Source organism: Myxine glutinosa, chromosome 10, assembly GCF_964187855.1.
Source record: "Myxine glutinosa chromosome 10, kmMyxGlut1.1, whole genome shotgun sequence".
NCBI lineage: Eukaryota > Metazoa > Chordata > Myxini > Myxiniformes > Myxinidae > Myxine > Myxine glutinosa.
This window is the reverse complement of record NC_136270.1, coordinates 13,110,568-13,182,656: the sequence shown is the minus strand read 5'-3', so window position 1 is coordinate 13,182,656 and position 72,089 is coordinate 13,110,568. Positions and strand designations below refer to the sequence as shown.

Below are 72,089 nucleotides of genomic sequence, written 5' to 3'. Positions count from 1 at the left end.
ACAATACTGTTGAGATGCCTGGAGTGTCCCACAATATCCGAATTAGACAAATGAACACTTTTTTTAATAGTCGGAACTGCTGCTGAGGTCATTTCCACAGTTAAAATTGTTAAATTCGGTTCAGGTGATGAGATTCTCGAGCTTTGAGGAAATTGAATAAAGGCATGAACACTGGCATTTATAAGCATTGCGATGTGTACAGGAATACAGCGATTCGTAGGTATGAAAATCAGTCATATTACCATTCGTAGATATGAAAGTTTATTGTACAGAAACCGACCTGCTCTGAGGCAAGGCATACTTGAGTTGAGCAGACAAAATGGCAGAATTAAGAACCCAATCTGAGCGACCTGAATGCAGGCTGACCAAAGGTAAGTGTGTTTGCATAAATTCTCTTCAAAAGCATGCCCAAACACCCAGTTTTCATTCATGCCCTCTCCTGGAGGTCAGGAAGTATGCATGCCCAGTTTGGAACCACTAAGTTACACGGTTTTGGAGTTATGGAGGAGACACACATATGCAGACACTGTCTTTTATTAATATTACAGTATATTGCAGAATATATATATATATACAGTCATGTGAAATAGTAAGTACACCCCATGTAAAGTTTTGACTTTTTCAACATATTTCAACATACAGCTATTTGATCTTCATTTCAACAATATTGATAGATAAAGGTGATATAATATAACAAATATCATGAAACATTTACATTTTGTAGTCCATTGTATAATTTAAATAAACATAAATGCAAATTTCGCATGTGGAAAAAGTAAGTACACCCCTACATTTATCACTACTTCAAATACCTAAAATTAGAATCAGGTGCACCAGCTCAGGTGCAAATGATGAGAACATCGTTAAAGAGGATCTTGGAGGAACCTCTCTTATTTAAACCTCAGACATTTAGTTTGGTTTGTTCTTTGTTGTTGAAGTGTGCGGCGTCACCATGCCGAGATCAAAAGAGCTCTCTGAGGCCTTCAGAAAGAAGGTTATACATGTCGATGCCTACGAGTCTGGGAAGGGATTTAAAAATATCTCCAAACAATTTGAAATCAATCATTCGACTGTCTGGAAGATAATCTACAAGTGCAGAAGATTCCAAACAACTGCCAACTTGTTCAGGCCAGGCCGCCCCAGCAAGTTCAGCCCGAGAGCAGACCGCAAGATGCTGAAAAAAGTCTCTAAGAACCCCAGAATGTCATCACGGGACCTACAGGTAGCTCTTGCCACTGTTGATGTCAAAGTGCATGAGTCTACCATTAGAAAGAGGCTGCACAAATTTGATCTACATGGGAGGTGTGCCAGGAGGAAACCTTTGCTGTCCAGAAAGAACATCAGGGCAAGACTAAAGTTTGCCAATGAACACCTCAGCAAAGACCAGCACTTCTGGAACAATGTGCTCTGGACAGATGAGTCAAAGGTAGAGTTTTTGGCCACAGTACCAGAAGACATGTTTGGCGAAAACCAAAGACAGCATTTGACCACAAGAACCTGATACGAACTGTAAAGCATGGTGGTGGAAATATTATGGTTTGGGGCAGCTTTGCTGCATCAGGGCCTGGGCAGCTCACCATCATATAATCCACTATGAATTCTTCATTGTACCAGAGGGTGCTTGAGGATAATGTGAGGCCATCTGTCGGAAAGTTGAAGCTCAACCGAAGGTGGACCTTGCAACATGACACTGACCCTAAACATACCAGTAAATCCGCCAAGGAATGGCTGATAAGAAAGAAATGGAGGGTTCTGGAATGGCCAAGTCAAAGGCCGGATCTAAATCCCATTGAGATGTCGGGGGATTTGTAACGAGCTGTGCATGCAAGAAACCCCTCAAACATCGCACAGCTGAAAGAATTCTGCATGGAGGAGTGGGCAAAAATTTCTCCCAGTCGATGTCAGAGACTGGTAGACAGTTATAAGAAACGCCTACTTGAGGTTGTTTCTGCCAAAGGGGGCAATACCACCTATTAGAGCCAAGGGTGTACTTACTTTTTCCACGTGCGAAATTTGCATTTATGTTTATTTAAATTATACAATGGATTACAAAATGTAAATGTTTCATGATATTTGTTATATTATATCACCTTTATCTATCAACTAGGGCATGCCCGTACTATATATATATCTAAAATTATATCCCCCCCCTCTATTTACATGAAATGGTTTGGTCCATTCGCAAAGCCAAAGCGAACGGCTTGCGAGTACGGTGACAATCCCCCCCCTCTATTTACATGAAATGGTTTGGTCCAAAGCGAACGGCTTGCGAGTACGGTGACAATCCCCCCCCTCTATTTACATGAAATGGTTTGGTCCAAAGCGAACGGCTTGCGAGTACGGTGACAATCCCCCCCCCTCTATTTACATGAAATGGTTTGGTCCAAAGCGAACGGCTTGCGGAGTTTGGTAAAGAAATCGCCATAGCTCGGTAACTACTTCTCCGATTAATATGAAACCTTGAAAAGGCACATCCTCGGGTCCCCAGCAATATACCTGGCAAGTTTCAAGTATATCGGACCCGTGGTTGTCGAGAAACAGCGGTCACAGACAAACACACAGACACACAGACATACACACAGACACACAGACATACACACAGACACACACACAGAGATTACTGGAATTATAGATAGATATTGTTGAAATGAAGATTAAATAGCTGTATGTTGAAATATGTTGAAAAAGTCAGAACTTTACATGGGGTGTACTTACTTTTTCACGTGACTGTATATATTGTTACAGACACGACTTTGATGTTAAGGTGGGCCGAGCGGAATGGCCGTCGTGTCCGCACAAATTACCCGATTGTACTCGAACGTTGACGAAGCCGCGCGATGCTGGCTCAATAAGAAAAAGAAGACACCCGGCTGGATTACAATAACACAATACGACACCAGGGGTTCAGTTCTCAAGACCTCCGGAGGAGGTTATATTAAGGCGGAAGGTTAGATTACAACTACAAGAGGGACAGCATAGAAAGACAAGCACTTAGACACAATCTTATATTATTCCCAACAGACGACAGATAAACGGGACAAAATGCTGACTCACACGGGGATTGATGGAAAGGACAGGCGGGTAGCGATGGCTCCAGGTGCACCTGGGCTCAAAGGTCAGAATCGACTCGGTCCGGTCCAGAGATGCGGGGAGGTCGCAGCGCTCGGATGGCGTCTTGTCTGCTCAAGCTGGGGGCGCATCTGACTCAGCGCTCGCAGGTGGCTTTCCTTCTCCAAGCTGGGTGCGCATCTCTCTCAGCGCTCGCAGGTGGCTTTCCTTCTCCAAGCTGGGTGCGCATCTCTCTCAGCGCTCGCAGGTGGCTTTCCTTCTCCAAGCTGGGTGCGCATCTCTCTCAGCGCTCGCAGGTGGCTTTCCTTCTCCAAGCTGGGGGCGCATCTCACGTCACATCCGGCGCGGGGCCGCGTATATCCGGCGGGGAGTGACACGCCCTCGGCTCGTTAGCTCCGCCTCGTGGAATCGGCACGTTGCTTCTCATTGGGTGCGTGCGGGGGGTTTACCAGGCTCCGCCCTTGACGAGGAGCTGACAAGGAGCCCCTTCGTGGTAACCCCGTGGAGCGCATGGTCTGGAGCTAATCGAGCCGGTGTGAGGACGCATCCTCCCCCGCTCCGCCGCCATCTCCTCTGTTGTTGTTGTAATTGTTGGGGAAGAAGATGGAAGGAGGTATGGGAAAGGTCCTAAACTCACTACTGATGCCATATAATCACATTCTGGTGCAACGAAGAGTCATAATTAATGGAGACGAGGCCTTAACTGACATAGAATAAGAATAACTAGGAAGATGTCCGAAAGTTGTCTACGTGTGGTGCGGTGGACCTGGGCACGACATTTAATGGGGGAATAAGGGGAAGGTCGGCTCTACTGATTGTTGTTTACATGCAATGGGACTAGGGAATGGGGGATTAGGGAAAGTTGGGGAGTATTGGAGAAAATAGGGGAATATTTACAAGCGGATATGGAGGCCAAATTCCATATTCGCAACAATATATATATATACAAACTGGATTACCTGATCAAGATGGAATTATTCATACTTCAGTAACTATCAAGAAGATTGATGTTTAAAGCTGTGACAAAAATTAACCTGAGAGTGCACCACAGCAATGATGGGCCTAGTGGTCTCACTTCCTTGTTGGGGTCAGTTTCTTGATTTTCATACATATAAACACACATACAAAGAGAGAATTGTTGTGAGGGGGAGGGATTGTGCCCATGATCTGACCCTGGATACCCCCAGCGTGTATGCTAAATTTGGGGGAGATTGGTCAAGGGGTGTGGAAATGTATAGAAATCAGAGAAAACGCTTCACTAAGTACACACACACAAACACACAATCTAGTTCTTATTTATTTATCTAGTTTTCCCTTTTATTGTGTACTTTTAAGTGTTTGTCCTTTGACCTTTTGAATGAGTATGAATTTGTCTACAAAACCAACACACTAATCTTGCCAAACGTATCATTTATTGAACAGTAAGAGCCATTCCTAGACCATGATATTAACATTTAATGGATATTGTAAATGATATTAATTCTACAACACCCTATACTGAACTTTATCTCGATCGCAAACGTCACAATATTTGTTTATCTACAGTAAGAACCTTATTAACTTGTGGGTAATTGATACAATTCCCTGCTGCCCGGGTCATCAGCTGGGTTCCTTTCTTCAAAGAGGTTTCGGCCGTTGCTTTACACACACACACACACACACACACACACACACACACACACACACACACACACACACACACACACACACACACACACACACACACACACACACACACACACATCTTGTTTTTCTATTTTTGTTTCTCACAATTCTATCTCTTATGATTTTCAATTCTTATTTCTCTTCTTCAATTCTTATTTAAAAATGCATTTAATTAATTGTACAGTATTGGTTATAACACACACACACACACACACACACACACACACACACACACAGACACACACTTAATTAACTAGTGAGATACCTGTGGTACGCATGGGTGGGAGGCCAGAAGCAAACAGGCAATGCAGATACGGCGAATGCTAAAGCATGAAACCAATAAATTCCACATTCCTGTAGCACCTTCAGTCGCACGTCAGACATGGACAGCAAGTTCGTGAAGGACTTCCATGAAAAACGTACCGGTTCGCAAACAAATGGGTACGTTCACGTATAGAAACATCGATCATGGGACTGTGGCGAATCTGCACATGGCGATCCGCAAAGTTCACGTTCAGAAAGTAGAAACCATCACGGCATGTCGTCATTCACTTGAACTCGATATCTCTTTTTTCATTCCAAACAACATATCTCCAATCACAAATGAATCACAAAATAAACTTTAAACAACATTGTTAATGTTTCCTTCATTGTAAAAACTACCATGTCAACAGTTAAAAGGATTTTGAGCCGATAGGTGTTATAGCTATGGCAAGATCGATGGAGACAGCGATCTGTTGGCTTATACACCGCCCAAATAGCTTCGTGGAATTCTCTCATGTAGAGATTAAACCCACATCGTTTGAACTTTGGCCGAGGCCATTATTTACTTTTAATGATGCTTATATACGAATCAAAAAGAAGATAATTGGTTTTGGGTTGTCCTTTCCACATATCTCGTGGGATAGTGAGTTGGAGAGACTGCCGTGATGGTGGGGAGGAGGTTGGTGTTTCTCAAGCAGGGATTCAACCCATGTCCTTATAAAAGGTCTTTGTCCGAGGTCACCGAGTCCGATCGGTGCAGCCGTGCAGTGCAGCCATGCAGTGATCGGTGCAGCCGTTTGTGTAGCACCCAGGAAAATAACGTTATGCGGGAGTCCAAACCTGAAAATGCTGGAGGCCAAAGCTGAAATTGGAAAAACAATACAGCCTATTATACTCCAGGAGATCCCAGGATTACCCACCCAAAATATCGTTGCGATCGGTTCAGCCGTTTTTGCGGTACCTTCGACCGGACGGACAGACGGATGGACATTTGTTGAATTATAGTAAGGTTGTACAGTATTGGTTGCTCCTAAACTTAAATATTATTGCGGATCCCAGGTTCGTCGATGTACTAAGGGGGGTTTATGCCCTGCTCCCCCTCAAACTCTGGGTCCACTGAGGCCGCCGTCCACGACTAGGTTAGTGGTTGACGGATTGCTAAGCAATTCCCATCGCCAATTTCCCAGTCACGCGTCGAAGAGTTTACTGGTCAATATTCCCAAATACCTTTAAGACACGTGACCGGAGAAACCAGGGATCTAACCCTCGCTTTCACGCACCTTATTCAATTGTGTGCCGAGCGGATTTGCACAGTGTGGAAAGCGGCGTTACCTCACGAGATTTATGGACCTGAATCTAGCCAAATTCGGTCTCGGATGATGCTAGGCCAATGGAGAAAAGACGTATGAACAGGTTGGAAAGTAACCAAATGTACAGCCTTTTATTTTGAAGGCACAGAGAATAGAAAAAAGATACAGCTTATCAATTCTTACCTCATAATAAACCCCACTGGCGCCTTCACACTCTGACACACTCACTCAGGGAATAGCACTCTGGTTAAGGGCGTACCGATGTACGTGCTGGGACTGCCTCGCAATTGCCACGTGGTCTGGTGTGTGCAGATCGCAGTTCAATATCCGATCCGGACGTGCAGCCTGGATGAGGTAAGTTCCGAAGGACGAACCGCCACCTCGAAGTTGGCACGGACGAACTTCAGCACAGGTAGATGAACTTCAGTGCAGGTAGATGAACTTCAGCGCAGGTTGACCTAGATTCAGCACAGGTGGGAAGAGCTTCAGGTTCAAGGTGAGTCACGGGAGAAACCAACGCTTGCAGGTCAGCCTGATCAGAGCGAGAGATCGGTGAAGAAGCGATGGGTGTCGATGAAGAACACAAAGGCCAAACACGTGTCGTCGGAGGAACGAAAAAGCAAGCAAGGTCTCGTCGTGGGCATGGCGAAAAAGTCAAGAGCTCAGGTGTGTCCTCGACAAAGTCCCAAAAAGCAAGAGAATGATAATGCGCTGGACTGGCGTTTTATCAGACCCGCCCACGCCCTTCAAAATGTTCCACAGCCTCCCATTGGCTGAGATTTGTCGCATGCTGGCCTTCAATCCTTCCTCCTTCTCGGAAGGTTTTAGTCCTCCTTCCTCCTTTCATTCAGGGCTCCGTCTTTGGCCACGCCTTCCTGCACATCTAAATGGCTTCCCTTAACCAACGAAGGTTTGAAGATCCTGCCTAACTCAACGCATATTTGGTCTTTATTACTACACAATGGGAAAGGGCTAATCTTTCCATTCAATATGACATAACTAACTACTGCAGGCTACATGTTGTCGTGAAATTTAACTATAGGGGGTTTGCCTTTATGGCACAACCGCAACAATATGAATAATTTAAAGGATTGTTGTAAATGATGTTAATTTCACAACATCCCATATTCACCTTTGTTTAAATTGTAAACCTCAAACGTAGTTCCACTACCTAAAGCAAGAACCTTAACCTGTAAGCAATTGACTAGTTTCCAGACTGCACGGATCATCAGCTGGGCACCGTTCTTCCTCGAGGTTTCAATCCTTTCAGCCCAGGACCTCTCCAAACGGCGGATCCACAACCTCGATCATGGATCCACATCAATAGATGGTACATCCGTAGATCCACAACCGCAGTTGCGTCCAGGCAGTCAGTCAACCCATCAATGCAACATCACTTATTCCAACTTTACTCACAATAGGATTTAATGTATTATCATATATTTATAGCTTTCCTTACACACTCCATAATTGGTTCACGAGTTATCAAGTGACCACTATATTCGTCATGGGTGTGTCTGTGTGTCTGTCTGTCCGCAGCATAACTAACCGATGATATCATCCGATCTTGATGAAACTTGGGTGGGAGGTTGATAGTTTTGTCCTGCCTAGAGTGGGCGTGTTGCACCCATTGTGGGCGGAGCCACGCCCGAAAAAGATGTCTTTTTAGGGGGTAATCGAGTTCAAGCTACATCTCCTCTGAGGGGTTTGGTGGAATCTGACAGGGGTTTCGGTATTTGGTTAGGCCAATGTCATGTGTCTAGCCTCACGGAGCTCGATTTTTCATTTTCGCCCCAAGGTCAAGGTCACAAGGTCACGAAATTTAGAAAAGTCAATTTTTGATGGTTTTATTACATTGTTCGCTTCCTGATAGGGTGAAATGTCGTACATGATCTTATATTATCACAAACATCATGAAATACAAGTTTTTCCAACAAATTTCAGAATATTCGAACTTTGACCTTTGAAGGTCACAAAGGTCAAATTTTCAAAGTTGTCGGAATCGAACCGAATTTTCGGTATTGTGTAGCTAACTAACCTCATAACTGATTATACATTATTTTCTATCTCATTTCAAGGTCAGTAACCTTCGTTTTGAAATTTCAAGGTCACAAAGGTCAAATTTTCAAAGTTGTCGGAATCGAACTGAATTTTCGGTATTGTGTAGCTAACTAGTCTCATAACAGATAATACATTCCTATTTATATATTTTCAATGTCGGTTTTGACCTTTGTCATTGAATACCGCTCGCTCGTGAACCATCGTCGTCTCCTGACTTGTATGATAATATCATTAAATCATGCACATCTTACCTTAAATACACCAATCTACCAACCAGCACGACCACACCACCTACCTCTGGATAAAACTATTTTGAATGTTCAAACTGTCACCGATAGTCACGTGAAAAAGTAAATACACCCCATGTAAAGTTTTGACTTTTTCAACATATTTCAACATACATCTATTTGATCTTCATTTCAACAATATTGATAGATAAAGGTGATATAATATAACAAATATCATGAAACATTTACATTTTGTAGTCCATTGTATAATTTAAATAAACATAAATGCAAATTTCGCATGTGGAAAAAGTAAGTACTTTTTACTTACTTTTTCACGTGACTGTATAATGGTTTTTGGCATGCTGTCGTATCCTAGCAACCACTGATTCCTAGCAACATTGATTTGTAGTATATTTAATTATTTACATAAAGATCTCATGTATAATATTTTTACTATTCGTATTGTATTTTACTAATTCGATTTGGTGTCTTTTTGTGATATTAAAGAAACCTTGTTTTAATCTACCAACTGTAGCTCCCTGTGCTGGCATACGTCTGAGTAGTTGTTGTAATCTATTGACAAGTTCAGAGCTGTGTGTTGTTGCTCTCCCAGTCATAATTATATCACCTGCAACCGTACCATAAAAATAGCTTTTTAGGAATGTTGCTGTCTAAGAAAGGCATTCGGACAATATGGAATGGAAAAGCATCTCGTTTGTCGAATAATTTGGTGTGAAATTTATCATTATGGATATCAATTTGTAATTCTAAAAAGGAAACTGAAGTGGAAGTTTGGTGGTGGTGCGTACACACACACACACACACACACACACACACACACACACACACACACACACACACACACACGAACAAAGGTGGATACATCAAAACCTGGGTGGGCTCCGTTCCACCTTCTGAAAGCCACATTTGGCGATAATAACCAACGACACATACACACACACACACACACACACACACACACACACACACACACACACACACACACACACACACACAAACACACACACGCACACACACACACACACACACACACACACACACAAAGGTGGATACATCAAGACCTGGGTGGGATCCGTTCCACCTTCTGAAACCCACATTTGGCGATAATAACCAACGACACACACACACACACATACACACGTCACACACACCATGTATAATTCCCCACGGAGCTGAACGATGATTGAACTGGAACAAATTTCCATCGCAGTAATTGAGCACCATGATGTGATGCTTCACATTCCGCTTTTTCATAAGAGGTAGGAATTGCCGTGTGTCGGTGGTTCATGAGGGGGGGATAGAAAATTGAGGTTTGAGAAAGGGAAGAGAGCGGATTGGATTTGGGGGAAGGGGGATGCATTGCAAGGAGATTTGTGGGAGGGGGAGTAGTAGTAGGTGGGGTGGTGGTGAGCGGTGCCTTCTTCCGTGGCATGTTTTTTTGACTTTGCTCTTGAGCTGATTATTTCTAAGTAAAAAAAACAAAACAATGGTACGTCCTTCATATAGACTTACAACAATTTTCCACCACTAAAACACTAATGTAACTTAATCCTGAGCAAATTTCCCAAATCAAACGGGTCATTTGGTGAAATATGTACATTACGTTGAAAGTAACAATTATTAATCGAAATCCTATTTTATTTTTCCTACAGTTCGAATTGCGATGTTGTACACGTAGTGTAAGAAAAGAATGGTGGTTCTATTTCCAGGGGAACATGTCCTCCAGTCCTTCAAGGTGACATATCTCTGTGTCGTGTCGTTTTTTAAATACGTCCTCCCATGTTGATTTTTCTGCAGCCCCTGACATTGTCCATTTGCTCCACATTCTGTTACCTTCTCACGTCCGTTATAACCTTCCTCCGTTTTTCAAGCTTTCCATGAAAATTGAGGCATTTGCAGAAAATCGTTCTGTGATCTCACAAGATACACCCGAAAGAGGACATCGCATCTGCCGTTGATGATGCACGGTGCACGTTGTACATGGATGGCACTTGAGGGTCACCTTCCAATTGTCGCCCTTCCCTGATCTCGCACCGTCTCCATCTCGGCATGCAAACTGCTTTCCTTCCTTTCTGTGCCTCCAGAAGCTCCTCTTTAGTATGCAGCCTCGATTCCGTTTCCATGACATCCGGTGCTGAACCGGCTTCGGCACAATCTCGTTCATCAGCTTCCCTGACAGCACCGGGCAGGCCTGATCGGCACAACCACTATTACACTCTGCACTGATTCTTCTAGCGGGTACATTTACCCTCGTTTTGTGGTTGTAGAACGTAATCGTGCAGTTTAGTACCACATTCTCGAGGAATGAGGATGATGCCATGATGATTGCCATTTCTTTTTTTTGAAAGAAAACAAAAACAGCACCAAAATGTATGTTTCCTGGTATATAGTAGGCTCAAGATGTGGTGCGTTCTAATGTGGCGAGACCCTTTGTCTACCACTAATGAGAAAGAGACATCTCAAGAGGGTCAAGAGGTGGTGCGTACTAATGTGGTGAGACCCATTGTCTACCACTAATGAGAAAGAGACATCTCAAGAGGGGCAAGAGGTGGTGCATACTATTGTGGTGAGACCCTTTGTCTACCACTAATGAGAAGGGGACATCTCAAGAGGGTCAAGAGGTGGTGCATGCTATTGTGGTGAGACCCGTTGTCTACCACTAATGAGAAAGAGACGTCTCAAGAGGTGGTGCGTGCTAATGCGGTGAGACCCTTTGTCTTCCACGAATGAGAAAGAGACGTCTCAAGAGGTGGTGCGTACTAATGCGGTGAGACCCTTTGTCTACCACTAATGAGAAAGAGACATCTCAAGAGGGTCAAGAGGTGGTGCGTGCTAATGCGGTGAGACCCTTTGTCTTCCACTAATGAGAAAGAGACATCTCAAGAGGGTCAAGAGGTGGTGCATGCTATTGTGGTGAGACCCTTTGTCTACCACTAATGAGAAAGAGACGTCTCAAGAGGTGGTGCGTACTAATGCGGTGAGACCCTTTGTCTACCACTAATGAGAACGAGACATCTCAAGAGGGTCAAGAGGTGGTGCATGCTATTGTGGTGAGACCCTTTGTCTACCACTAATGAGAAGGGGACATCTCAAGAGGGTCAAGAGGTGGTACGTACTAATGTGGTGAGACCCTTTGTCTACCACTAATGAGAAAAAGACATCTCAAGAGGTGGTGCGTACTAATGCGGTGAGACCCTTTGTCTACCCTACTACCACTAATGAGAAAGTGATCTCAAGAGGGTCAAGAGGTGGTTCATACTATTGTGGTGAGACCCTTTCTCTACCACTAATGAGAAGGGGACATCTCAAGAGGGTCAAGAGGTGGTGCATACTAATGTGGTGAGACCCTTTGTCTACCACTAATGAGAAAGAGACATCTCAAGAGGTGGTGCGTACTAATGTGGTGAGACCCTTTGTCTACCACTAATGAGAAAGTGATCTCAAGAGGGTCAAGAGGTGGTTCATACTATTGTGGTGAGACCCTTTCTCTACCACTAATGAGAAGGGGACATCTCAAGAGAGTCAAGAGGTGGTGCGTTCTAATGCAGTGATACCCTTTGTCTACCACTAATGAGAAAGAGACATCTCAAGAGGGTCAAGAGGTGGTGCGTACTAATGCGGTGAGACCCTTTGTCTACCACTAATGAGAAAGAGACATCTCAAGAGGTGGTGCGTACTAATGCGGTGAGACCCTTTGTCTACCACTAATGAGAAAGAGACATCTCAAGAGGTGGTGCGTACTAATGCAGTGATACCCTTTGTCTACCACTAATGAGAAAGAGACATCTCAAGAGGGTCAAGAGGTGGTGCGTACTAATGCGGTGAGACCCTTTGTCTACCACTAATGAGAAAGAGACATCTCAAGAGGTGGTGCGTACTAATGCGGTGAGACCCTTTGTCTACCACTAATGAGAAAGAGACATCTCAAGAGATCTGAAGCCAAGTAGCCACATTTGGAGAATCTCGATCCAGAAAGAGAGTTACATCTCCAGAGGTTGTATCATTGGAAATGTAAACAAACGCAGACATCAGATGCTCTCAATAAGTACAGATCATTGCTCATGAAAACCTATCAAATAGTCTTGTGAGCAAACAAAGACCAACTGACTGCAAAGAGGTTGGTAAACAGCCATTGACTTTAAACAAACACTTCTCCCTTCATGAAACTTTATTTTCCATCTCGATTATCCGATTCTCTTGATTTGCGGCGATTTATACCATCCATACTTTTCTTTAAATCTGTGTTATATCAAATGAGAAATCATATCCAGCTTCCTAAGTATAAATTAATTATGCAGATCCAGAAGTAATGCCCTGACGCTGACCCCTCTGGTTACTTCGTTTGAGCCTCCATCTCCAAATTGGTCATTTTGCTTCTTGTTGAGAGGAGGGAAGGAGATGGGGGGGAGGGGGAGGGCAGGGTTGGTGGAACTCGATACTATTCGTGATTAGAAATCTTTTCTTCTGTCCATCATTGGCATCAACATGTCTTGTTTGTATTACACTAGATTAGATGGCCAACTCTGAAGTTTTAAGGTGAAATAATAGAGCCAGTGATTTTATGAAGTCGGGTTAACTAGTCCATGAAATAAAAAGGTCATAAAATTGCCCATCTCAAAATTTACGCAATAAAGGCGTTTTTAGGTCAGTGATTGATTATATATAATGAACTGTAAGAATCGAATACTCGGTGGGCTGGCTGACAGGGATTTGAACCTAGGCTAGATGTACGCACTCTTCTCTGAGCTATCTGGCCTAGGTTCGAATCTCGACCCAGGTACAAACTACCATCCTGGTGTTTTGCAGGCAGGATGATTCATCAATGCGTGTGCCGTCCCTCGGATGGACATTAAAGAGGCGTTTCTCGTCTGCTAGCATTCGTTGGTGGATGGTAAATATTTCAGTATCCTTTGCAAAGAATATGTGAGTTATCGCCTGCACCATGAACAAATTACAAATTCCTGCTCTGACCTACTAGGAGACTGCATCAGCAGCACAGCCATGTCTCCAGCAAATTATGCTACCCACAGTCATGCGCTGCATACGAAAGAAGAAAGCATAGGGGCAATACCCCTGGCGCTCACCTGGTAGAATAACCAGTATACTGCACTGACTAAAGGTATTTTAAACCAATTTCAATGGTTGCTCGAAGACAGGGCAGCATGAAGAATCATACTAACATATTCATAAGACTTTAAACAAACAAATAAAAAAATACCTATTTTGGAGGGCAACACCTCCTCCCCCCTCCCATCCCGTGTACCTCTTCAGACCCCAATTTTTCCAATGCCTTGAACAAACTTTGGTACATCACGGATGATGAAGGTTGTGGTGAAGTTTCATCAAAATTGCGTGTGTAGTTTCTGAGAAGAAAGCAAACACCGATTAATGGGGGGCAACCCCCCATACAGCCCCAAAGGGGCAGATTTTTTAAATTCCGTGAACAAACCTTGGTACATCACGGGTGGTGGTGGTTGTGGTCAAGTTTCATAGAAATCGTGTTTGTAGTTTCAGAGAAGAAAGCAAATATCTATTTTGGGGGGTCAAACCTGGACCCACTTTGACCCCCATTAGAACCCCTAGACCCGCGATTTTGTTTAATGCCGTGAGCAAACTTTAGTCACAACACAACAAATATAATTTGTGCCAAATTTAGTCGCAATCTAATCAGCGGTTTCGGAAAAGAAGTTTCAAGTGTTTAAGGACGGACTGACTGACGCAGACTGACGGACGGACGACGTGTCATCGCATAAGCTAAACTGAATTTTGTTCCAGGTGAGCTAAAAAGGTCGACGTGCCGACAATAGTATATATGTGTATCTATAATCGTTAATCCGGGCTACTTTGTTCCCAGCAGCCAATGTCGGATTAGCGAGATTGTCGGATAAACGATTTTGTGGATTAGAGGGATAAAATGAAAGGCCAAAATCTGTTCCTGGATGTTTTGGTCGAATAGCAAGATTTCCGGATTAAATGGGGGTCGGATTAACAAGGGTTGACTGTATATATATGTATATATTATTTATTTTATTTACTTTATTTATTTTATTTACTCTATTTATTGTATTTACTTTATTTATTTTATTTACTCTATTTATTTTATTTACTCTATTTATTTTATTTACTTCATTTATTTTATTTACTTTATTTATTTTATTTACTTTATTTATTCTATTATTGTATTTACTTTATTTATTTTATTTACTCTATTTATTTTATTTATTTTATTTATTTTATTTATTGTATTTACTTTATTTTATTTACTCTATTTATTGTATTTGCTTTACTTATTTTATTTACTTAATTTATTTTATTTACTCTTTTTATTTTATTTACTTTATTTATTTTATTTACTTGATTTATTTGATTTACTTTATTTATTTTATTTGCTTTATTTATTTATTGACTTTATTTATTCTATTTATTGTATTTACTTTATTTATTTTATTTACTTTATTTATTCTATTTATTGTATTTACTTTATTTATTTACTCTATTGTATTTGCTTTACTTATTTTATTTACTTTATTTACTCTTTTTTTTTTTTTTTTTTTTTACTTTTTTTTTTTTTTTACTTTATTTATTCTATTTATTGTATTTACTTTATTTATTTTATTTACTTTATTCTATTTATTGTATTTACTTTATTTATTTTATTTACTTTATTTTATTTACTTTATTTATTTATTTACTCTATTTATTGTATTTACTTTCTTTATTTTATTTACTTTATTTATTTTATTTACTCTATTGTATTTACTTTATTTATTTTATTTACTTTATTTCTTTTATTTACTCTATTTATTGTATTTACTTTATTTATTTTATTTACTTTATTCATTTTATTTACTCTATTGTATTTACTTTATTTATTTTATTTACTTTATTTCTTTTATTTACTCTATTTATTGTATTTACTTTATTTATTTTATTTACTTTATTTATTTTATTTACTCTATTGTATTTACTTTCTTTATTTTATTTACTTTATTTATTTTATTTACTCTATTGTATTTACTTGATTTATTTTATTTACTTTATTTATTTTATTTACTTTATTTATTTTATTTACTCTATTTATTTTATTTACTTTATTTATTTTATTTACTCTATTGTATTTATATTATTTAGTTTATTTATTTTATTTACTCTATTGTATTTACTTTATTTATTTTATTTACTTTATTTCTTTTATTTACTCTATTTATTGTATTTACTTTATTTATTTTATTTACTTTATTTATTTTATTTACTCTATTGTATTTACTTTATTTATTTTATTTACTTTATTTATTTTATTTACTCTATTTATTTTATTTCTTCGTGATTACGATTACTTTATTTATTTTATTTACTTTATTCATTTTATTTACTCTATTTATTGTATTTACTCTATTTATTGTATTTACTTTATTTATTTTGTTTACTTTATTGATTTTATTTACTCTATTGTATTTACTTTATTTATTTTATTTATTTTATTTACTCTATTTATTTTATTTCTTCGTGATTACGATTACTTTATTTATTTTATTTACTTTATTCATTTTATTTACTCTATTTATTGTATTACTCTATTTATTGTATTTACTTTATTTATTTTATTTACTTTATTTCTTTTATTTACTCTATTGTATTTACTTTCTTTATTTTATTTACTTTATTTATTTTATTTACTCTATTGTATTTACTTGATTTATTTTATTTACTTTATTTATTTTATTTACTCTATTGTATTTATATTATTTAGTTTATTTATTTTATTTATTTTATTTACTCTATTGTATTTACTTTATTTATTTTATTTACTTTATTTATTTTATTTACTCTATTTATTTTATTTCTTCGTGATTACGATTACTTTATTTATTTTATTTACTTTATTCATTTTATTTACTCTATTTATTGTATTTACTCTATTTATTGTATTTACTCTATTTATTTTATTTACTCTATTGTATTTACTTTATTTATTTTATTTCTTCGTGATTACGATTACTTTATTTATTCTCCAGATACCGGCTACTGTCATTGTGTCTGGAGGTTTCCACCAATTTTGTGCGTTTGTGTGAACATCAAACGAGCACGTGTGTGCACATAAAGGTCGCAGTTGGGAATTTAATCACCAGCCTTTAGGTATTGCTCTGACATTACCATCATGTTTTTAAAGGTGATGCTTTTTCGAGAAGTATGTTATCCTTGGCCAGACAACATTGCTCTCATCACATCTACCCATGGTCCATCTCCAGTGACCTGATACTGGAGATTTCGTTTTTTCTGCAAACCTTTTCATTTCTCCTTGAAGCGAAGCAGGAAAGCACCTGGTAGACGGGGTGGTGGGGGAGGGGGTGAGGAAGGGGGGTGAGCGTCCAGGAGTTATGGCACTGTGTCATGGATTTGCATGTGTTGGATGGCTGGCTGTGAGGATTTGGAGATTTAATTTTCCATCAGCCAGAGCTGTGTTATATATGGGAGCGAGCTGGCCGTCGGCGCATCGAGTGGCGAGCCGTGGGGGGAGCGAATAGAAGGGGAGAGGGGACAAATTTATGCCCCCATAACCCCAGAGCTGCTGCTAAATGAAATTGTTCCTCGTAGATTTAATGCCGTCTGTACCTTGCCGACAGCCCTTCCTCATTTTGTCTCTCAAACCCTTCGACTGAACATCCTGGCTCGTCATTCACCCCAGACCTATTTCAAACGTCCGTAGGTTATTTGCAAGCGAAGTACATAGTTTTCATCCTATGATGTGCAGGGTTTCGAAACAACTACGTAGATACTTAGATTTTGGCTTGCTGTGCTGGCTTCATGGAGTTGTCCAAGATAGTCCATCGTGTGTAGGTAAGGTCCACCTAGGGTAGCCACAATATTGCAGGTAGACATCATTTGATCCTCAATATGGCGGATAGACAACATTTACCATGTTTCAGTGGAGAGGTTTATCAAAAACGACTACGCGGTAATGAACTTGGAAAACGAAGAAATCAAAGGTGGATCGAAGAGTTGTGCAGAGTTTCTTGGTGCAAGCGATTTGTTGTGGATTTCACACAAGGTGTACCACAGACAGGTGTGAAAAAATGGCTGCGCCCGCAGCATGTGACCATTTAGGCCTTGTTAAAATGTGTGACAATGTGGTAGAAATCGGAGCAAGTCTGTTAATGATGCACTGACCCGCTTGTCGGTGGCAGCAAATACAAAGGTGTGCCCAACGGGCAGCGATGCCTATAGGTATTATTAGGGTTTTAAAGGGTAATACTTATTATAGACAACATTAGATCAAGAAAGCTCTGTCTTGGTTTCCAGATTGTTATTTTATATTAATTTATACAGGTCAATCTATAGGGAAACGTTTAAAGCAGTTCATAAACTCATTCAGATCCTTTTTGCTTCATATAGGGGAAACATTGGGTCATTCCCTCTAGCGAGTATTTTTGGCCAATGATATTGAGAGGCAATGCGTTGTTAATGATGTTAAGTGCCAACACATTGGCTCCTAAAACATAAAGGATCCAAGTGCCAATGTGTCGGTGCGTGATCTTCTATGACTAAACGGAGAATTAGCATCCATCCGTGTGTCCGTCACGCTTTATTCTAAAGCGTTTCTGCTGTTGTAGAATAATACAAATGGTACCTTGGAAAGCTAATAATCGATTTACTTGGAACAAAAATTAGTGTCCATTTAATCATAAAAATGTCTGTTTTAAAAAGCCCGTCTTTCTGGGAGAGAAGAGGAAGAAGCGGCACCTCGAGGTTTATGTAGCGGTTCCAACGGTACGGCAGGAGAAACCCTTCATAAAAAAGCTTGACATACATGGAAGGAGCACACAAAATTATATATAGTAATACTTCTCAAAGCAATAGGAAAATATATAAAGTTACACGGACGGAGCACGCAAAATTATATATAGTAATACTTCTCAAAGCAATAGGAAAATATATAAAGTTACACGGACAGAGCACACAAAATTATATATAGTAATACTTCTCAAAGGAATAGGAAAATATATAAAGTTACACGGACAGAGCACACAAAATTATATATATTAATACTTCTCAAAGGAATAGGAAAATATATAAAGTTACACGGACAGAGCACACAAAATTATATATAGTAATACTTCTCAAAGGAATAGGAAAATATATAAAGTTACATGGACAGAGCACACAAAATTATATATAGTAATACTTCTCAAAGGAATAGGAAAATATATAAAGTTACACGGACAGAGCACACAATATTATATATAGTAATACTTCTCAAAGGAATAGGAAAATATATAAAGTTACACGGAGGGAGCACGCAAACACGATAGACATGTAATATGTTGAAGTGCAACATGCTGTCTTTTGATTAAAGCCATCAGCGAAGCGACAGGTAGGCACGGTTAGTATCAATTAAACAAGACCAAAAGTCTAACAGCGCATAGCCGGACTTGTAAAATATTATAAACCACAAACACACATGATTAGCTTTTTAAACAGTCGATAATGCTGTTTATAACATTAAAGAAAGAAATTTTGAGGAATCTCGACATCCGTGAGGAAAGTTTTACTGACAGAACTGAGGGAAGATCGACTGCAATCTATATACCCCACAAGGGTTGGGTTAATATCATGCTATCAAAAAACCGAGGCGACTTCCTTACTTCCGCGGTTGTTAGTACCGTACACCGCTTATCATTGAATCATGAACCATACACCGCTTCAATCCATTAACTTTCTATTCACGACATTGGGTTTAAAGTGTTATGGTCATATTTATTATATTATTACTATTACGACAACGATACTACTGAAACGATACAACAACAACAACAACATGCATTTTAAGGCCATTTCCCCTGCTAGAGCGGGGGTTAGCCTTGTGGTCCCCATGGCAATCTTCTCCATTTTGCCCTATTTTCTGCATCTCTCCTTGTTAACCCCCTTGCCCGCATTTCTTCTTCCACCATCTTCAGCCAAGTCTTTCTCGGTCTTCCCCGTCCTCTACTTCCTTCTACATTCATTTCCATCACTCTTCTCAACCAGTCACTTTCATCCTTCCTCAACACATGACCAAACCATCTCAACCTGTTCCTCTTCACAGCATCAATCACAGGCTCTATTCCCATCATCTTTCGCAATTCATCATTTGTCTTCCTCTCTCTCAACGATACTCCGCACATCCACCGAACCATTCGCATTTCCACCCTTTCCAGCCTTCGTTGCTGCTCTACATTCATGACCCATGTCTCGCTCCCATAAATCATAACACTTCTCACACATGCAGCATACACCTTTCCCTTCAGCTTCAACGACACTCCCCTCCTCATCAGCACGCCACTTAGTTCCCGAAACTTCTTCCATGCACATCTCACCCCAGCAACGGTTGCCGAGTCTGATCCACCTTCTCCATTCAGCATGTCTCCGAGGTAGCAAAATGTATTGTTGCGGATATGGGATTTACATCCATCCATATCCGCTTGTAAATATTCCCCTATTTCCTCATCCTTCCCAACTATCCCCAATCCCCCATTCCCTAGTCCCATTTTCTGTAAACAACACTCTGTAGACCCGACCTTCCCCTATTTCCCCCATTAAATGTCGCATCCAGGTCCACCGCATCTCACGTAGACAACTATAGGACATCTTGCTAGTTATTCTTAGTCTATGTCAGTTAAGGACTCGTTTCCATTAATTCTGACTCTTCGTTGCACCAGAATGTGATTGTATGGCACCGTTCGGAAGTTTAGGACCTCCCAATACCTCCCCGCAGCTCTTCCTCATGGTACAACAACAACAACAACAACAGCGGCGGCGGCGCAGGGAGTGTGCGTCCTCACTCCGGCTTGGTTGGTAGGGGGTGTTGAAAGGGCACCAAGCCTTTACAACAAGCCGCCATCGAGCATGTGCTCGACGGGGTTACCACGTAGGGGCTCGCTGTCAGCTCCTCGTCAAGGGCGGAGCCCGGTAACCCCCCGCACCCAATAGAAGCGGCGGACCGATCCCATCTGGGGTGGAGCCAACGAGCCGAGGGCGTGTGACTCCCCGCTGAGCATGCGCAGGAAGAGGGAGGTGACGTCAGATGCGCGCTGGACTTGAAGCAAGAGAGACGCCACCTCCGAGCGCTGCAATACCTCCCCGCATCTCTGGACTGGACCGTGCTTGATTCTGCCCCTGAGCCAAGGTGCACCTTGTGCTATCGACTGCCTGTCCTTCCCTGCCATCAATCCCTGTGTAAGTCAGTCTTGTTCCGTTTGTCTGTGGTCTGTCTGGGTTGGATAAGATTGTGTCTAAGTGCCTATCTCTTCTGTGCTTTACCTCTTACCTTGTAATCTACCCCTTTTCTCCACCACCAATTATATCCTCCTCCGGAGGTCTTGAGAACTGTACCCCTTGTGTCGTTTCATTTATCCCAGCCGTTGTGTCCTTTCCTTCATTGATTTAGCATAGCGCGATTTGGGTCAACGTCGGGTGGAATCGGGTAAACTGTGCGAACACGGCGGCCATTCCGCTCGGCCCATCATAACATCTAAGCCGTGTCCGTAACAATTGGTGTCGGGAAGTGGGATTGGACCCGAAGCGCGCTTCACGCGCTCGAAATTATTAACGGCGAAATTTGATTTTGTTTTACAAAAAAAAAAACCCGAATTTTGAAAGTCGCGCTATGGCAGATCAAGACGGCTGGGTTCCGGTAGAGGAGAGTGAGGCAGGGTCGATCCAGGACCAAATTGAGGGACATGAGGAGAGCGAAGCAGTGAGGGCGGCAGGTTCGCAAAATGGCGTCCTCGCGCACGAGGTTGCGGGCGCGCAAAATGGCGCCTCGCACATAGCTACGGCTGCCGCACCCGCTGCACAAGTGGGAGGGATGGCCCAAATGCAGGCCCTCATGGAGCAATTTATGGCGCAAATGCAGGCGTCCCTCAAACTGCAGAGTGAGCAATTGGGGGTAATGGGGAACCGGATGGATGCTCAGGGTGAGCGATTGGAGGGCCAAATGGGGGTAATGGGGAACCGGATGGATGCTCAGGGTGAGCGATTGGAGGGCCAAATGGGGGTAATGGGGTCCAATAGCGAGAAATTGAGGGAGGACATGGGGTCCAATAGCGAGAAATTGAGGGAGGACATGGGGTCCAATAGCGAGAAATTGAGGGAGGACATGGGGTCCAATAGCGAGAAATTGAGGGAGGACATGGGGGCCAATAGCCAACGGTTAGAACAAAGGATGGGGGCCCAGATCGGAGGGTTAGGGAGTAGAATAGAGGGATTAGACAATAGATTAGGGGAAATACAGGAGGGGTTAATGGGGGTAGAAAACAGAATGGCCGTTCAGGAGAATCAAATGGAAGGGATGAAAAAGGGGTTAGAGGGGTTAGAAAACAGTATGGAAGGCAAATTGAGGGACATGAGGGACCAAGCGGAAAGGGAAGTTAAACAAATGGGGCAGCAGATAGAGGGGGTCAGAATGGGGGTAGAAACTAAATTGGATGCTCACAGGGAGGAAATGGAGCAGATGAGGGTGGCATCTGGGCAGGAGATGCAAGTGATGGGAGAAGAGATCAGAAGAGGTGTGAGTGAGGAGGTCGGAGGAGTGCGCGAGGAGGTGAGGCACTGTAAGGAGCGCATGGAGAAGGAGGTGAGAAAGGGGACTGTAAAATTGCAAGGTGGTATAGAGGAGTTGACGCTGGGAGTAGAACAGCTGACGGAGGGACAGATGGAGTTAGTGGAGCAGGTTCAAAGGAACACTGCAGTACTAGGAGGGTTAAAGGCGACACAAAAAGACATTAAAAATGACTTGATAGCGACACAGAGGCAATGTCAGATGGTACGTGAGGGACTGACAACGAGGTTGGACGAGGTGACAGAGGTAATGGAGACGAAGGACCGGCAGGTGAGGACGCACATAGAAACGGTCAAGGTGGCCTTAGAGGACGAGCTTGAGGAGACGCACCGGGAAATAAAAGAGGTGAAGCAGAAATTAGAAGAAGTGGAAGAAGGGGTGAGCGAAATTAAGAAGCGACGGAGAGGGGATAAGAAAGAGATAAAAGAGGAGGTAAAAGAATTGGTCCAAAGTCTGTGTTCGGATCGTGATGATGTGCTCATTAACCGGATGAGGGATTCGCAGGTGATGGAGGAGAAGCGAAGAGAAAGAGGACCCGGTGTAAGTGGTGACCAATATGGTCGTGCGTATGATGCGCCAGGTGATTTAATGAGCTTGGGGGTCGAGATGGACCCGGGTGTTCGTGAGAGGCCGTTGGTGAAGTGTGCGACAGGTCTGGTGTGCGAAAAAGGAGGTGTGCGAGAAAGTCCGACTCAGGGGTTTGTGAGGAAAAAGTGCGTGCCAAGGAGTGAGGGTGCTGTCGAGAGTGAGTCGGTCGTAGCGCGTGTGCGAGGGAGCACATGGAAGCGCGTAGTGAGGAGTGTTACGGAGGGTGTAAAGGGAGAATGCACGCCTGTGGTGAGTGTTACAGAGGATGTAACGGGAGAGGGTGTGCGAGAAAGATGTGTGACGGACAGGTGCATGGGGAAAGAGTGCGCTGTCAAAAGTAAGGAAGAGTGTACACCTGTGGTGAGTGTTACAGAGGGTGTAACGGGAGAGTGTGCGCGAGAAAGGTGTGTAACGGACGGGTGCATGAGGAAAGAGTGCGCTGTCGAGAGTAAGGATGAGTGCGCTGTCAAGAGTGGAGGTGAGAGTAGTAAGAGTGACACGGAGCGTGAGTTGGTTGTGACAGGTGAGAAACGAAGCACACCTGGAATGGTAGAGCGTGTGTGGGAATGCACGCTGGAATTGGTAGTGAGGCACGTGGTTGGGTGTGCGAGTGAAAGCACACCTGTGATTGTCACAGAGGAGGTGACCGAGGAGGGGGCGCGAAGAGGTGTGTTGGTGAGGTGTGCGAGCGACGAATGTGTGCCAAAGTGTTCGGTGGTCAGGTGTGTGACCAAGTCTGTGAGTGGAATGAGTGTACCGAGGTGTGTAAGAGAAGGTACGACGAGGAGCATGGGAACGGCTGGATGTGTGAGCATGCAGGTGAGACATCGACGGTAACCGGGTTAGAGGTTAGAACGACTTATAGCCGAATCGGGCCCTCGGTGCGCGTCGGGCAGCTTCGCGTGCCGCGAGGACCAGCGGGGATCCGAACCACAGCGGTTTCGAAAGAACCGCCGTACGCGATCCACGCCGGGCCGCGCTTTGAACGGCCGCGTCCGTGCTCCACTAGGCGGAGCTGGCAGCCCGATAGGAAGGGTCGTCATGGCGACCACTTTTTGTTGAGGCATTCCGGCAGGTCGAGGTCGGGCCATGGGATGGCTCCGCGCCGAGGTGGTGCGTGGGATCTCGGCACGGGTAAGCCCCCGTCCCTGCACCGAGTGCCGGACGCATCCAGCCGCTGGCACAAAACAACCCGCATTCATTGCTCGGCTGTACGAAGCCGAGCTTTAGAAGGGAATTGGCGCACCGAGAAGATCTAATAAGTAGACGGGTGATGAGGTTAGTGTTTTGGACCCAAAATTAGAGAAAAACAAAATTTGATGATTGGCAGATGATGGGTAGTGATTGGCAAATTTTTGATTTGTTGAAATTTGATGTGCAAAATTGGTAGTGGGAGATGCCCGATGTGGTGGGATGGCAACTCTGTCATCCCTCACAAACGTATGGGGCAAATGCGCTATAGATTATGGGGTTGATGGCAGTGAAAACTAGCCCGGGTGGGTTAGGATATTGTGTGTAGGGATCTAGCGAAGATGACATTAGGTAACGTTAAGATTAGTTAGTGACTGATACCTGTAGTGGGGACGCAGGTAGTTTAGTGTGGATGATAATGACGAGGGAGCGCAATAGTTTAAAGGGACGACTGGGAAGCGCAAGTTTCAGAGGGGAGTAGTTAGATGAGATGATGCTGTGTGAGAACTGGACAGGTGTGTGGAGCAGTGTATGAGTAGTGAGTGTTGTGGATCAGCGCGAATGCGCTTGGGGGAGAGAAGGGTGCAGGCGGCACCAAGTATGAGAGCACAGGTGTGCAAGTACAGGTGTGTGGAATACATGGAGTATTGGAATGAGTGGTGTGGAGAGAGTTGGAGTAAGTGGTACGGAGTGGTGTGCATGGTGCGAAGGTGTGGATGGGGGAAGAGTGGACCCCTTTCACGAGTACCCGGGGCGGGTAGTGTAAGTGTTAGGTAGAGGGTATAGGTAAATTGTGGTTGGATATTGGCATTTGTGGTGCGGTTGCAGAATGGTATTGTGGATGGGTGCATTAGTGTTGTGGAAATGGCTGGGCGTGTAGCCTGTTAGTGTGTGTAGTTGGTTTGGGCACTCCACCACTGTGAGGATGTCGGCCAGGTGAGGCCGCAGGTGGGCTCTGGGAGCCGTTAGTGCCAGTGGGTGCCTGAGGATCCCGGGTGTGGATCGGGCAGCCCGTGCCAGAGAGGGCACTGAGGGGGTGAGAGTGCGAGAGGGCCTTCCCCAGTTAGTTAGGTTAGGGTGAGGAGCAGGTAAGCTCGGGTGGCAACTACAGTGGTGGAGGTGTGCAGGTGGGTAGACCTGCTGGGAGAGCTACACGTCACAGCCCAGAAATTGTGCGAGGTCACTGGGAGATGAATCGGGGGAGTGAGACCCCAAATTGAGAAGCACCACAGTTTGGTCAATGGGAATTGGTTTTTAGAACCCATAGTGTAAGTTGGCCAATGGATTGGCAGGGAAAGACCCCGGGTAATGTAAAGTTGTTAAAGTCATTTAGGAAATAGTTAGGATTGATGAACCTGTCGCACCATACGCAGCCACTTACCTGTGGTGATGATGACTCCACACCTGTGTTCCTTTGTTCTGTGTTGCAGGAAGGGAGAATTGCTGTGTGGATTTGTGAGACGCATCACGACGTGGATGAGACATTGGGGTGATTCCATCTCTCCCTCCTTAGGAGGGACTGATGATGAATTGGTGATGGCAAATTTTGATGTTGAGTTGGAAATGGCAAATTTGATTGGTTAGGAGGGAGAGAAGACGAATTTGGTTTATGGGAGGAACGGGGAAGACAGTAGGGACGGTTGTTGATGTGTAAAGTAGATGTTTATGGGTAGTGTGGTGTTTTGTGGATACAGTAAGGGGTAAGGGAGGGGCAATGTAGGTTTCCTGGTTTGGGGGGGGGGGGGCGTACGGTAGGAACGTACCTGTCTCACCTGGTTCCCATGTGCCCCCAGTGTGCATTACCTTATATTGCGTGCACTTTTGCGCCCTTACCACCTTACTCACTTGTTTTCTTTTGTCTCCCGCCTCCGAGGATCTGGCTTTGGGGCAGAGAGAGAGGAGAGAGAGGTGCTGGCTCCGCAGTTGTGGGCCTGTACTTTCGCTGCTTGCTGCCTGGATCGATACACCATATGGACCGCAATTTTTGTGGCCGCCCACCATGGACCGCAGTTCTTTTGCGGGCAAGCACCACCCGTGGATGGACCTCTGGGTCAACGTGGCACCTATGCCATACAGGTGAACCACTTATAGTTGGCCCCCTGACGGCCACAATTCAGAAATGGACGCGGTTGGCGCCTTTCTTTATTTTTAAAGAAGCCAGAAGGCCAAGTGCACTTCAAGAAGGCAAGACCAGCGGCAGAACATCGGCCGGCTGCGACACCACCGGTGACTATGAACACTTTATTGGTGCACCGGATGGTGCTGACTGTGTGTATGGGGTGGTGCTTTTGGTGCTTGGATGGGGTGCTCTGCACATTATTAAAGGCCGTAGGGCCACAGGGCACTCGTGGGTTGGTGTATCGATGCTGGCATGCGTGCTCTCTCTATGCATAACATCTGCATGTGTTCCTCAAAGAACAGGTCCTGGATCGTAGTGTAAATATCAGTCTTGTGTAAATAATGCTCCCTACCGGCTGTATGTTTAGTTTGAGGATGCTTTCCGCGATTCGGTTATCCTGTGGGTGTGTTTCTGTGAGGAGAAGGGTGCAACGTCACAGGGGGACATATTTACTCATTTGTGAACATCTGTAAAACTGTCGCACTCAGGGTTGAGTTAATAGTAGAGGGAACTACATCTGAGTGCCACACTAAAGTAGGTAATAATTTATCGGGTCGGGACGCCCCGAGGTAGAGAAGGGTGCAATGTTGCGGATATGGGATTTACATCCATCCATATCCGCTTGTAAATATTCCCCTATTTCCTCATCCTTCCCAACTATCCCCAATCCCCCATTCCCTAGTCCCATTTTCTGTAAACAACACTCTGTAGACCCGACCTTCCCCTATTTCCCCCATTAAATGTCGCATCCAGGTCCACCGCATCTCACATAGACAACTATAGGACATCTTGCTAGTTATTCTTAGTCTATGTCAGTTAAGGACTCGTTTCCATTAATTCTGACTCTTCGTTGCACCAGAATGTGATTGTATGGCACCGTTAGGAAGTTTAGGACCTCCCAATACCTCCCCGCAGCTCTTCCTCATGGTACAACAACAACAACAACAACAACAGTGGCGGCGGCGCGGGGAGTGTGCGTCCTCACTCCGGCTTGGTTGGTAGGGGGTGTTGAAAGGGCACCAAGCCTTTCCAACGAGCCGCCATCGAGCATGTGCTCGACGGGGTTACCACGTAGGGGCTCGCTGTCAGCTCCTCGTCAAGGGCAGAGCCCGGTAACCCCCTGCACCCAATAGAAGCGGCGGACCGATCCCATCTGGGGCGGAGCCAACGAGCCGAGGGCGTGTGACTCCCCGCTGAGCATGCGCAGGAAGAGGGAGGTGACGTCAGATGCGCGCTGGACTTGAAGCAAGAGAGACGCCACCTCCGAGCGCTGCAATACCTCCCCGCATCTCTGGACTGGACCGTGCTTGATTCTGCCCCTGAGCCAAGGTGCACCTTGTGCTATCGACTGCCTGTCCTTCCCTGCCATCAATCCCTGTGTAAGTCAGTCTTGTTCCGTTTGTCTGTGGTCTGTCTGGGTTGGATAAGATTGTGTCTAAGTGCCTATCTCTTCTGTGCTTTACCTCTTACCTTGTAATCTACCCCTTTTCTCCACCACCAATTATATCCTCCTCCGGAGGTCTTGAGAACTGTACCCCTTGTGTCGTTTCATTTATCCCAGCCGTTGTGTCCTTTCCTTCATTGATTTAGCATAGCGCGATTTGGGTCAACGTCGGGTGGAATCGGGTAAACTGTGCGAACACGGCGGCCATTCCGCTCGGCCCATCATAACATCTAAGCCGTGTCCGTAACAGTATTCACACCTTCCAGCTTCACGCCATCTCCAAGATCCAACTCAACATTTCCTCCATCTGCAGCTCCCTCTGTGCACACCTTACATTTGAATGTAGCTGCCACACTGGTTAATGACCCTCTCAGACCGCTACATTTTTGATGAACCCACTCAGCGCACATTGTACATTGAATGGAGTTCACTCAGACACCCTTCCTGCACACAGCACTTGGCCACTTCCCAGTTCTTTCCACCTCACCACATGCTTTACCAATTGCCATCACCTTCGTCTTTCCTATATTCACCTTCAGACCTTTTGTCTCCATACATTCCTTCCACTTGTTCATCTTTTCCTTCAGTCCATCCACACTTTCCGCAATCAACACCAGATCATCTGCATACAACAACTCCCACGGTAAACCCTCCTTTACGTTCTGAGCCAGCACCTCCATCACAGCTACAAATAGTAGTGGACTTAGGACCGACCCCTGATGCACTCCCACCTTCACCTCAAACTCACCACTGTTCCCGTCCTTCGTCCTTACAGCTGTGTGCGCTCTTTTGTACATTGCCCTCACTACTCTGATCAACCATTCCTCCACTTCTAACTTTCTCAATGCCCATGTCAATACTTCGCGTGGAACCCTATCGAATGCTTTCTCCAGATCAACAAACCCAAGAAACAACTTCTTCCTCTTCTCCATGTACTTCTCCTGCAACTGCCTCACAATAAAGAGCGCGTCTGTCGTTCCTCTTCCTGGCATAAATCCAAACTGCATTTCGTCGATCTTCACCTTCTTCCTTATCCTCCTCTCCAACACCCTTTCCAATACCTTCATTCCATGTTCCAATAACTTTATCACTCGGTACGAGCCACACTCCAGAGGGCCACCTTTCCCCTTGTATAGAGGGACGAGGGTACTCTGTTCCCAATCCACTGGAATGCGGCCTTCTTTCACCACCAGATTACAGATCTCTGTCATTCTCTTCACACCCCAACTTCCTGCTGCCTTCAACATATCTCCCACAACTCCCGTCAGCCCTCCCGCTTTTCTACTCTTCATTGCTTTTATCGCTTCCTCAACTTCCTTCTTAGTTATCTTCTCTGCCGGTCCTAAAACTGGGTTACTTTCTATGTTGCCATCCCATTCATTCTCTGTATTCAACAGCATTTTCATATATCTTTTCCATCTTCCTTTAATTCCATCTGGGTCCACAACGATTTGTCCCACTTCATCCTTCAAGCAACTCACCCCCATCACATCACACCTCTCTTTCGCGATCTGCTTTGCAATCCTGAATACCGCTCTCTGACCCTCTTCCGAATCCAAGCGTTCTCCGAACATTTTCCTACATGCCTCCTGCGCCTTTGCTACCTCTTTCTTTGCAGCCTTCTTGGCTGCCTTATAACTTTCATGCTCTGCCTTTTCTGCCCCCATACCCTTCGCCTTCTGCCACTCCTTGAACTTCTTCCTCTTCTCATCAATCTTCTTTCCAACTTCATCATCCCACCACCATGTTTCCGAGTGCCTCGGTGGTCCTTTTGTCCATCCACATACCACACCAACGGCTCCCAACAGACTATCTTTCATTGACATCCAACCACGTTCAAGCTCAACCACATCATCCTCTACCCTACTCAGCCTCTCTTTTAATGCCTCCCTTACTGTCACCTCTTTCAACCTCCACACCTTCATTCTCGGTTGGTACTTCACCCGCCGAGCTCTCCATGCACCTTTCACCCTTATGTCGCAGACAACCAAGTGGTGCTGTGAAACAGCCTCCTCCCCCGGGATCACCTTTGTGTCCCGCAGGTGCCCCCTATCTCGCCTACGCACCATCAGGTAGTCAACGGTTGTCGACGACCCACCTGACGTGCATGTAACAAGCTTATTATCCCCTTTCTGGAACTGAGTGTTACAAATCAACAAATCAGCTCCATCAGCAAACTCCAAAATCCTTTCACCTTCTCCATTTCTCACACCATATCCGTAACCACCATGAACTCCCTCAAAACCATCCATACTCCTTCCCACATGTCCATTTAGGTCTCCTCCTACCACAACAACTTCCTCATCTTTCACATTTTCCATCAGCTTCTCTATCGCACACCAGAACTTGTCCTTCTCTTCATCGCTCTGACCAACCTGCGGAGCATATCCCGAGATGACGTTCACCAAGAGCTTTCCAATCATCATTTTCACCATCATCAACCTATCACTCACTCTCGTCACACTCACCACACTGTCTACAAACTCCTCAGAAAACAGGACACCAACACCATTCACGCCCTCCGGGCACCCTTGCACACAAACTTGTATTTCTGTCCCTGCCTACCCTTCACCATTCTCACACCACTTCTCTTCCATCTCGTCTCTTGCACACAGCATATGTCCACTCTTCTTATGACCAATACTTCCATCACTTCTCCTGATCTCGCTGTCATTGTCCCTACATTCCATGTCCCAAACCTCAGAAACCGATCTCCACTTCGGGCTGCACCCTGCCCATATGTAGTTGTAATTGTCATGGTTCTCTTTTTGAGGCAATGTTTTTATGGCCGGATGCCCTTCCTGACGCCAACCCTCTTTGTCGCCTCTCACGACACGCAGGGATACGGTGTACCTATTCTAACCAGGGTACACACCGGGATAAAGCTTATACTACTGAAACGATACACTACTGTATTAAGAAACCTGGGCATAATTTGTCTGAACCAGCCCGAAGGTGAGGCATGAAAGCATGAAGCCCAAGGCCTATATGTACTGTGTCATTGGAAGACCCGTAACGTCTATGCTTTCGATATTTGATTGTCATTTTAACAATCGGTTTGTTTGTGTTTCACACTGAATGAAAAACGAAAAGGTAGATCGTGGTGATTGTGATTATATGACGGGTTCGAGGATATGTTCGGCCTGAACGAAATTGGAATCAAAATGGCGGAGTGTGGAGAGTCAGCCGCCATACCACCGTAATGACATCAGACGTAATCACATCACCCTGTCATGTGACCAGATCCTCAGCTCTGATTGCTATACCTTTGAGGGGACATACATACAGACGGACAAACACTGTTCTGGACGGATTTGCCCTATGGGCTACGCCGTAAAAAAAACATGCACACATACTCGATATGATTGGTCGAGAACGATGTCCCAATCCCAATGACGCTGGAGATGTTCCAATTCCCCCCCAGTTTCCCATCTATTTTACCTACACAACCACTCATGCGTTCAACTTTGAGTTCTCTGGTCCTTGGTATGATTTGTGGTATAAGTGGATTATATACCATTGAAATTTCCTTTATGAACCATGACAACAGGGAACACCAAATCCGAGAGTGGGCTATCCGTTGGAGGATGTGGTTAACTGAATCTCACCTATATCGTTGGTGTTTAGAAAGCTTTAGTACCTTTTACAAAAGCCAACCTTTGGACAGGTACTGAACCACCTTCAGAGACCATTTATCACCGCAGAGCAGTGGTTGGCCTTTTTTGGGCACCGTGGTCCCCTTTTTGAAGCAATGTTTTATGGCCGGATGCCCTTCCTGCCGCCAACCCTGTTAGTCGCCTCTTGCGATACACAGGGAATTACCAGTGAACAGGTACTCAATTTGCCGACCTCGGAAGCATGACAGGCTGAGTCAACCACCCTGGTGTTAATTCAGCGATCGACTAGGTTTCTAACCCAGGATCCTAGGATCCCAAGCCTGCACCCAAACCGCTAAGCCAACACCAGGCTCCCTTTGGACAGTCACCTTAGGCAGTATTCAAATTGGTCGACAATCATAGGTTGGGGTAAACCAACTTGCGTCACCATAGCACCTGTATAATTATACTGTGTATATAACTACCAAGATCACCTTTGATGAGGTTGCCTACCTCCGATGAATAAATAATCGTATCATATTTGCAATGACATATTTTTGGAAAATGCACAAGTACATGCGTTCATTTCCACTCTTTCCTACTCCATCATCTCCACATCTCTTCATCCCAGTGTTTTTACCCCTTTTCTCAATCATAGGCTCTGCTGCAATTTTTTGGCTTTCCCAATTGGTCATACTTAATGGCAATAGGCAGTGATTACCGTGTGGCTCCTGATAATAATTAGCGGGACATTATCGGTGCCTTTGGCAGAGGGAACAGGATGCATCAGGGGATGTACGTGAACACCGGGCTAGTTTTATTAGACAATAATTACATCTCATCACTTGCATTATGAAGGACTAATATCACTTACTCGCATGTTGCTCCAGTATTAATGACTTTGTCTATCATCAGTAATGTTTGTTGCCCTTGCTGACATGTTTTGCCATTATTAAGCTTCGTGCTAATTTATCACTCATAAGCTACAGCAAGGAGGCAAACCTGAGAACAGCTGCACTCCTTCGGTGGGGAAGACCCAGGCTCCTCGCAGTAAAGATGTAGGGATGTAGTCCCATACAGCCTGCAAAACGAAACCTGGGAGAGAGGTTGGTGAAATCGGAACACTCTGTGTGATGGGGAATTGTAAAGCAGTGTTTACACTTTCACAAAAATTCTGACTGTTGCTGGTGACTCACAGTAAGTAGTTGCTGAAGTTGCATTTTAGTAGCCGTGAAGATTGAAAAACGCAGACAGCTTTGGCCTTTGTGGTTTTCAGGCATCTGAGCAAAAACATAATCCATGGTAAAAACTATAAAAATGCGATTGAACTGTAAAAACTGTAAAAAGTTTGTGAACTGTGAACTGTAAAAAGAACTGTAAAAAGCTTCAAGGTGACTTGTCCAAGAGGCTTGTCCAAAAAAACCATGTTTTTAACATAATCGTTGTAAAAAATACCCACGAATCCCAAATACAACAAGCATTCTGAGTATTGCGCTGCAATACATGTCCCGTACCAGCAGTCTGTCGTCTGGAAAACTGTTGGGGAAATTACCAAGGGTTATTTACCCACAGGTTCTGAATCGTTCCCAATCGCTAATTACCTCAGGACAGGCTCACCTGTGATTCGCACTCGGGACTTCGATTTATACACCTTGCAGACAGGTCAGCACAACACGAGAAAATAAGTTGTTGATAAAGAACCTTTCGAGTCGCGAAATATCAGTAATTTATTATATTTTCCGGTTCACGATCAATGATCGATGTATATATATATATATGTTGCTCGGCTTGGCTCCGCCCCTCCGGAAAGCACGCGCTGTGTCGCGCTTTTGACGTTCGCGAGACGAGGCTGAGGGCGCGCGGTGCGGCTTAAGGAGAACTTTAGAATAAACAAGAGATATCCATTTAAAAAATATTTTCGTTTAATTAACGGTACCTACCAAACCACGTGCCCTATCGCAAATTCCAAAAGGACATTTTAGTAGACTGACATGATGAACAGATCTGTGAAGTTTCCCCTCGATTGGATCAAAAATGACGGAGGAGCTCGGTTTTAAAGGTTCATGCTTAAAAACGTCATAACTCTGAAACCATGTGACGCATGACGTCATGCTCGGTTTGGGTATGCGGTATGTTTGGGTATTGTTGTTCGTCATGGGTATGCGATTCTGCCTGCAAAGTTTGGCCTCGATCTGTTCAGCCGTTGTAGAGAAAAAGGGTTTTTCGTGTTTTCACAAAAAACAATATGGCGGCCGAACCACGTGAACTGTGACATTATAATTACCATTAAAATATTCTGCAGACCGAGTCCCCCCTACGGTGAAAATTTGATCTCAATCGGTCCTATTATTGCAGAGAAAATCTTTTTTAAAGGAAATTAAAACTTAAAATGGCACTGAGTTAAGGATCATCAGAATTATCAGAATTCCCAAAGTTCAAAGTGCCATAACTTTGTCAAAAATGATCGAAACGTCGTGAGGCTCGAACTTGATCTGCAATTTATCATGAGGAAACCATGTGCCAAGTTTGAAATCATTAGCATTAAGCGTTTAGAAAAAAAGTCCGGAAAACTGTTCTTTGCATGACGGACTGACGGACTGACAGATGGACAGACTGACAGACTTACGGACGGAGGGACGGCGTGCAAACATATAGTCCCCTCCGGTGTACACTGGTAGGGGACTAACAAGCGTTACGCCTAGGTCCCCCGTCGATGAAGTGATGTGAGTTGACAAAGTGGAAGACGCAAGACGGCCATCTTGGATTTTGACGTGGCGACCCAATTTTCAATACCGTTCTCCCTTATGCGTAGATACACCCACACACCAGATTAGAAGTTAGTAGTTCATTTATTAGTCCCCTACCGGTGTACACCGGAGGGGTCTATAGATTTGCATGCCGTCCCTCCGTCCGTCAGTCTGTCAGTCCGTCACGCAAAGAACAGTTTTCCGGACTTTTTTTCTAAACTCTTAATGCTAATGATTTCAAACTTGTTACATGGTTTCCTCATGATAAGTTACAGATCAAGTTCGAACTTCACGACGTTTCGATCCAGTGCCGTATATTAACAGAGTCTGGCCAGCCTTTGATCTGCTCAACTACTGCCGTGATTGGTCGAGCCCGCGTCACGTGGTTTACAGGCGCCATTTTGCATACCACCTCAGCCGAGCAGCTTTCCTGCTGCACCCATTCCGTGCCATTGCTTCGTATCGTTGCATATTTCATTTGAGTAATATTTCAATAAAATCAACCAATATGGTGTGTTGTGCCGCTTGGGGATGTTCTGTTAGACCAGGACATGGTCGTAGAATGTACAGATTTCCTCGAGACAAGGAACGAAGTGCTATTTGGGCGGTTAAAATACGCCGAGTTGGATGGAATCCATCACCTTACTCATATTTATGTTCGGTAAGTGAAATCGCTTAATATATATTGGTTTCAAATCAAAAGTGACATGACACGTGTGTATTAGGTCTCTGGTGAGCTTAACATTTATTTAGTCAACCATATATATATATATATATTATACATATTCCTTGTAACATTTTTCGTGTACATATGCAGTGTATAGGGTATATATATATATAAGGGATTATGTATAATAACTGAAAATCAGGTATTATACATAATCCCTTATTATACATATACCCTGTAACATGCACTGTTTATATATGCTCATATATCAGGAAATACTTGTTTATGACGCAATATTTGTCACTGTTTGTGTCAGTTTCCTGAGTAAAGTGTTCTTTGAAAACGTAACATTTTTTGGGGGAAAATAATGTACAATGTACATGTACAATGTACCTCTGAGTCTGTTTACTTTTTTATTGCTGATTATGGTGCGAGTCACGTTATAACAACATTTGTGAACCCAAGCTAATGAATAAAATAATAGACATTGTACTTTCGTAGCATTATGGGAATATTGTATGTTAAGTTTCCAGATAATAGATGAAAACGAGTATACAAGCTCCATTTTATCAAATTACAATTTCATGCCAAGAGAAATAAAATTTATCAGTATGCTGCATGCAGCTGACAATAAATCGTGTGCCGCGACAGGCAAACAATTCGTGTGAATAAATGACGCCGCTTGCAGATTTTATTATTCCAAAAACAAACAACACGTCACTTTAACTTGAATTAGTTGTTCCTCATTAAATCTGCGACCAAACAGTAATAACATCGATTCCCTCGTCACAGAACTACAGGATTGCCACAGCTGACATACATCTCGCAGTGCCAGTGCGTGAAGTTAGGTATGCAACATGGCGCCAGCATTTCAGTTGGCCAGACTCTCAATATACACGGCACTGTTTCGATCATTTTTGACAAAGTTATGGCACTTTGAACTTTGGTAATTCTGATAATTCTGATGATCCTTAACTCAGTGCCATTTTAAGTTTTAATTTCCTTTAAAAAAGATTTTCTCTGCAATAATTAGACCGATTGAGATCAAATTCTCACCATTGGAGGAACTCGGTCTGTAGAATATTTTAATGGTAATTATGACGTCGCAGGTCACGTGGTTCGGCCGCCATATTGTTTTTCGTGAAAACACGAAAACCCCTTTTTCTCTGCAACGGCTGAACAGATCGAGGCCAAACTTTGCAGGCAGAATCGCATACCCATGACGAATAACAATACCCAAACATACCGCATACCCAAACCGAGCATGACGTCATGCGTCACATGGTTTGAGAGTTATGACGTTTTTAAGCATGAACCTTTAAAACCGAGCTCCTCCCTCATTTTTGATCCAATCGAGGGAAAACTTCACAGATCTGTTCAGCATGTCAATCTACTAAAATGTCCTTTTGGAATTTGCGATAGGGCGCATGGTTTTGGCAGATATCGTTAATTAAACGAAAATATTTTTATAATGGATATTTCTTGTTTATTCTGGAGTTCTCCTCAAGCCGCACCGCGCGCCCTCAGCCTCGTCTCGTGAACATCAACAGCGCGACACAGCGCGCGCTTTCCGGAGGGGCGGAGCCAAGCCGAGCAACATATATATACACATCGATCATTGACCGTGAACCGGAAAATATAATAAATTACTGATATTTAGCGACTCGAAAGGTTCTTTATCAACAACTTATTTTCTCGTGTTTCTGCTGACCTGTCTGCAAGGTGTATAAATCGAGGTCCCGAGTGCGAATCACAGGTGAGCCCGTCCTGAGGTAATTAGCGATTGGGAACGATTCAGAACCTGTGGGTAAATAACCCTTGGTAATTTCCCCAACAGTTTTCCGGACGACAGACTGCCGTTAGGGCACATGTATTGCAGCGCAATACTCAGAATGCTTGTTTTTCAAGATATTCCGTTCACAAGGTTCAGACATACATGGCGGCGGCCATCTTGGATTTTGACGTGGCGACCCAATTTTCCATGGCATTCTTCCTTATGCCTAGATACACCCACACACCAGATTAGAAGTTAGTACTTCGCTTATTTTTGAAGATATTCCGCTCACAAGGTTCAGACAGACATGGCGGCGGCCATCTTGGATTTTGACGTAGGTTGCACCCACACCAAATTAGAATTCGGTCCTTCGCTTACGCACGCACGCACGTACGCGTGCACGCACGTACGCACGCACGGACGGAGGGGAAAACCATAGTCCCCCTTTCGCTCCGCGGTGCGACAGGGGACAAAAATTAACTTTTTTTGAATCAGGAAAATATTTAGTTAATGAGGCAAACCTCTTGATTTTTTGGGATTTACTTTTTTAATTGAACCTCACATCGTTATTCTTTAAATGTCCGATTAGTATCATGCATCAATGAATATTAAATGGGAGACTGTCCGACAGACACACTCACGTTTTCCCTCAAAAATAATCACGCTTTTAAGTAGTTTCTTGCCCTTCCGAAGTGAGATGCATGGATGAGTCAAACAGCTCGGCCTGATGCTGTTCCCACCTCATCCATGGCTCATGATCTGAGGATCCCAGGTTCAAAATGGAACCGAAGGTACAAATTCCTGTCCCACATGTATTTGTTCATTGTCGAATAACGTCCTTGTAATTCACGTGAAGGTACACAGTACACTGACGTATAATAATGTTATTGCCTTGTTTTACATCACCCTAAAAATGAAATAATTTTTTCAAACATTCAAATGTAAATATGAATTTGAATTCACCTCGCAGGACAGGATTCCTTCTGTACATGCTCCTCGCTTCCCCGCCAAAAGTTCAAAGGTGACTCGGCACAGGCATGATGGGCTAAATGGCCTAAAACTGATGGGCAGGAAACATGATGTACGGTGAATGACTTTTTGACCATGCCTCATAATTCACCTTATGAGGCAAGTGGTCATTACAATGCTTTCGGTTATTTTATACATCCAGGAGAAATACAATTTTATTACGAATGGGAAAACCTAAACAAACATGGATATGGATTCTTAAATGCCGGTGATGACATTTAAATTTTGTTTTTGTTTTTAGCTCACCTGGAACGAGGTTCAGGTGAGCTTATGCGATGGCACGTTGTCCTTCCGTAAACACTTGAAACTTCTTCTTCGAAACCGCTGATGGGATTGCGACCAAATTTGGCACAAATTATATTTGTTGTGTTGTGACTAAAGTTTGTTCACGGAATTTAAAAAGTTGAGGTCTAAGGTCTATTCCATCTCCACTTATCATTGCAACAATAAACTCCTCCCTGTCTACAGGCATCGTCCCACCATCCCTCAAAATTGCTGCTGTTACCCCCATTCTGAAAAAACCTGGACTAAACCCTGACACCCTAAATAACTTCAGACCCATCTCCAACCTACCCTTTCTGTCAAAGGTTTTGGAACGCGCTGTAGCCACTCAACTCAAGCATCACCTCTCTGCCAATAACCTGTATGAAACATTCCAATCCGGATTCCGGTCCAACCACAGTACTGAAACTGCTCTCCTCAAAATCACCAACGACCTTCTCCTCTCCTCTGATGCTGGCAACCTCAACATTCTCATCCTCCTCGACCTCAGCGCTGCCTTTGACACCATCGATCACACCATCCTCCTCACCCGACTTGAAACCACCTTTAACATTACCGGCACTGCCCTCTCTTGGATTAAATCATACCTCTCTGACAGACGTCAGTTCATCTCCATCAATAACTGCAAATCCCCCACTGCTCCCCTCCCCCAAGGTGTCCCCCAAGGTTCAGTTCTTGGCCCCCTCCTCTTTATCCTTTACCTGTCCCCCCTCGGTCACTTAATCCGCCGTCATGGTCTCCAATTCCACTGCTTCGCCGATGACATCCAGCTTTTCATCTCCACCAAGTCCATCTCCACCGCCACCCACTCTATCCTGACAAACTGCATCACTGAAATAAAATCCTGGCTTCAAATCAACTTCCTCAAACTTAACTGTGATAAATCTGAAATAATCATCATTGGCCCAAAAACGCTCACCAAGTCCACCCATAACTTTGCCCTCAACATCGACGGTTTCCCAGTGTCCACCTCCCCTCACATCCGGAATCTTGGCATCATCTTTGACCAAACCCTCTCCTTCGACAAATACACTAAACAGATCACAAAGACAGCCTTCTTCCACCTGAAAAACATCGCCCGTCTCCGTCCATCCCTCTCCTCTGTGGCTGCAGAAACCCTCATCCACGCCTTCATCACTTCCCGTCTGGACTACTGCAATAGCCTCCTTTATGGTTCACCCTCAACAATCACCAATAAACTCCAATACATTCAGAACTCCGCTGCCCGTCTACTCACCCATTCCCGGACCCGTGACCACATCACCCCCGTCCTTTACAAGCTTCACTGGCTCCCCATCTCCCAGAGAATCCAGTACAAAATCCTCCTCTTGACCTACAAAGCCCTCCATAACCTGGCCCCATCCTACCTGGCTGACCTCCTCTCCAGACACACTCCCACCCGCAACCTCCGCTCTGCTGGTACCAACCTCCTGACCCCCCCCATCCGGACCAAATTTAGATCCTGGGGGGACAGGGCCTTCTCCATCGCTGCTCCCACCCTCTGGAACTCGCTACCTCACACCATCAGAGACTCCTCCTCACTCACCACATTCAAAACATCACTCAAGACCCACCTGTTCAACACTGCATTCAACATTTAACCCACAGCATCTAACCCCTGACTATCTCCTCTCCTTCTCCCTCCTTTGTGCTTTGAATATTTCCCTATTGATTCTTCTTTTTTTGCAATTGTCTTTATGTTTTGCTATGCGTTATGTTTTGCACTCTGTCAAAGCGTCTTTGGGCTTCCTGAAAAGCGCTATATAAAATAAATGCATTATTATTATTATTATTAAGGGGGTTTACCGGCGGTCAAAGTGCATCCAGGTTTGACCCCCCAAAAAAGGAATTTGCTCTTTTCTCTAAATTAAACTGCAAACACTATTTCGATGAAACTTCACCACAACCTTAATCATCTGTGATATACCAATGTTTGTTCATGGCTTTGGAAAAATTGAGGTCTGAGGAGGTATACAGGAAGGTGAGGGGGGGCGGGGGGTGGGGGGGGGGGGGGTGAGGGGTAGGGGTTGTCCTCCAAAATAGGTATTTTTTTTTTCGTTTGTTTAAAGTCTTATGATTATGTTAGTATGATAATTATACATGCTGCCCTGTCTTCTAGAAACCATTCAAATTGCTTTAAAATACCTTTAGTCATGTGTAGTATACTGGTTATTCCACCAGGTGAGCACCAGGGGTATTGCCCCTATGTTTTGAAACAGAGTCGAGGCTCGTGGAAGAGCTAGTGCACTGAACGGATCAGGACGTAACATGACAAAAGGAGCCATAGAAAGACGGGGGGACACCAACAGCGGAGATGATGGACAAGATGGACGGAGACTTGGACAAACAATAGGTGGGGGGTACGAATCGATGCAAGAGGTGGACAAGATGAATACAGAAGGACACTCTCCGGAAGTAAAAACTGGAAATTTGTAAGGAGGAGGTCTTTTGATGGGGTGAGGTTTGGGGGGGGTGAGGGCAGGGGTAGAAAATATCATGGTTTTGGATTGGGGATAACCTGAGACAGTGGTAAGGACTTGAAGGGAAGAATGTGATTGAAGAGGAGAATGGGATGGAGAGAATGTGATGAGGGAGGTTGCAGAAAGGGGAGACATGAAGTGGAGGGATGTTGAAGAGGGGCACGTAGGATGGGTGGGGTTGTAAACATGGGGGCTTGTAGGACATGTAGGGGTGGGTACTAACATGGAGGTGTTTGACACTAAAATAAAGTGAAGGGGAATTGATTGTTTTACACAGACAACCGCTGCAAACTGGACCCAGATTTAACATTCCAAGATCGAGATCATGGGGGGGCCTGGAAAGGAATTATTTCAGGCACGGAGAAAGATCGTGCTGTATAGGAACCGGAGCATGTACAGTCGTGGCCAAAAATATTGGCACCCTTGCACTTTTAAAAAATAACTCACAATTTTCTCGAAAAATAAGATGCAATTGACAAAAGTATTTGGTCTCCACAATTCTTTATTTCATTGTTAATATGGCAGAACCTTTTTGTTGTTTTGATTCAGAACTTAATATAATAATATATTATCCTTTTAAATCAGAAAATAAAAAGAAATGGCAAAATTATTGACACCCTCGACTTAATATTTGGTAGCACAACCTTTGGACAAAGTAACTGCAGTCAAGCGCTTACGATAGCCATGAATGAGCTTCCTACACCTCTCTACTCGCAGTTTGGCCCACTCTATTTTTTTTTTTGGATACAAGGTCGAGGCTCGTGTAAGAGCTAACACATTGAACATGAAAACATGCACGGACACATAAAACATGCAATTAAGGGAGCAGGAGGCAAGATGGGGAGAGAGGGGAAAACACACAAGTACAACATTTGAGAGCAGGGACATCGGGAGACCTGTGGGAGGTAAAGGGTTCAGGGCGAGGGGGCGTGGGCAGGGTTGAGGTAAAAAAAAAAAAAGGCCACTGCTAGGACTTACAGGAAAGAAGTCGGTATTTCAGAAAAGTGGATCTGGTGTGAATTAACAGGGGTAGAAAAGATCAAGGTTTTGGATGGGGGAAGATAAGAGATGGTGGTGAACAGCTGTTTTAAATACCTGGAGGGATGAGTGGGATTGAAGAGAGTGAGGGAGTTTGTTCCAGAGGCGGGAGATAAGAGGAATGAAGGAGTGAAGGTGAGCAGAGAGTCTTGATTTTGGCAGTTTCACCAGAAGAGGGTTGCAGGCAGATCTTGTGCGACCTGTAGGAGTACTTGGGGGACAGAGCACAGACAGGGCTGGGGGTGGGTGGGGGGCTAGGCCAGAGAAGAGTCGGTAGAAGACAGAAACACCACCAACATGCCTGCGGCGAGTGAGTGAAAGCCCCTCACAATCGACTTCATCGCGGGAGATTCCAATGATTCTGAAAGCTTTGGTTTCAACAGCGTGAAGCCGAGCGAGGTGTGAGGCAGGAGCACCAGCCCAGAGGGTAGAACAGTATTCCATTGAGCTGCGGATGAAAGCTTTGTATGTGGTGAGGAGCTCAGGTGTGCCAAGGAAGGACTTCGCACGACGTAGAATGCCCAGTCTGCGACTGGCTTTGGAGGCCACCTTGTAAATAAAAAATCATGGCAGATTGTGAGAACCAAGAGATTGAGTGACAGAACTTCTTGGAGAGGATTGTTGAGAAAGTAGATGGGAGGGTTGTCCAGACGGTCTTTTCGAAGAGACAAAGTGAGAGTGTGAGATTTGTCAGGATTGAAAGACATGTTCCACTTGTTTGACCAGTTTGTGATTTTGACCATGTCTGCAGAGAGTGAGGAGGCTGCAGACTGCTTATCTGAGGGATGAAGTATGGAGCGGCAGGAGTGGATTCTTCAGCAAAGAGATAGAGAGGATTTTCCAGAGAGTCGGAGAAATCATTGATGAAGACCAGAAAAAGCACAGGGCCCAGAACACTACCTTGGGGAACTCCAGCATGAACAGAAAGGGGAGATGAGAGAAACCCATTCAGGGCCACACGTTGACTACGACTAGAGAGAAAGTCTGCAAGCCATGCATGGAGATTTCCATGGATACCATAGGAGGAGAGTTTGGTGAGCAGAGCGGGGTGCCACACGTATCGAAGGCACGTGATATATCAAGGGAGACAGCTCTAATTTCCTGTTTGACATTGAGGACCTCCATCCATTGTTGAGACAGCAGAAGCAGCATGTCCAGAGTAGAGTGACTTGGTCTGAATCCAAATTGATGATCAGAGATCAAGCCATGGGAGAAGAGGAAGGATTTGATATCTGAATCAATGATGGATTCCATGACTTTGCTGATGATTGAGAGCAGGCTGATTGGTCTGTAGTTGCAAGGATCTGTTTTTGCACCTTTTGGTGTAAAGCGGTAATGTTGGCTGATTTCCAAACTGAAGGCAGATGACCTTGAGCAAAAGAGAGGGTGAAGAGAACAGAGAGAGGGTGTGAAAGAGTGGGAGAGCAGGATTTTAGGATCCGTGGGTTGATGCCGTCTGGTCCAGTTGCAGAATCAGAGTCGAGGATTGACAGAAACTTCTCCACCTTTTCAGGAGAGAAGGACACAGAGTCCAGCAGCAGCTCGGTACGACTGGGTACGGTGGGTACAGAGAGAGACTGGTTTGGAACACAAGATTATGAGGTAAACACTGAGTTGAGGCATTCAGCTTTTTCACATGCGGAGTCAGCTGTGTAGCCATTTGAGTTAAGGGAGGGGTCAGAGGGAGAACCAACACCAGAAACAGATTTGACAAGATGCCACCAGGATTTGGAAGAGGGAGACAGGTTTGAGAGTTTACTCTTGAGAGAAGAGAGATATTGTTTCGTGCCTCTCCTGAGGGTAGACACACACCTGTTCCGGGCTTTGTGAAAGGAAATGAGATTGCCTTCCATTGGATTTGCCTTCCAGAAGGCGAAGGCAAGTTGTTTCAGGGCAACTGCCTCACCATAAGATTCCGTGTACCATGGATGGGAGGAAGGGTATGACAACTGAAGACGGGATGGGATAAATCTGTGAGAGAGAGAGAGAGAGAGAGAGAGAGAGAGAGAGAGAGAGAGAGATAGAGAGAGAGAGAGAGAGAGAGACAGACAGACAGACAGAGACAGACAGAGAGACAGAGAGACAGAGAGAGAGAGAGAGAGAGAGAGAGAGATAGAGATAGATAGATTTACTTTGGAAGAATTCCCAGGATGAGTTGATGTCAGAGGCAGTAGAGATGGGAGACCAGTCCAGATGATTTATGGCTGCTTGGAGACTGTGCCAGTTGGCCTGACTGAAATGCCAGACTCGTCGACGTTGAAGAGGCTCTCAAGGAGGAGTTGAGGAGGCTTTCCTCTTGTGCAAACTGCTCCAGTTCTCCCAGATTTGAAGGGTGCCTTCTCCCAACTGCTGTTTTAAGATCTCCCCACAGGTGTTCTATGGGATTTATATCTGGACTCATTGCTGGCCACTTCAGAACAGTCCAGCATTTTGTCTTGAACCATTCCCGGGTGCTTTTTAAAGTGCATTTGGGGTCATTATCCTGCTGAAAGACCCGTGACCTTCGACGGAGACCCAGCTTTCTGACACTGGATTGGACATTGCGCTCCAAAATGTCTCCTGGGTAATCTCCTGATTTCATGATGTCATGCACACATTCAAGGCACACAGTGTCAGAGGCAGCACAGCAACCCCAAAACATCACTGAACATCTTCCATGTTTGACTGTAGGGAAGGTGTTCTTTTGTTTGAAGGCTTCATTTTGTTTTCTGTAAACATAGAGATGATGTGCTTCACCAAAAATCTCTAATTTGGTCTCATCTGTCCACAGGACATTCTCCCAGAAGGATTTTGCCTTGTTTGGGTGTGTTTTGGAAAGCTTTAGTTGGGCTTTCTTAAGTCTCTCTCAGCAGTGGGGCCTCCTGAGTCTCCTACCATAGAACCCCCTTTCATTGAGTTGGCGATGGATGGTGCGAATTGAAATTGTTGTACCATGTGTCTGAAGGTCAGCTTGAATCTGTTTGGCAGTTGATCGAGGTGATTTCTCCACCATTCGAACAATCCTTCGCTGCAATCTTCGATCAAGTTTTCTCTTGCGGCCACGTCCAGGAAGGTTGGCTGCAGTGCCATGGGCCTTAAACCTCCTGATAACATTGCGTACGGTGGACACAGGAACATCAATGTCTCTGGAGATGGACTTGTAGGAGCCTTGAGATTGTCCATGCTTGGCTACAATCCTGTGTCGGACCTCCTCAGACAATTCTCTGGTTTTCCTTCTTTTCTTCATGCTCATTGCGGTACACACAGTGACACAGAACAGCAGAATGACTCCTTTTCTCTATTCAAACTGGTTGAATGAGTGATTTTTATATTGCAGGCACCTGTAACTTACCACAGGTTCAATTCCAAAGTAATGGAGATTCACCTGCTTGAAATCTAATTATTTCTAACAACTTCAAAAAGGTGCCAAAAATATTGTCCGGGCCATTTTAGGATTTTTGTGTGGAATAAGCTAAGATTTCGTGTTTTTTTCAGCTTTTTTTGTTTTGTTCCACTGCAAACCAAAGAAATACATGTGTGGATACCAAAATATTTTTTATTTAAACAATTTTCTGGAAGAAATGGTGCATTATTTCAAAAAAGTGCAAGGGTGCCAATATTTTGGCCATCACAGTATGAGTTTGAGTGTATGACAGACCGAGCGCTTCGGTGAGAGACAGTTTTGCAAAATATGCCTCGTGAAGAAGAAGAATAAGTTGTGATGAAGAACAAGTGGTGTGCTGATGCATTGATAGAGCAGAATTGAAGTGCCCTTTCTAAAGCTTTAAAAGGAAGAAGCGTTTTCTTTAATGAAGACGAGAAAATGATAGAGGAAAAGCAGAGATGTACAGGAATTTGACAGAATATAACATCTTGTGTGAGTGAAATGTTTTTGTTTTTTTGTTTGTTTTTTTTTAAATGAGGGGAAATAGGATGTCGTCTCAGGGCGGTTTGAGATCTCTCAGGTTAATGCTCTCAGGACGGTTTGAGATCTCTCAGGTTAATGCTTTCAGGGCGGTTTGAGATCTCTCAGGTTAATGCTCTCAGGGCCGTTTGAGATCTCTCAGGTTAATGCTCTCAGGGCAGTTTGAGATCTCTCAGGTTAATGCTCTCAGGGAGGTTTGAGATCTCTCAGGTTAATGCTCTCAGGGCGGTTTGAGATCTCTCAGGTTAATGCTCTCAGGGCGGTTTGAGATCTCTCAGGTTAATGCTCTCAGGACGGTTTGAGATCTCTCAGGTTAATGCTCTCAGGGCGGTTTGAGATCTCTCAGGTTAATGCTCTCAGGGCCGTTTGAGATCTCTCAGGTTAATGCTCTCAGGGCGGTTTGAGATCTCTCAGGTTAATGCTCTCAGGGCGGTTTGAGATCTCTCAGGTTAATGCTCTCAGGGCGGTTTGAGATCTCTCAGGTTAATGCTCTAAGGGCGGTTTGAGATCTCTCAGGTTAATGCTCTAAGGGCGGTTTGAGATCTCTCAGGTTAATGCTCTCAGGGCGGTTTGAGATCTCTCAGGTTAATGCTCTAAGGGCGGTTTGAGATCTCTCAGGTTAATGCTCTCAGGGCGGTTTGAGATCACTCAGGTTAATGCTCTCAGGGCGGTTTGAGATCTCTCAGGTTAATGCTATCAGGGCGGTTTGAGATCTCTCAGGTTAATGCTCTCAGGGAGGTTTGAGATCTTTCAGGTTAATGCTCTCAGGGCGGTTTGAGATCTCTCAGGTTAATGCTCTCAGGGCGGTTTGAGATCTCTCAGGTTAATGCTATCAGGGCGGTTTGAGATCTCTCAGGTTAATGCTCTCAGGGCGGTTTGAGATCTCTCAGGTTAATGCTATCAGGGCAGTTTGAGATCTCTCAGGTTAATGCTCTCAGGGCGGTTTGAGATCTCTCAGGTTAATGCTCTCAGGGCGGTTTGAGATCTCTCATGTTAATACTCTCAGGGCGGTTTGAGATCTCTCAGGTTAATACTCTCAGGGCGGTTTGAGATCTCTCATGTTAATACTCTCAGGGCCCTTGCTTGCTATTATTGTCAGCAAAGTGATGGGTAATATCTGCTAGTTTGAAATAAATTTAGATTTTAAAGGCCGTAGAATTTCTTTTTTTGGAAGATGACCGCCGTTGATGCAACGTCTTATATGCCACCTTATTTAGCACCTTACATGAATTGTTCGTGTCATTTGTTTGTGTCCTTTATAATGTCCTTAAAAACAGTAAGTTTTCTGTTTGGAATGATTTTCAGTTTTGCTTGAGTGCCAGACAGGTAGGCAGACAGACTAAAAAATATATCTCACTTCTCTCTGCGCAAGCACGGACAGTCGGGACGAATTCAGAGCCAAAGTACTGCTAAACCGCAGGTTCGTTTTTCGATTAGTGTTCAAAATATAGACACAACCCTGACTTCCTATGAGCATGCCTGCCATGTCTGCAAGCCAATAGAGAAGTGAATCTTGAATTCCAGTTGTGGATATTTTTTGCAAGAGCGACAAGGGTCACCAGGATTTGTCAGTGGCATGAAAAATGACTTAGGAGATGGCGTTAACCGATTTTTACTTTGCGGAGTCCATCCCTTGTTGCTTTATAATGAGACGTTAGATTTCCGTTAAGTAAAAAATGATTTGCATGAATCCAATTAACCACTGATTAATCCACATCCAATCAGGTTTTAAAGGTAAGAGTGCCGTTTTTGCTTGATGAACCATAAACAGAGAAGACTATTAAACCAGATTCTGGTGGTGTAATGGTGAGAGCATCCCCTCTGAGTCTGGGCGGAAGGTGGTTCGAACCCCGGACGAGTCATAGCCTAACACTGGGGCTATCTACATATTATGACTTTAAAATGTCTACATTTTCAATCCTCACGTTTAAGTACCTTTTGAAACAGTCACTACTGCTGTTTAACACTAAACTGAAAGGGAGAAACCCGGGGTGTTTCGTTCCCAAGAAGCTATCCAGCGCTTGCCAAGCCAGCCGTTCCTTATCAACGGTTTTGAATGGAGTGCTTGCTGGAATGCTTAAACCACTTGGCGAGAGCTCCACAAGAAACTTGGTAACTGAACACACTCCCAATGTTCTTGAGACCCGCCCATAGATTGACTGTAATCTTTATACCCCAAAGAGGAATGACCCTTTTTTCTGCTCCCTTCGGGAACAGGTGTACTATTCTATCAAATGGATGTTAAACCGGGTGCCCCAACTGCCGGAATTAGTCGGTGAACATTGAAAATCCCACGATGTCCTTCGCGAAGAGTAAGTGAGCTATCGCCAGCACCATGAACAAATGACATATTCCTGCTCGTACTGGGGGCACTGCATCAGTGGCGTGACGCAGGAAAAAAAGGAAGAAAATCACCACCACAACATATGAAGATGTCTCCATTCAAAATGGCTGCACAATATTTTGGTTCAAACAAATGCCTCAAGAATAAACTGATTTTGTTGTTCTTATGAAGATTGAACCGCCTTTCGAGGCCATTTATCCCCACAGAGCAGGTTGGCCTTTTTCGGGCACCGTGGTCTCCTTTTTGAAGCAATGTTTTATGGCCGGATGCCCTTCCTGCTGCCAACCCTGGTAGTCGCCTATTGCGACACACAGGGAATTACCAGTGAGCTGGTACTCAATTTGCTCGCGTTAATTCAGGGATCGACCGGGATTCAAACCCAGGATCCGAGGATCCCAAGCCGGCACCCTAACCGCTAAGCCAACACCAGGCTATTTCTAGCCCGGGATTAGAACCCAGGATCCGAGGATCCCAAGCCGGCACTCTAGCCACAAAGCCAACACCAGGCTATTTCTAACCCGGGAATAGAACCCAAGATCCGAGAATCCCAAGCCGGCACCCAAACCGCTAAGCCAACACCAGGCTATTTCTAACCCGGGAATAGAACCCAAGATCCGAGAATCCCAAGCCGGCACCCAAACCGCTAAGCCAACACCAGGCTATTTCTAACCCGGGATTAGAACGCAGGATCCGAGGATCCCAAGCCGGCACCCTAACCGCTAAGCCAACACCAGGCTATTTCTAACCCGGGATTAGAACCCAGGATCCGAGGATCCCAAGCCGGCACTCTAGCCACAAAGCCAACACCAGGCTATTTCTAACCCGGGAATAGAACCCAAGATTCGAGAATCCCAAGCCGGCACCCTAACCGCTAAGCCAACACCAGGCTATTTCTAACCCGGGATTAGAACCCAGGATCCGAGGATCCCAAGCCAGCACTCTAGCCACAAAGCCAACACCAGGCTATTTCTAACCCGGGAATAGAACCCAAGATTCGAGAATCCCAAGCCGGCACCCTAACCGCTAAGCCAACACCAGGCTATTTCTAACCCGGGATTAGAACCCAAGATCCGAGGATCCCAAGCCGGCACCCGAACCACTAAGCCAACACCAGGCGTTCGTTTGAAGATTAATTATTTGACAATTATCATTAAAGCAAAATTAGTTCCAAGAATAATAAAATGACATAGAGAAAGCAAATCTGAAGGCGTCTCTAAACGTAGTACAAATGAGACACTCACGTTAGACTCAACGTGTGCCAACGTTTTAAAATTGTGTAAGTATGTTGGTTGCCCTTCACCTGCGAAGGGCAACCAACGTACTGAACCATGAAACACGTGGACGACCTGGTGGCATGTCGTGGATCATGTACTCGGGCCCTTTTTTGAAATGTAACAAAAAATCCGCCCCAGTAACAGCGGGGAGTGTACACACAGTACGACATCTGGGATGCCCGTGGTGACGGGTTTAAAAGCGTTAACAGGCAGATCAAAGGTTGGGTGGGGAGTACTTGAACATAATCAGCGCTAAAAGGATCTGCTCTCCATCGCTGCGATTCTTCCCTGGCAATTACAGGTACAAAGAGCTCGGCGTTTACTAGAGACTATAGTGTAAAGGCACCACTGTCATATACTTCTCATTTGCCCATCGTCGCCTGATTGGGCGATTAAAGGTGTTTAGTGTAAACATGATTACGCATTACCGCGATGACGTATACGAAACAGCTCGGCCTGCCTCGTGCCATGATGGTTATTTATTTACTTAATTGTATGCAGCCTGTGGCTGATTGGCTGCATCATTTTCTGGGGGCGTGGCTGCGCCACTGACGCGCTACCCCCTTGCCAGGTAGCCTGGCGTTGGCTTCACGGTTAAGGTGGCTGGCTTAAGATCCTCGGGTCTTGAGTTGAAGCCCCTGTTGTCGGAAGGAGGACAGGCTGAATCAACCAGCCTGGTGTTAATTCAATGCACAACCGGAGACCCCTTGCGATCTGTTGGCAATACATGCAACCCAGCAGGTAGAAACACCTTTGTATCGACAGAAACCCTGTGCTATTCAATGAGGTTTAGATAATGTTCAAAACACCTGTACTCGTTCGTGCCAGTTAGGGTGACTGTAGTCGTAATTGTTTAGCTCGTTAAGCTCTTCACTGTATGTTGCATCATTAATGCGGTTCAAGTTGAGTGGCTTTTTTGTTTTCGATGTCGAACTCTTGTAAGGTGATGGGTATAATCACTCTGCGGAGTACGAGTTCCTGTGTACCATGTGATCCAAATGAGCCAGACTCGAGGGGCTACAGATCAGATGAAGAGCCTCGTTTGAAAGATCGAGTGATCAGCCCTGTCTGCACGTGATGTCGCTTACATACAGACAAATCGTAAAATTGGCCATTTTGTGCAAGTTCCTGAAATGGTTAAAATCACCTGCATCCAATTGATGTTTCACATACAGGGCATCACACTAGTTATAATAATCACTTGGTCTCTTTTTTAAATTGCGGTTTCGTGTAATGACTACAGGGTGATCCTTAATGAAGTCCCAATGTTGTTCATGTAAATAAAACACAAAAATGTTTTTTTTTCTTTTTCTGAAAGGCCATTTATTTTCCGTTTTCATTTGTCAACATCATATTTCAACATAAACTCCTCCGTTCTCAGCGCATTCTTTCAATAATTTGACATTTTACACTGAACGCGCAAGAAACTCCTCTGGCAAATTGGCAAAAACATTGCGGATATAACTTTCTAATTCGTCCAAATTAGTGGGTTTCTTGGCATACACTTTATCTTCAGCCCATTCCCATAGTAAGGGCATTTTATGAGATATTTCACAAATCTGTTAACTAAATTGTTACCCAAAAATTTCTTCACCAATATGTTTGTAAAGGTGTGTAATAACATGTGTTAAAATGTTGAAGTTCAACTCCCGTGGGAAACCCAGAAAAAAAGCTGTTTAATTCGGGTACCGAAAAATTATTTTCGAGAATTTTTTTTTTTTTAAATCGGCCCTTAAGTAACTTATGAGGGGTCAAATAAGGGTTTTTCATGATTCTGAGTTGATTGTTAACATTTATATTTTCACTTTTACATTTACACACAAAGTAGCTTTTATTTCACATACATATATAATACTCAAGAGTTATTTCTCATTCACAATGTCAGAAGTTTCAACAGTCATTGTCTATGTCTTCTTCAGACTCAACAACATCATGACTGCAGTTTCTGCATGTAATGCCATTACAGACTCCACAGGCCGAGATGCACGTGACCCCATTCTTCTTGCAGCTGCATCGCCGGTTGCTGCAATCTCCATGACAATTACAGCTCGTGAACTGCAATAGCTCCTCAGGAGCCGTGGGGTCCAGTGTTGGAACTGGCTCATACCCATGCACACCTATTGTCCATCCATAGTCACTGGGGTTCAGAGACATGCTCTGTAGAAGGATCCAGTCCCGGGTCTGCAGGTAGGCACGGAGTGAATGTTGTGCAGCTGCACCCTCTGTTGGAGGTAGAGTCTCTGGTTTGATCACTCCTGCCGCTGCCTTCCTTGAGAACATGTTGTACCTTGACAATCGGTCTCAAGAACATCTGAAGGCTTGCAGGAACAAGTGTCAGCTGACTATCGATGTCAGTCATACTGTGTGTGGTGGGGTATGACTTTGGACCTAAATCAATCAAGGCAATATCATTGGATATGAACTTGAGTGCCGTCTTTATGATCTGAGTCTTCTCATCTCCATGGTCAAGATTAGCATGATGCACTCGCAGAATATTGTCGGTGCCATCTTTGAGACAGAGTACATCTGCCCTTCTTTCCTGTGTTGTGAAATACAAGGTGTCTTCGTATTTCTCTAGAAGTTTTATCTTTAGCCAATGCTTTGAATAAGAAAGGCTCTTCTCTGGTGACTGATCAAACTCCTGCAGCTTTTCATGGACTTGGTCCATGTTCATTACCCCATGCTCTAATTCTGAGTCTAACCATTCGCAGAATTCAATAAAAACTGCCTCTCGCTCCTCATCAATACTCCTCTGTCCTCTCTTCCTTTTTCCTTCCTCATCAGTCTTGGACAAACTGTCACCTCTCGCAAACATAAGTTTGCATCGCAAATGGTACAGTGTTTCTTCTGCTACCAAGTCGTTGATCCCTTCCAGGCGTCCAGTGACTCCAGTGCCCCAGTCATCCCCGCGACTCCGTGCTGTCTTCAGCAAGCTTGCCTTCAGTGTATCTGCAGTCAAATTATCTGGCACTCTGTATTTCTTTCTAGCTTGTGCTGGATTATTTTTGTAGAGCTGGGCTGGTTGGTTGCAAAGAATGCATACATCCTTATACAGGAGGTCAACTGACTGTGATCTTCTAGAACTGCAGCCAGTTGATGAACTGAACTCACAAGTAGTGCGTCTTCTCTTCAACTTTGATGACTCTTTCTCTGCCTTTGATGCTTGAGCTGACTTCTTGGTGGTTGCAACAAAGTTGTTGTACAGATCATTTTTACACTTCTGGTGGTACCTCAGTTTTCCTTCCTTTTGAGCCTCCTTCATACGTTCCACAACAGTAACATTTTCGACAGTTTCTGCTTGTTTCAATAAAGTTGAGTATCCCTTTGGAGTTGCCTGTATGAGCCTTTCAGCTGGTGTATCCGAGCGTGCACAGATGAAGCAATTGAGCACAGGTGGAGTAACGTCTTCATCCATATTGCTAGACTCCATGTCCTGCAAAGAAGAAAATGAGATATATTTAGAAATTATTTTTCCACAAAGGAGTGTCCGTGGTGAAATATAAATGTTAACAATCAACTCAGAATCATGAAAAACCCTTCTTTGACCCCTCATAAGTTACTTAAGGGCCGATAAAAAAAAAAAAAATTCTCGAAAATAATTTTTCGGTACCCGAATTCAACAGCTTTTTTTCTGGGTTTCCCACGGGAGTTGACCTTCAACATTTTAACACATGTTATTACACACCTTTACAAACATATTGGTGAAGAAATTTTTTGGTAACAATTTGTGTTAACAGATTTTCATATGTTTCCCTTACTACCACAAAAAAAAGTACAGTTCTCGAAAAAAAAACTACAGAATAACTTCACTCCGTGTAGTTTCGTGAAAAAGGACGTGTGAAGAGAGCCAACACTGACAGAGCAAGTGGCAAATTTGATTGGTCGAGTTGGCATAATATTTCGTACAAGTACTGCTAAACTGGGGTTTTGAAGGTGTCAGCAAGAGGATTTGTGTTTTACAGTGTTCATGTTCTAAATTAAAATCTTCAAAGAAATAAATAATATAAATAAATAAATAAATAAATATATAGAAAAATTTTTAATGAAATAAAATAAAAATAATAAAATAAACCAGAACAGAACTCAGTAGAGCACATACCTCCGCCTGGTGAACGGTTTACGTTTAGTATCCCACTGACAGGCCAGATCTAGATTCGGACCTGAACCAAAATCTAATCGGCTTGTTCTTGTCGCCGAACCAACTCATCCACCAAGTTTCGTCCAAATCCGTCCATAACTTTTTAAAATATCATGTTATATATCGCTTTTCACCCAATCTCTCAATGGTGAAGAATCACTTAAAATTAAATAATTCTCATATCCGAATCCATATTCAGATCTTTACCAAAATTGAATCCATTTGTCCTTGTTACACACTCAACCTGTCCACCTAGTTTCGTCCAAATCCGTCCATCATTTTTTTAAATATCACGTTATATATCGCTTTTCACCCGATCTCTCAATGGTGAAGAATCACTTAGTATTAAATAATTCTCGTATCCGAATCCATATTCAGATCTTTACCAAAATTGAATCCATTTGTCCTTGTCACACACTCAACCTGTCCACCAAGTTTCGTCCGAATCCGTCCACAACATTTTGAGATATCCTGCTATTTATGGTTGTTGGCCCCATCTCCCAATGGTGAAGAATCACTTTTAAAAAATGATCTGATCCTGATCCGGATTCGAATCTTCACCAAAGTTGAATCAACTCGTCCTTGTCACATACGCAATCTCTCCACCAAATTTCGTCCGAATCCGTCCACAACCTTTTGAGATATCCTGTTCACAAACAATCAGGCAGGGGTGAAAACCCATCTACCTTCGGTGGCGGAGGTAAAAATGAGATGGAGATTATAAAACAATCCAATATGGTCAGTAAGTGCACACCACCCAAACTAGCCCGAGAGTATGATCGCCTGGCGGGGTGTGCAGGTTCCATTTTCGAGATCTTGATCGACCGAACGATGGGTTTTACAACCTTCCCATAACAAGTTCCCAATACAGATGTTTAAAATAATGAAGGGGGTGGACAAGATAGGTGCCCTGGAGTTTTACAGCAGAATGTACAGTGTTAGGGCTGGTGGCCATAACTTGCTCGCAAAGAAGATGAGAGTTAGAGCAGTTTAAAGATGGGGTCTTTCAGTCGGCGAGTGGTTAATGCATAGAATGGTCTACGCATAAAAAGGTAGTGGCAGTGGAGAGGTGAATATATTTAAATGTGATAAAAATAGATGGGTACCTGGATGCTTTGGAGATGGAGGGGTTATGAGGATATTGGCAGGTCCTGGTGGTGGCTTTGCACATGTTGCTAAATTATGCATGTATAGGGTTCGTGCACCCACTGCCCCACCTTGAGATACACCCAAGGAACTTTGGCGCAGGAGGAGATCATCAAGTCCAACGTGCCTTTGCTGCACCAACTGCAGTATCCATCACCCATCCACACACAAGCCACCACCAGGACCTGCCAATATCCCCATAACCCCTCCATCTCCAAAGCATCCAGGTACCCATCTATTTTTTATCACATTTAAATATATTCACCTCTCCACTGCCACTACCTTTTTATGCGTAGACCATTCTATGCATTAACCACTCGCCGACTGAAAGACCCCATCTTTAAACTGCTCTAACTCTCATCTTCTTTACGTTCAAGCTATGGCCACCAGCCCGAACACTACATTCTGCTGTAAAACTCCAGAGCACCTATCTTGTCCACCCCCTTCATTATTTTAAACATCTGTATCATATCCCTTCACAATCACATCCTTTCCAATGTATTGTGTCATGAATCCTTCAGTCGTTCCTTATACCTGAGTCTAGATGGACACAAAATCAATCTAGCAGCTCCATGCGGTACCCTCTCTGTGGCAGCCGTATCCTTCCTCAGATGTGGTGACCAAAACTGTATATGATATTCTATACCCTCTTGATGGCAGCCGTATCCTTCCTCAGATGTGGTGCCCAAAGCTGTACATGATATTCTGTACCCTCTCCATGGCAGCCGTATCCTTCCTCAGATGTGGTGACCAAAACTGTACATGATATTCGATACACTCTCGATGGCAGCCGTATCCTTCCTCAGATGTGGTGCCCAAAGCTGTACATGATATTCTGTACCCTCTCCATGGCAGCCGCATCCTTCCTCAGATGTGGTGACCAAAACTGTACATGATATTCCATACCCCCTCTATGGCAGCCATATCCTTCCTCAGATGTGGTGACCAAAACTGTACATGATATTCTATACCCTCTCGATGGCAGCCACATCCTTCCTCAGATGTGGTGACCAAAGCTGTACATGATATTCTATACCCTCTCCATGGCAGCTGTATCCTTCCTCAGATGTGGTGACCAAAGCTGTACATGATATTCTGTACCCTCTCCATGGCAGGCGTATCGTTCCTCAGATGTGATGACGAAAACTGTACATGATATTCTATACCCTCTCGATGGCAGCCGCATCCTTCCTCAGATGTGGTGACCAAAGCTGTACATGATATTCTGTACCCTCTCCATGGCAGCCATATCCTTCCTCAGATGTGGTGACCAAAGTTGTACATGATATTCTGTACCCTCTCGATGGCACCCGCATCCTTCCTCAGATGTGGTGACCAAAACTGTACATGATATTCTATACCCTCTCGATGGCAGCCGCATCCTTCCTCAGATGTGGTGACCAAAGCTGTACATGATATTCTGTACCCTCTCCATGGCAGCCATATCCTTCCTCAGATGTGGTGACCAAAGCTGTACATGATATTCTGTACCCTCTATGGCAGCCGTATCCTTCCTCAGATAAGGTGACCAAAACTGTACATGATATTCTGTACCCTCTCCATGGCAGCCGTATCCTTCCTCAGATGAGGTGACCAAAACTGTACATGATATTCTGTACCCTCTCCATGACAGGCGTATCGTTCCTCAGATGTGATGACGAAAACTGTACATGATATTCTATACCCTCTCGATGGCAGCCGCATCCTTCCTCAGATGTGGTGACCAAAGCTGTACATGATATTCTGTACCCTCTCCATGGCAGCCATATCCTTCCTCAGATGTGGTGACCAAAGCTGTACATGATATTCTGTACCCTCTCCATGGCAGGCGTATCCTTGCTCAGATGTGGTGACCAAACCTGTACATGATATTCTGTACCCTCTCCATGGCAGGCGTATCCTTCCTCAGATGTGGTGACCAAAACTGTACATGATATTCCACACCCCCTCTATGGCAGCTGTATCCTTCCTCAGATGTGGTGACCAAAACTGTACATGATATTCTGTACCCTCTCCATGGCAGCCGTATCCTTCCTCAGATGTGGTTACCAAAACTGTACATGATATTCTATACCCTCTTGATGGCAGCCGTATCCTTCCTCAGATGTGGTGACCAAAGCTGTACATGATATTCTGTACCCTCTCCATGGCAGGCGTATCCTTGCTCAGATGTGGTGACCAAAGCTGTACATGATATTCTGTACCCTCTCGATGGCAGCCGTATCCTTCCTCAGATGTGGTGACCAAAGCTGTACAGGATATTCTGTACCCTCTCCATGGCAGTCATATCCTTCCTCAGATGTGGTGACCAAAACTGAACATGATATTCTATACCCTCTCGATGGCAGCCGTATCCTTCCTCAGATGTGGTGACCAAAGCTGTACATGATATTCTGTACCCTCTCCATGGCAGCCATATCCTTCCTCAAATGTGGTGACCAAAACTGTACATGATATTCTATACCCTCTCGATGGCAGCCGTATCCTTCCTCAGATGTGGAGACCAAAGCTGGACATGATATTCTGTACCCTCTCTATGGCAGCCGTATCCTTCCTCAGATGTGGTGACCAAAACTGTACGTGATATTCTATACACTCTCTATGGCAGCCATATCCTTCGTCAGATGTGGTGACCAAAACTGTACATGATATTCTATACCCTCTCTATGGCAGCCATATCCTTCCTCAGATGTGGTGACCAAAACTGTACGTGATATTCTATACCCTCCTGATGGCAGCCGCATCCTTCCTCAGATGTGGTGACCAAAACTGTACGTGATATTCTATACCCTCTCTATGGCAGCCGTATCCTTCTTCAGATGTGGTGACCAAAACTGTACATGATATTCTATACCCTCTCTATGGCAGCCATATCCTTCCTCGGATGTGGTGACCAAAACTGTACGTGATATTCTATACCCTCTCTATGGCAGTCGTACCCTTCCTCAGATGTGGTGACCAAAACTGAACATGATATTCTATACCCTCTCTGTGGCAGCCATATCCTTCCTCAGATGTGGTGACCAAAACTGTATGTGATATTCTATACCCTCTCTATGGCAGCCATATCCTTCCTCAGATGTGGTGGCCAAAACTGTATGTGATATTCTATACCCTCTCTATGGCAGCTGTATCCTTCCTCAGATGTGGTGACCAAAACTGTTGGTGACCAAAACTGTACATGATATTCTATACCCTCTCTATGGCAGCCGTACCCTTCCTCAGATGTGGTGACCAAAACTGTACATGATAATCTATACCCTCTCTGTGGCAGCCATATCCTCCCTCAGATGTGGTGACCAAAACTGTACATGATATTCTATACCCTCTCTATGGCAGCCATATCCTTCCTCAGATGTGGTGACCAAAACTGTATGTGATATTCTATACCCCCTCTATGGCAGCTGTATCCTTCCTCAGATGTGGTGACCAAAACTGTTGGTGACCAAAACTGTACATGATATTCTATACCCTCTCTATGGCAGCCATATCCTTCCTCAGATGTGGTGACCAAAACTGAACGTGATATTCTATACCCTCTCTATGGCAGCCATATCCTTCCTCAGATGTGGTGACCAAAACTGTACGTGATATTCTATACCCTCTCTATGGCAGCCATATCCTTCCTCAGATGTGGTGACCAAAACTGTACATGATATTCTGTGCCCTCTCTATGGCAGCCACATCCTTCCTCAGATGTGGTGAGCAAAACTGTACGTGATATTCTATACCCTCTCTATGGCAGCCGCATCCTTCCTCAGATGTGGTGACCAAAACTGTACATGATATTCCATACCCTCTCTATTGCAGCCGTATCCTTCCTCAGATGTGGTGACCAAAACTGTACGTGATATTCTATACCCTCGCTATTGCAGCCGTATCCTTCCTCAGATGTGGTGACCAAAACTGTACATGATATTCTATACTGTGGCAGGCACAATGATCAATAATTCCGCGCACTTGTGGGTGGCGCGAGCGTCCGGGCGTGGAACTGAGATACATGCCCGCCTTTTGGCCGATCGGCCACGCCCGGGGGCAAGGCGTGGCCTCGGGACATATATGCGGGCTCGAAGGCTGAGCCCGCCCAGTGCTGATGTGCGAGCTTGTAATAAAGTGCTTTCGTTTGTACCACACATTATGGCCTACCTTTTTGGCAAACGAGTTGTGTGTGCACAGCACCACACTGGTGACCCCGACTGGTTCAGCCGTCGCTGACCCCCGAACGCGCCATGGCTACCAACGCCGTCGCCGTCAAACTCCCGGAGTTCTGGGAAGCGCAAGCCGACGTTTGGTTTGTGCAGGCCGAAGCTCAATTCCAACTCCGGGGCATCACGGCAGACGAGACCATGTACTACCATGTGGTCGCCGCCCTCGGGCCCGGCACTGCCGCCCGCGTCGTGTCCATCCTTCGGCGCCCGCCGGGCGACCACAAGTACGCGGCACTCAAACGTCTCCTCCTCGCCACGTTCGGGCTCACGGAGGTCGAACGCACCGACCGCCTCCTGGACCTTCCCGCCCTCGGTGACACACGACCGTCCGTTCGGATGGATTTTATGCTGTCCCTTCTTGGAGACCAGCGCCCGGATTTCCTGTTCCGAGCACTTTTCCTCCGCCAGCTACCTGTACAGGTCCGCCTCGCGCTGGCCGGTTCAAAAATAACGGAACCCCGCGCCCTGGCCGGAGAGGCCGACAAATTTTTCGCGGCCTGCGACACGCGTCTGTGTACGGTGCTGCCGTAGTGGATCCCGGTGCGGAGGCTACAGCGCCCCCTGCTTCCCTCGTGGCCGCTGCTACGCCCCACCCACTACCGCCGCCGGCACGACCGACGCGGCCCCCACCGCCTCAAACCTGGTGCTACTATCATGCCAGGTTCGGCCGCAAGGCTAGAACGTGTCGCCCGCCGTGTTCTTTTGACGGGTCGGGAAACGACCGGGCCGGCGCTCACTTGCGGCCATGAGCGTCGGCCATTCCGGCAGCCTCCTGTTCATCACGGACACCTCGTCTGGTAGTCGTTTTCTGTGCGACACGGGAGCGCAGGTAAGCGTCCTCCCTGCCTCCGCGTCCGACAAGCAAGCCATGGGCCGGGGCCCCGCTTTGCTTGCCGCCAACGGAACACCCATCCGCACATTCGGGAAGCGTTGCCTCTCGCTGCGGTTCGGAGGGCAGCGCTTCCAATGGTCGTTCGTCACCGCCAGCGTGCCAATGGCCCTGCTCGGTGCGGACTTCCTTTGTGCGCATGGGCTGTTGGTGGACGTTAAGCGTCGACGTCTCGTCCAGGCCGAAACCTTCAGCTCGCTCGCTTGTTCGCTGAGCAGCTCGCTGAGCGGCTCACCGAGCGGCTTGCCAAGCGGCTTGCTGAGTGGTTCCGTCCCGGCGAGGTTAGTCTGTACGCTTCCGGCGCGGACGAGTTTACCCTCCTCCTCGCCAGTTTCCCGGCACTCACGTGGCCCACCTTTTCAGCGGTGGCTGTCAAACACGGGGTGGAGCACCATATCCCCACCGTCGGCCCACCGGTCTATGCCCGGGCGCGCCGCCTCGACCCCACGAAGCTCGCCGTGGCGAAAGCGGAGTTCGCCACGCTCGAGCGGCTGGGCATCGTACGGCGCTCCAACAGCGCATGGGCTTCTCCTCTGCACATTGTGCCCAAGCCCGGCGGCGGATGGCGGCTGTGCGGTGACTACAGCCGGCTCAACGATGCCACCACCCCCGACCGCTACCCGGTCCCGCATATTCAAGACTTTTCTGCCCGGTTGGCAAACACGACCGTTTTCTCCAAGGTGGACCTCATCCGCGGCTACCACCAGGTCCCCGTACGACTGGACGATGTACCAAAGACGGCCGTCATCACCCCTTTCGGCCTCTTTGAGTTCCGGCGGATGCCTTTTGGGTTGAAAAATGCGGCCCAGGCGTTCCAGCGGCTCATGGACAGCGTCTTGCGCGACTTACCTTTCATCTACGTTACCTGGACGACATCATAGTCGTGAGCGCATCCCGGGAGGAGCACCTGCTCCACCTCCGCACGCTCTTCGAACGCTTGGGCCAGCACGGCCTGATAATCAACCCCGCGAAGTGCCGTTTCGGCATCACCGCCATCGAATTCTTGGGGCACCGCATCACAAGGAACGGGGCCATCCCTTTGCCGGACAAGGTGGAGGCGGTCAGGAGTTTCCCGCACTTCCGCACGATCAACGGGCTCCAGGAATTCCTGGGAATGGTGAATTTTTATCACCGCTTCGTGCCCCACGTCACCCAGCTCCTCCGCCCCCTGCACGAGGCCCTCCGGGGCAAGCCGGGCAAAGGTGACATTGCCTGGACGGAGCCAATGGCCGCGGCATTTGCGGGCGCAAAGCTGGCTCTGGCCAACGCCACCATGCTGGCGCACCCGGCGCCCGATGCACCGATCGCCCTCACCACCGACGCGTCAGACTACGCGGTGGGCACGGTGCACGAGCAGTGGGTGAGTGGTGCTTGGCAGCCGCTGGCGTTTTTTAGCTGGCAGCTTCGCCCGCACGAACGCCGCTACAGCACCTTCGACCGCGAGCTGCTCGGGCTCCACCTGGCGGTCCGACACTTCCGCCATCTGCTCGAGGGCCGCCCGTTCACGGCTTTCGTCGATCACAAGCCCCTTGTGTTCGCGATGGCCAAGGTCGCCGAGCCATGGTCGGCCCGGCAGCAACGTCACCTCTCTGCTGTGTCCGAGTACACGACGGACATCCGTCACGTCGCGAGTAAAGACAACCCGGTGGCGGATTGCCTTTCCCGGTCCGTCGCACACGCGGTCCACCTCGGGATCGACTATGCCCGGATGGCGGAGGACCAGACCGCCGACCCCGACGTCCAGGCCTTGCGGACCGCCGTCACGGGCCTCCGCGTCACTGAGGTGCCGTTCGACATCGCGGGCACGGCCCTCTTGTCCGACGTCTCCCTCGGCCGGCCTCGCCCCATCGTGCCCGCTGGCTGGCAACGCCCGGTTTTCGACGCCATCCACGGCCTGTCCCACCCGGGCATGAAGGCCTCCCAGAAGCTCGTCGCGGCGAAGTTCGTCTGGCATGCCCTCAGGAAGAACGTCCGCGACTGGGCCAGGACGTGCCTTGCGTGCCAGCGCGCAAAGGTCCACCGCCACACCCAGGCCCCGTTGGCCCCGTTTACGGTGCCCGAGCGTCGGTTCGACCATGTCCACGTCGACTTGGTGGGACCTCTGCCCCCCTCGCGGGGGTTCACCCACCTCCTCACCATGGTGGACTGCACCACCCGGTGGCCGGAGGCCGTGCCATTGGCGGCGACGGCTGCGGCTGACGTCGCGCAAGCCTTCATCGCCACGTGGGTTGCCCGGTTCGGTGCCCCCTCGGACATCTCGTCCAACCGCGGCCCCCAGTTCACCTCGGAGCTCTGGGGAGCTGTGGCGCAAGGGCTCGGCGTCAAACTGTACCGCACCACGGCCTACCACCCCCAGGCCAACGGCCTGTGCGAGCGCTTTCATCGCTCAATGAAGGCCACGCTCCGGGCCAGCCTCCGCGACGGCAGCTGGGCCGACATGCTCCCCTGGGTCCTGTTGGGCCTCAGGACGGCGCCCAAGGATGACCTGCGCGCGTCCTCGGCGGAGCTGGTCTTCGGACAACCGCTGCAGGTGCCGGGCGAATTTATCCCCGACTCCACGGCTCCTTGGTCCACGGCGCAACAGCGCTCCACCCTGCAGGAGACCGCCAGGAGGTTCGCCCCGGTGCTGACGGCACACCACGGTTGCCCATCCTCCCACGTCGCCCCGGAGCTTCGCACGGCAGAGTACGTTTTCGTCCGGCACGACTCCCACCGGGCACCGCTGCGGCCCCCGTATGACGGGCCCTTCCGCGTGCTGGAGACCGGGGACAAACATTTCACCCTGGTCATTGGCGGTGCTCCGGATCGTATCTCCGTGGACCGCCTCAAGCCGGCCCACCTCGATCTGGACCACCCCCCGCAAGCATCTCTGCCTCCGCGTCGAGGCCGCCCCCGGCGGTCAGACCCCCGGCACCCCCCAGCCCCGCCGTCCCGCTACCCCCCAGCCCTGCACGCATCGCCAGAGGGCGTTTCGGCCGGGTCATCCGGCTTCCCCGCAAGCTCACCCTTCAGGTGCGCGGGAATTCTGGGGGGGCACGTGTGGCGGGCACAATGATCAATAATTCCGCGCACCAGTGGGTGGCGCGAGCGTCCGGGCGTGGAACTGAGATACATGCCCCGCCTTTCGGCCGATCGGCCACGCCCTGGGGCAAGGCGTGGCCTCGGGACATATATGCGGGCTCGAAGGTCGAGCCCGCCCAGTGCTGATGTGCGAGCTTGTAATAAAGTGCTTTCGTTTGTACCACGCGTTGTGGCCTACCTTTTTGGCAAACGAGTTGTGTGTGCACAGCACCACAATACCCTCTCGATGGCAGCCATATCCTTCCTCAGATGTGGTGACCAAAACTGTACATGATATTCTAGATGAGGCCTCATTACATTCCTGTAGTGTTAACACCACCTCACTAAATTATGTTTATAAGGGGTCGAGAGTCTTCTGCTTCTCCTTGGCCGACCCTCCCCGTTCCGCGCAGTTACAGCTCGTCGTGCTCCGCGTTCAGTTTGGCATCGAGTATACAAGTCGTGACGTCCCCAGATGCCGGCCGAGCTCAGCACTCCGGCATGTATTTCCCCAGAGATGCACGCAAGACATTACCCGACTGAAACTTAATTATTACAGGAACCAGATATCATTTATCACTTTGAAAATTGTATAAAAATTAAAACCGGCCTTGTCTGCTCTCCACTTCCCCTGGTGCATTCTGATGAATTAATTCAAACAAAGCCTGACATTGAAATATTCACACACTTGGAGGCCATGCTTTGCAGCGTTAGCACTTCGCCATTATTGGCTTGAGCGCGGCGGTGCCCGAGATGGACAGACATTTATAAGAAATGTGAATGGCGTTCTGCTTCCAAAGCTCTTTGTTCTCGATCTCTTTTTTTTTTCCTTTTTTTTCTTCCCTGATATCGCTTTTCAGGAAAATTCCATTTAGTCCTCAAATCGCATGTCTGAAAGAAATATTGAGATGCACTTCACATGAGCAGTGAACCCTGACATGTGCAGCATATTTATCGTTAATGCACACTGATTTGTGAGCTGGCAAGCCTGCGGCCCAGGGCATTGCGAGCAATTTGCTCATCCATAACAGGGAGAAGAAAACATCACAATGTTGATTGGAGAATGCAAAACAGAACGCTTGTGTTGTGCGTTCTTCAATCATCACTGCGATGTTTGCTTATTCTTTTTGCATACTTCTTTGAGTTTACTCTCCAATGACATGTAGCAATGAATTCTACAAATCAGCAGTTTCTTGAAATATGTTTTTTTTATATACAGTCATTTTAGAGCCTCAATGGCAAACAGCCCACAAGACTGAGAATCAAACACAGACAAGTTCATCGTCTGAGCTATCTCACCAGTCCTTGGGATGAGCTGCCCAGCCTAGGTTGGCATCGTGGCCTAGCTCTAGACTCTCATCCCGGTGTTTCGCATGCAGGGCGTGCGCCCATCCCTCTGATGGACATTCAACTGGGCGTCCCGTCTGTCGGCGTTCGTTGGTGGCGGTTAGACATCCCACGGTGACTTTCGTGAAGAGTACGTCAGTTACCACCGACACCCTCAACAAAGTCCCTGAACAAAGTAAAGAGTTCATAGAACACCATACTCCACGCAATCATGAGAAAAGAGTACATGCGAAGGGTGTGTGAGCGGAAAATTTGATTGGTCGAGATGGCGTAATATTTTGTCCGAGTACTCCAAAACGGATGGGTTTTGTTAATGCCAAAAAGTCGATTTGTTTCCTACATTGTTCAAGTAAATAATTAAAATGAAATAAAATAAGGATTTTTGAGGTTGTAGAAAAAAAACAAAAAGTTTTTCTGAAGTTTATTGCCAGTGGCGCAGCGTCTTTTACACCACCTTATGTAACGCGTTGCATTAATTATTCGTTCCTGGCGTTTGTGTCCTTTATGTCGTTCCTAAAAACAGTACCTTTCCTGTTTGGAATGATTTCCAATTTTGATTGACTGCCAGACAGGTAGACAGACTAATTTTTACCGTACTCCCTCTGCGCATGCGTGATCACGACAACATTCTGTACAATTTGCCAATTTCAGAGACAAAGTACTGCTAAACTACAGGTTCGTATTCCGATTCATGATTCATGTTCCGATCCGTGTTCACATCATAACATTCAATTGAAATTAACTAGTTCCTCGATCATTGAATGGCGTCTGTACACAGACAGACAGACAAAGTGAACCAATTGCTTAACCCTGCTTTTCGTTTTTATGCGTGGGGTAGGTGGGGAGGTTGGAGGGAGTGCGGAGTGTGGGGGTGGGAAATTACAAATTCCTGGCATTACTGACTGCTGGGAAGACAATGGCAAACCAGGCAGCATAATGGTGCGAGGAAACTGCTTTGGCAACACCAATGCTCCTCCATAAAGAGTATGGTGGAGCTCATCTCACCATCATCCCTTACATAATGGTAATGCAGTAAATTAGACTTATCTAGATTTTCAAAAAGCTCTCTCTCTCTTGTGCAGAGGTTTGTAAATGCTAATGTGTTGGCACTTAATATCATTGGCCAAGAATAACTGCTGGAGATGTCCCAATGCACCCCAATTTCCCCTGATACATCACAGGTTGTTTGCTAAGCTGGCTTCCGAGGCAGGCTGGCAGACTGGATGGAAATTGACTTAAGAATATCATACAGAAAGTAGTGATGAGTGGACAGATAGAACGAGTGAAGAACCACTGGGGTCAGTTTTGGATCCATTGTTGTTTGTAATTTATATAAATGATCTAGAATCTAGATGAAGGGGTGCGGATTAGTTTATCTCATTTTGCAGATGCTACTACAAAGCCATCGCTAGTATTTTCAAATTGTGAGGTTCGGTTCACAGGGGATTATCAGGGAGAGAGTTTACCCTCCCTTAAAGCGGGGTCTTAGGCTCCGCTCCTTGCAAAAGAAAAGAAAGTAATTTATAACCTTTCTGAGGAATTCCTGACAATTATATGACACACACATCCCATGAAGTTGGCAGCGAAGGACACCATGGGACCTTTGAAGGATGGTCATGCTTTTTGAGATATTAGAATTTCGATATGACGATTTTATTTATTACCATTATCCTTACTTGTGTTATGTGCTCCTCCCCAAACCCCGGTCACGGTGTACCTCCGAGCCCCGAGAGGAGTCACGGCAGAAAGATGTGTTATTCTGTATGTCAAAGATCAATGGTGAAACCACACCAATTGTTACCAACAAACAAGTATTGTATTAAGGTCACACAAGAATAACAGTACAATAACAACATTAATCAATTGTACAACCAATATATCATTCCTATGATGGTACCATCAGTTTCGTACAATATAACTCACTGTGCTCCAAGTGAGCAAAAATAACATTCCCAATGTCTCTGTCCCAGCTTCAAACCAAAGTCGATCCACGCTCCAGTAATCGTCAGAACGATGTTGTATCGAGACCAGAATCCCACTTGGTTGACAGTCACACTGCCAAAGATAGGCAAAAGTGTCCTCAAGAGGCGGCTGGGAAATCACACCTTCGGGTATCGACGTTCAACGGCTCCCAATCGGCGAACCGCAATTTCCCACTCAAAATCCACGTTACACACACACACACCAGGTTAACGGATGGATGCGTTGAAATGGTTGAAGCGAGGTGAAAAACCTGGAGCGATGCGAAAACAGGCATGAGCAAAATGGCCAACGGTCCGTTCTCGAGACGTGACGGCACTTCATTGATTCTCTTCGGAATCAACCGCAAAACCTGTCACGCAGGTTTATCTGTCACAGCGATAACAACTCTGTCGCAGGAATCCCTTTCCCAGGAAACCCCAAAGCTCACTCGTAACCCTCGTTCGCCAGCGTTTGCTCAAAACCTCAAAGCAGCTCGGCTCCTTCTCCGACCTCACTCGCTCCGCCTCCTTTTCCTCCTCTTCTTCCTCTTCTTCTTCGTCCGGTTCCCGATCCGGTTTCCGGTTTCTTTTAAAACACTAACTTTTTTTTACCTTTTGAAAACAGTTATTTCTGTCTCACTTAAATGATAACAATAATAGTACATGCAATCAAAAATGTTTACAGTGGATGAGAACCACAACAGCGGAAGTGACGAATCCATAACACTTCCCCCCCTCAAGAAAGAAAGTTGGAACATCGTGAAAACTTTCTTTGCATGCAAAAACTCTTTTAACAAACAAAAGTAAAACTCACCCCCAAATGATCAATTCACGTGAGCAACAATAATTAATATTTCCCAAAATAAAGCATCAAAACTTCCAAACAACCTACAGGAATTTCCAAAGTTAGTTCACTCTGGATAAAGCATCAGCAACGACATTGTCCCTGCCCTTTACATGCTCAATTTCCAAGTTGAACTCCTGCAAAGCCAAACTCCAGCTCATCAACCTCTTATTTTTATTTTTCATTTTTTGAATGAAGGTTAAGGGGTTGTGATCAGTGAAGACTTTTATAGGAAAGGTAGTAGTTCCTAGATACACCTCATAATGCCGAAGCGCTAACAGGAGAGCAAGGGTCTCTTTTTCCACGGTGGCATAATTTGCCTGGTGTTTGTTAAACTTTTTGGAATAGTAGCACACCGGGTGATCCACTCCATCCTCATCTTCCTGTAATAGAACTGCCCCAGCCCCCACATCACTTGCATCAATGGCCAACTTGAAAGGTGCTTGAAAATCTGGGGCTGCTAGGACAGGAGAGCTCATTAATATCGCTTTGACGTGGGCAAAGGCAGCTTGACATTTGTCATTCCAAACAAACTTGGTCTCTTTCCTCAGCAAATTCGTTAAAGGGGATACCACATCAGAAAAATTCCTGCAGAACCGCCGGTACCAACCAGCCATATCCAAGAATCTCATAAGCTCCTTCTTCCCTTTTGGAACTTGGAAGCGATCAATGGCTTCTATCTTGGCTGTCACTGGTTGCACCTGACCCTGACCTACCACATGGCCTAGGAACACCACCTGTGCCTTTACAAACTCACTCTTAGATAAGTTGATGGTCAACCCTGCCTCGGTCAGTTTCTTGAAAAATGCCTGAATTTGTTTAATATGATCTTCCATGGTCATAGTGTGGATGATGACATCATCCAGATAAGCCTCCACCCCCTCAAGGTCTGCAATAAGCTTATTAATCAGCCGTTGAAATGTAGCAGGCCCGTTTTTCAATCGAAAGGGAAGAACCTTGTACTGATACAACCCATTTGGTGTGACTAAAGCCGAGATTTCCTTGGCTCTATCAGTAAGAGGAATCTGCCAATACCCTTTCAGCAAATCAAATTTAGTTACAAATTTAGCTGGGCCTATTCTATCAATACAGTCATCAATCCTCGGGATGGGATATGAGTCGGTCTTGGTCACTGCATTAACCCGTTTTAAATCCGTACAACAGCGAAAACTGCCATCGGGTTTTGGGACCAACACACATGGTGAGCTCCATTCACTGCTTCTTGGTTCGATGATGTCATTCTCCAACATATACTGAACCTCCTTCCAAAGATACTCCATCTTCACAGAGTTCATCCGATAGGGGTGTTGCTTCACAGGAGTGGCTTCCCCCACCTCAATATCATGATATACCAGGTCAGTACGACCAGGTACATCTGTGAACAAATGTGCAAACTCAAAAATTAGGCCGGATAGTTGTCCTTGTTGTTCCCTCGTCAAATGACCTAATTTCTCATCTAAATGACTCAACACTTCCATGTTCGTCAATCTGGGACAAGCCTGGTCATCAAAGTTATCAAACTTCACACCGGCCTCAACCTCTGGATTCTCTTGCACCCCGACTACAGGTGAGACAGGTGAGACAGGAACCATTTTTTTCACAGGCTTCCTCTCATAATATTTCTTCAGTCGGTTGACATGACACAGCTGCCGCTTTTTCCGTCGGTCGGGAGTTGTCACCACACAATCTGTTTCATTAACCCTCCTTTCGATTGCATAGGGACCAAAATATCTAGCCTGTAGTGGCTGACCTGGAACAGGAAGCAACACTAACACTCGGTCCTCAGGACTGAAATTTCGTATCTGAGATTTATTGTCATGTCTCACTTTCATTTTATCCTGTGTCACTTTCAAGTTTCTTCTCGCAACTTCACAAGCCTTTGCCAATCTGTGCCTAACCGTTGACACATACTCCACCACTGTTGACTGTGACTCCTCCTGTAGCCACTGTTCTTTCACTAATTTCAACGGTCCTCGCACTGCGTGTCCAAACTCAAGTTCAAAACGACTGAATCCCAATGACTCCTGAACGGATTCCCTCGTAGCAAACAACAATAAGGGTATTCCCTCATCCCAATCCTTGTCACATTCAAAACAATACGTTCTGATCATATTCTTCAATGTCTGGTGAAACCTTTCCAAGGCCCCTTGGCTCTCGGGATGGTAAGTACTTGATCTTACTTGCTCCACTCCCAACAGGTGTACCACTTGCTGAAAGAGCATTGACATGAAATTGGAACCCTGATCAGACTGGATGACCTTAGGTAGGCCAACCAAAGTGAAAAATTTAATCAAGGCCTTCGCAATAACTGCCGCAGTAATTTTTCTAAGAGGCACTGCCTCTGGGAACCTTGTGGAAGCGCACATGATGGTCAGCAAATACTGATGTCCAGCCTTAGTTTTAGGTAAAGGGCCGAATCCGTCCACAAAGTTTTGAGATATCTTGTTCACAAACAAACAGACAAACAGACAGACAGGGGTGAAAACATAACCTCCATCCACCTTTGGTGGCAGCGGTAATTAGAATGTGAGTACTACTAGAAAGTAGATGGATCTTTCTACAAGCTAGATCCGGTTCCAGATCTTCACCAAAATCGATTCCTCCTCGTCACACACACAACCTGTCCAACAAGTTTCGTCCAAATCCATCCATAACTTTTTGAGATATCCTATGTATCGTTTTTGGCCCTATCTCTCAATGGTGAAGAATCACTTACAAAATTCTAGTAGCCGGATTCGAATCCGGATCTTCACCAAAATCTAATCATTTCGTCGGTGTCACATCCGCTACATCTCTGCCAAATTTCGTCCGAATCCGTCCACAACTTTTTGAGATATTTTGTTCACAAACAAACGGACAAATGGACAGACAGATAGGGGTGAACACAGGTGGCGGAGGTAAAAATGGCATTGCTGGTAGTCAGAGTGCTATTGGAATTGATATCACTCACCCCCCCCCCCCCCCCCCAAGCTAAGTGGCTGTTTGTCTGAAGTCATGCGTTTGTTTGTGTATTTGTGTTTCAGCTCCTGCTCCTCCACAAGCCCTATACCTAGATCTTGTAAACAAGAACAAACTCCCTCACTCTCTTCAATCCCACTCCTCCCCTTTAAAACAGCTGTTCACCACCATCTCTTATCTACCCCCATCCAAAACCTTGATCTTTTCTACCCCTGTTTAATTCACCCCAGATCCACTTTTTTGAAATACCAACTTCTTTCCTGGAAGTCCTAGCAGTGTCCATGTGTTTTATACCTCTCACCCCCCCCCCCCCATTCCCATGCCTCCTTCCCCCAAAGCCCTCTCCCTCCCACAGATCTCCCGATGTCCCTGTTCTCTGCTGTTGTACTTGTGTGCTTCCCTCTCTCTCTCCATCTTGTCTCCCACTCCCTTTATTGTATGTTTTATGTGTCTGTTTGATTTTTTTGTTTTTCTGTGATTGATGTTAGCTCTTACACGTGCCTCGATGTTGTATACAAAACAAACAAACAAACAAACCAACAAAAAAACAAAACAAAAAAAAAGGGTAATTCATAGCCACTATGACATAAGACATTTTAACAGCCAACTCGATTCTACTTCTAAAATATATTAATTGAGTTCAGGTTCGATAAACGTTGATAGCCTATGACCATGCGTGATTAAATACATCATCCTGAATATGTGTCAATGACGGTCATGATTTAACAGACGATCAACAATAATCACACTCACCACCAAGATTGAAGATCTAGTAAACGAGATAAATTTAATCGTGAAACAAACAAGCATTTCATCATTATAAACCGGACAACTGTTAGGAGTTTAAATCCTGCAAAATTACCCTGTATTTGTCAAAGCCACACATCCATGCTTTTCTTTCACTCCAGTAATACCTTCGGTACCCCATGCACATATGCAAGATTTGGAGATTGGCCCAGCCGTTTTCGATTCCATAATTACCAGACATACATGCAGATAATTGCCTTATTTTAGTATCCTGCTATTAATTTACAATTAGCCTGTGGCTTTGACACCAATACGAATTTTTATTATGGACCATAGGCATCAATAAGCTACATATAATTGAACAGTTTCAAATGGAGCACCTCGCCACCATGAGATAATTTAAGTTGTATCAGATGTGGCAATAAATGCGAATTGTTGCTCCCAGCTTGCCGGCTCCATGACAGAAGATGCCATTTTCATTTTTGCCGTCTCCAGCCCTACCCCGTTTAGAATCCCGTGTGGGTACAGGCAACTTGCTAGTGATTCTTTTGTAGAAATTCTAAAAAAAATAAATCCACTTTGACATTATGGGGTATGATGTGTAGAATAGTCACAAAAAAAAATCTCAATTTAATCCATTTTAAATTCAGGCTGTAACACAAAAAAATGTGAAAAAGTTAAGGGGTGTGAATACTTTCTGAAGGCTCTGTATTTTATATGGTACGATTGCACAATATAGGGTGGTACAAAAGTCCTATTACTGAGATAAAGTGCAACGGATTATTTACATAGAATTTTTTTCGCATATTTTTCAGATAAATGGATCATCACTTTTAAACTAATGCAATGTAATTTCCATCTAAGGTAGAACGGTACTTGGTAGGGTGCATACCTATGCCAGGCTGAACAGTAGTTTACGCTTTGTATGTACTGATACACCGGTTCTGCTTCCGGACCTTCACCAAAATCTATTCGGCTTGTCACCGACCCAACTCATCCACCAAGTTTTGTCCTAACCCATCGACAACGTTTTGAAATATTGTGCTATATATCCCTTTTTGCCCTATCTCTTGATAGTGAAGAATCATTGAAAAAAAAAAAAAATTCTGATATCCGGATCCGGATCCGGATATTCATCAAAATGGAATCAATTGGTTCTTGTCACACACCCGACCTGTCCACAAAGTTTTGTCCAAATCCGTCCATAACGTTTTGAGATATCCGGCTCACAGACAAATAGACGGACAGACAAACAGGGTTGAACACATAACCTCCATCCACCTTCGGTGGCGGAGGTCATAAACAAGGTTTGCCAAGTTATATATCTTAGTGTTGTCTGATGTGATAATAAAAAAAAAGAAGAAAAAGCATGGTGGTAAACTGACTTTTGGGTCCTCTTTTTATCTCAAAGTGATCATATGTCTTTTGATAAATTTCCAATATCACTTCGATAGGAGTTTCTTTGTAAAGGAAGAAATGCAGATCGTATAATGCAGAAAAGAGGTAGCAGCAGTCTTACCAACCATCTGTGCATTGATGCAATGCGTGTAGAATTCCAGGTGGAGGTCAGGTAGAAAGATGCCAAAGGCTTCGTAGAACTCGGGAAATCTTAAACAATGTTGTGATCGATGATAACATCACTGTTGGTAATAAAAGTATCTGCCTTCATTGGTTAACAACTTGCACTCAGGACACTTTTCTTGGTGAGTGCACTTCTGATAGTACAATAAAATACATTACCAATTTAAGATGGTTGATTAGAAAATTGTGAGTTACCCTTTGATGTTGAATAAAATTTATGTCTGTCAAAGTGACTCCAAATGTGAACCATTGCTCATGGAGGATCTGATTCAGATTTGGAGAAACTAGGAAGTTGCCCATGCCCGCACGGGATTCTAAACGTGGTAGGGATGGAAATGCAAATGGCAACTTCTGTCATCGAGCCGGCAATCTGGGAGCAACATTCCACATTTATTGCCACATATGACACAATTTCAATACTCTAATGGTGGTGAGGAGCTCCATTTGAAACCGTTTGTTCGATATGTGTAGCTTTTTGATGCCTGGGGTCCGTAATAATAAATTGTATTGGTGTCGAAG

The 72,089-nt window shown here is 45.2% G+C and overlaps 1 long non-coding RNA gene across 1 annotated transcript; it reads right to left on the bottom strand.

Moving 5' to 3' along the window:
* Positions 1-31,964: 31,964 nt before the first annotated feature.
* On the bottom strand, positions 31,965-36,567 carry LOC144893987 (uncharacterized). Its single transcript, XR_013624666.1, has 3 exons — positions 36,503-36,567; positions 32,349-32,432; positions 31,965-32,247 (listed from the first exon to the last, which is right to left on the bottom strand). It is a non-coding gene; the product is annotated as an uncharacterized LOC144893987 (long non-coding RNA).
* Between the last annotated feature and the right edge of the window lie 35,522 nt (positions 36,568-72,089).